At 37.4% G+C, this 72089-nt stretch overlaps 2 protein-coding genes, 2 long non-coding RNA genes and 2 pseudogenes across 6 annotated transcripts in view; 5 read left to right on the plus strand and 1 right to left on the minus strand.

Moving 5' to 3' along the window:
* LOC148852362 (uncharacterized) overlaps positions 1-144 on the plus strand; it is a 777-nt gene extending 633 nt beyond the window's left edge. The window contains exon 2 of the long non-coding RNA XR_016098815.1: positions 1-144. This exon is cut by the window's left edge and continues 231 nt beyond it. This is a non-coding gene — a long non-coding RNA (uncharacterized LOC148852362).
* A 250-nt stretch (positions 145-394) lies between these two features.
* Positions 395-1019, minus strand: LOC148852363 (uncharacterized). Its single transcript, XR_016099946.1, has 2 exons — positions 866-1019; positions 395-788 (listed from the first exon to the last, which is right to left on the minus strand). It is a non-coding gene; the product is annotated as an uncharacterized LOC148852363 (long non-coding RNA).
* Positions 1020-13044: 12025 nt separating this feature from the next.
* On the plus strand, positions 13045-22024 carry LOC148852364 (alpha/beta-Hydrolases superfamily protein). The gene is made up of 8 exons (XM_088946675.1): positions 13045-13434; positions 13545-13631; positions 13745-13847; positions 16292-16482; positions 16711-16949; positions 20345-20457; positions 21358-21498; positions 21604-22024. The coding sequence occupies exons 1-8, from the start codon at positions 13332-13334 to the stop codon at positions 21854-21856; spliced, it is 1230 nt and encodes a 409-aa protein (XP_088802801.1). The 5' UTR covers positions 13045-13331; the 3' UTR covers positions 21857-22024.
* A 7513-nt stretch (positions 22025-29537) lies between these two features.
* On the plus strand, positions 29538-45567 carry LOC148852365 (flavonol synthase/flavanone 3-hydroxylase-like; annotated as a pseudogene).
* Positions 45568-63691: 18124 nt separating this feature from the next.
* Positions 63692-64299, plus strand: LOC148852366 (putative invertase inhibitor; annotated as a pseudogene).
* Positions 64300-67571: 3272 nt separating this feature from the next.
* Positions 67572-72089, plus strand: part of LOC148852367 (protein TIFY 10A-like) — an 8842-nt gene continuing 4324 nt past the window's right edge. Inside the window, exons 1-2 of one of the 3 annotated variants that reach the window (XM_088943559.1) lie at positions 67577-67738; positions 67841-67923. The gene's annotated coding sequence lies outside the window, so the exon portion shown is untranslated. Of the gene's footprint in view, positions 67924-72089 lie in introns of all 3 variants that reach the window. The other 2 variants (XM_088943558.1, XM_088943557.1) reach the window with 2 other exon arrangements.

A 72089-nucleotide genomic window follows, 5' to 3' on the forward strand; every position in this document is an offset into this window, starting at 1 on the left:
ACTAGCAGTATTTCTACTGTTATAGCAAGGCAATGTATATTTATTCGTATATTTATAGTAGCAGGAGTCATAGTGTTGTATAGCAAGATATATACTCTCATCAACACTGATGCTCCTTTAAATTTTTGCTTTCCATTGTTGTTACATGACCTCTGTAGATATGGCTTCTAGGTCTAAGGCTGCATTTGGCATTCCTTGTTTTAAGGACTCCTTTTTGCGGTTAAAATGCCCCCAACGCCAAAAAGAGGTAAGTCCTTGAAATAAGGAAAAGCAAATGAAGCCTAAGACTTAAAAATTTTTACCATTGCTGAAACCAAATGCCTCTTCCGAGAGAGAGAGAGAGAGAGAGAGAGAGAGTATTACAGTGTAGATACTAATCAAGAGAGACAGAATATTGACAAAGAACCTTTAATATTTCATAAGAGAATACATGACAATCATTACAAAGGAAATTATGATCAAATTCATTTGTCGCAACTGATCTCTCAACTTCAGCAGCGTCCTCTTCTTCCGCTCCTCGCTGCCTCTACTCCACCACTGAATCAGAAGCCAATACTGGTGGTGGTGTAGCAGCAATATAATCTTGTCTTCTTTTCTTTCTCTTGTAAACGAAGCCGTCATCGTTGCATAGCTCCCACTCCTCCTCCCAGGCTATTCCAGCCATGGCCAAGCGCCTCAAGTCAAAACTTAAATTCTGGAGAGTTTCGAATTTTGGAGGGCTTTTGAATTCTGGAGGTGTCAAGGGTTTGAAACGGCGTCAGGAGGCTCCCACTCCAGTGGGTTCAGATCTGCGAATGTTAGAAAACTAATGAGAAAAACAATATATATATATATAAGAAATGAGAAAAACTTACAGAGAACTTACCTCCTGTCGGCATGGTCGTCGGCGTCGACTGGTGGAACTCGACTGGGTTAATCTCCGGTGAGTGGGTTACGAAAGGGGGCCGGTGCCAAGAGTTTCAGTTCGAAGTAGAATGGAGGAGTATGGGAGAAGAAACGCTTTTGGACAAGAGAGGAATTAACGGAGGTGCATTTCACGGCATGAAATGGGTTCCGCACGCATCTCGCTTAATGCGCGTGTGTCATGACACGAGTCACGTTCCGGTTTTGTGGGACATTTTTGGGGGGCAAGTATGTGGGGGGCAGATGCGAACTATAGATATCAGAGATCGTTTCCCCATCTCACAAACCTTAAATGCTCCGCAACCATTTAGGGTGGGAGTTACCCTGTTGCCCTTTGGGGGATTGTCAACTGATGAAAGTATGCCACATGTCAGGGGCTTTTTTTTTTTTTTTTTTTGAGGGGGGGGGGGGGGGTAAAACTAACCTAGAGTTGAAGAGTAAATGACATTAGAGAGGAGAGAAACGGTAGGGAAAGGAATCAGGCTAGGTTGGCGGCTTTTCTTTGGGAGAGAAAGATATGTTGAGTGAAATCTACGGAGGAACCCAAAATCTAAATTTTGGAGAACACCACAATGATGGGGATTCCGAGTAGGGGCAATTGGGTTATTTGAAGCATAATTCATTGTGTTCATGAATGAAATTGTTCTAGGGATTTTCATTCTAAGAATCCTTTCAACAATAATGGATTCTGATCACAAAGAATCACCAAATGTATTTAGCAGAGTCATATGATTCTTTTTTTCTCATAAACAATAGTTACCAATTTCTTTGAATCAAATTTTTAATAAATTATTGATAGGAAAAATCATGTCAATTATAATAAATAAAAGTTCAAATGAAGATACATTTTACTCTATTACGTTTAAATCATTGTCAAGCACAACTAAAAAAAAAGGAGAGAAATAGATGCCATCCAATAAACTTATTAGTGGTATCTAGGTATTTATTATTATTTTCCCTTTGGAACTTCTATGTCTATCTTTGATGTAAATCCAAAATCTTCCCTTGTATGCTGGCTACATGAATGATACTCATGACTACACTAAAGAATCATACATCAGAAGGCTCTTATATGAGGAATAGCTTCTTTTCAATTACTTTATTGCTATAGAATTGACCGATTCTGCACTACCAAAAGGCCATGGTCTAGGCTTGTAAGAATTTATCATGCACCATTTACATCTACACTACCAAATTCGTAATTTCTTATGGGCTTATACAGTTGGATATGGCCTCATTAGGGACTATTGATGTTCTTCAAGTCACTACTTAAAACTGGTCGTTTTACATTAATATACAACATGGCACAATACAAGTTTGTTTCATGAATGTATATCTTCACAAAAATTTCATCCCTACACTTTGGGATGGTTTAATCAATCATGTTTGGTCATCCCATTTATTTAGGGCCACATCCTCTTTAACACTGTCAAGTTATTTCTTGCTACATAGACCCACATTCCCTAGCGTAAGCATTTTAGTTCTTGAGAGCACCCTTAAAACATTGTCAAGATCTATGTCAAAGAATTTATAAAAGTTTCTGTAAGCGCAAGTTGGCTACCAAGCTAAAGTTACTTGCACTCTTTCTCTATCTATATTAAATGCAAAACATTTATACAAAAAAACAAAAAGAATTAAAATAAAGTAGTGAGAAAAATGAATCCATAGTTCAAATCTATGAAAATTACCTATAATAAATATCTCCAGAGATTCATAGTGATAAGAAAGAATCCATAGTTCTTTGTATAAACAGAAATTAACCCATATATACAAAATCCTTAAGATTGTTTAATACTTTGTCGGGTTAACCAACTCAGTCCAAAAGGGGTAATGTATTCACTTACCTTGCCAGAGGATATATGGTGATTTTTGGAACCAATGTTTTTATATGATGATCCTGATACTAGATTTAACAAAGAGATGTTTTAATAGATATTAACGGTACCTGGATTTTGTGAGGTATGTTCTAACAAACCAGAACTTGCAGATGCCTAGAAAAATTTTGAGAACAAAGGCAGAGAAAAAGAAAAATAGAGAGAAACCGTGAGATTTTGGGGGTTGTATTGATTGAAAGTGAAGAAAAAACAAGGAGGATGATTTGTTTATCTGAGATCGTCCGGGCTGCAGATAGCCATTGGAGAGTTGCAAAGATCTTCACTTTTCTTGGAAATATTATGAAAGCAGTGACAAGAAGAGAAAGAGAAAAAAAAAATGGAATAGAAATGGTGATATTTTTGGGGTTGTATTGATTGGAAGTGAAAAAAAGCGAAGAGATGGATGAGATTTACCTGAGATCACCTAGGTTGTAGATAACCGTTTGGGTGGGAGAAAAACATGATTGGGATTAGGGCTTTTGTTGATCCTCTATTTTGCATTGCAAAATTATAGAAGTGCCCATGTTTCACGTGCGAACATGGGCACTCATGTTTGTTTTTCACTAAAATACATAGCGAGAAACCAAAAGATGAGAATCATTCATCTTTAGAAACGTGAATAAGTGGATTTAAAGAAATGGCCATTCGGATGAGAATTTCCATCTAGAATTGGAGCCATTCTTTGGAAATGGCAATGCCAAACACCATTATGTTCCAAAGAACCAAACAAGGCCTTAAATACCCTTGGAGTAGAGGTACCTCTTGATCTTGAGAAGCTCCTTCAATAGAAAACCCACATTGAATTCCTCTTGGAACACTTGCACAATGTCTTGAATCTTGATAATCCGGAGATATCATATGGGCGGAAGAGAACATAATATAGAGGTTTGGTGGAGCTGGACCGAGTAAATATTTGAAATAACACCCCACCTGAACTATCAAATGAAAAAGGTGAGAATCGTAAATTCTGTTGCAGTCTAAATTTGAGCAACAAATAAGGATAAGAGAGAATGAAGTTCATAGTACATTTTTAGGATTTTAAAGTCAATCAAATTGAATTGATGTATTGATGAAGATCAAAAGTGATCAACTTGATCCTTACTACAACTGGGACCCTTGAACATAGATGTGGACTCTAGTGAAGGAACCTGCGAAGAAAACAACAATATAAGGGTACAAGTAGGTATCTTGGGTAGTAACTCTGATGCTTTAAGTCAATATGTCCAAAGTGGTAAAATGCTAGAGCAGAAATCGAAATCCAATAAATGGCCTTGGATGGCAACTACTTACCTTTATATAGAGCCCATGCCTCGATTGGAACATGGGATTAAGGGCAAGCAATGCGAAAGGCCTTAGTCGCAAAGTGGGGAAATGGGGTACTAGCACCGCCAGGTGGTAACTTCCGGTTGCATGTGGTAAAGGTCAGTCCTACCCCTTTGACGTTGGAGTTAAGTTAGATCAGGAGTATGTCCTTCATGTCCGAAGTAGCTTAGGTCGGATGCATGCCTTGGTGAGTAACCCAGTCTGAGCTCGTTCTAGGTCAAAGGTTAGTAGCCATCAGGATACCCAAGTTAGCTTGCCACTAGTGATCCAAGGAGCTATCAAGTGTTGTGCTACCACATGTCACAATGTGGTGCAATAAAGCATCCTTCACGCTACCATGTGTCATGGCATTATTGGAAGGTAAATCGACCCCCACCACTTCATGGTGGATGGATCGTGTCAAATGCTCTGGTGCAGGGTTTCTAGCAGATCTCGTATTCTCGCAAGTTCAGATTGCTAATTTGAGATTGTTTTGACAGAGTGAGAAGTTACATTGCTTTACGTGCAAACTTCACATGCATTATTAACTTGATCAAGCGCTAAAAATCATGCTAAATTGATTTCACTTCTCGGGGAGATCAATCGTTGTGCCTCTTTACCATTGAACCAAATAGATTTGGACCATTGGAGAACTTTATAAATAGTAGGGACATGAGAGGTCCATTTCACATTGTCCATTTTAGGGTTACCTTATGGTGGGGTCAAAGAGCTTGGTGCATGATTGAGGATCTCGTGTTGACCCTTCAGGTTGGTCGAGTCATTTAAGTATTCCGGGTGAATCTTCCTTTCTTATCTAGTTTCATTTTATTTCTAACATATCTATCTCGTCATAGTCTCTAGAGGAGGAAGAAGAAGAGTAAATTGGAGCTTAGGCTAGGGAAGAGGGGTTCCCGATCTTGGAGCACCAAGGATCCCAAGAGGGGTTTTAGCTAAGGTCGAAGAAGTATGAGTTTGTCCCAACTTAGTTGATGCTTCTAATTTCTAGCGAATCAAAGATTAGTACTATGTCCCTAAAAGTTTCAGGTTTATTCTCCCCTATATATCCCGACAAGTGTCCTTGGGATCATAAGGACAAGGAGGTCTACATGTACGAGCAGTCCTTCATAATGAGTCTTAGGTTCCCTCTCCATGCCTTCTTGGAGGTGTAAAACCATTTCGGCCCTAGGCCAGCTCCATTCGAACTTTGTTAGGGTGCTTATATGCACAATACCAGTCTATCACCAATTCAACTTCCCTCTACACATGAAAACCTTTGGAGGGCATTTGTCAAATAAAGCATCCAACTAGCGAGGATGGTTTTGATTAGTTGTCTTACCATCCTTAGTGTAAAATATTTCAAGGTCTCCCCTCCAAGGCGTCAACCTAGAAGAATAAGTTCCTTTTTGTGGCAATTGAGGGGGTGGCCTTTTACTTTTGAGTGGGCCATCACCATAGGCGACCTAGACAATGACTTTGATAGAGGCCGAGAAGGAATTAGTTAAAGGATTGGTCCAAAAGAATTTAAAGGCTAGGAGTATCTATTTGAGGTGTCACTGATCAGGGTTGACTTGAATGCAATAAGTAGGTTGCTATCGATGTTTCCTTTAAGTGTTTTAATTTACTATTGTCTTACCTTGGCTAATTGCTTAACATGTTTTCCTTTGGCAGAAGAGTTGTCGCCTATCAACATTATCGGGGTGTTCGTTGCTGCCCGAAAGAAGAGGAAGCTGGTGAAGGGTGGAACTTCCTGAGTTGCCAGAGAAGACTCGTAGTTAGTCGAGTGGGACGTTACCACCCTAGAGGTTGTAAATATAAATGTCGATGAGACCGAGGTAGAAAGGTCAACTAAACAAGTTCGACAAGAGCAAATGACATGTCATCCGTGTTAAAATTTACCAACTTTGGGGCCCCCCTTATTGAACGTGAGGCCTCTGCTACACCTAGCATGGAGGGGGCTAATACTTTGGGGTCCCGAGCTGCTAGCATAGGAGTGACTTAAGGGTAGGAAGCTTCTGAGCTAGTGTCGCTTCTTTGTCCTTAATGGTCGATTCAGATGGACCAACAAGTAAAGGACCCCAGGGTGGCACTCGAGCTAAGCAAGAGCGTCCTCCTCCCACAAGACCAGAAGGGAGGTTAGGCCACTATGGTGCTTGGAGCTCTGTTGGTTTTGTTATGGTAGGCACATGGTTTTCCCTTGTCCCAAAATTTCCCTTCTATTATGAACTGACCTCTTACTCCTTTTTCATGCTAATTCCTTAACATAGGGGTTGCTATGAGATTAGGCACAAACTGCCCAATACGAGCTTGTCAAGAAGAGAGATCTCCAAACTATGTGCCAAGATAAACGCTCTTCGAGCTAAAGGAAAGGCCAGCCTAGCTAGTATGGAGGAGAGAGCGGTTGCAATAGAGCGGGAGAGGGCTGGACTAATAGAGAAATTGGTTGAGGTGGAGAAGAACACCACGGTCCTATTGGCCATTAAAGCTAAGGCCATCAAGGAGTACACTTCCTCGAGTTCCAGGTGAACCAAGACAACTATGCTTCAATGTCCCACATCAAGGGGTTTAAGATATATTGTAAGTTGGTTGCATCTTAGCACCCCAAGGTCAGAGTGAAAAGGATTAAAGCTATTCATCATCACTGAGGAGATTCCAAATAAGGTAGATGGGTGTGGGAGACTCGGCCAAGGATGATGAGGCTGGTGGCAACATGCCCCTAGTGACACTTAAAACCTTTTTGCCTCTTTTGTGGCTCTTATACATATAGCCATGTAGTCTAGGCTTTTGTGCTCAATTTTTTTCGTTGTTTTGTCTTCTCTCCTTTCTTTGTTGTAATGAAAACCACTTTTGTTGTAATGATGCGACCTTTTTTATTCACCAACCTCTATTAAACATTTAGTTAGTTTTTTTTTTCGATTGCTTACACATTGGTCTCAAGGAGGTTGAGTTCGAGCTTACGCCTAGCCTAGGTTAAACAAAGCAAGGTTACAAGATGGTTGATCTTGTACCCAAACAATTAAAACATTTTCACTTGAGTTCTCCCAGTAAGGTACATTCGAGTTACCCACATCAGTGTTAACTTGAATCAAGATAGGTTACCCTAACTCATAACAGCTAACTGAATTATGTATCCACCCTAGTCTAGTCAAACAAACTAAACCAAGTTAGATAACCTTAAAATTTTAAGACACACATGGAATATGCTCGAGACTTTAGTAAATAATGGAAATACACAATCATTGAAAGTACAATTTTAAGTTTTTGCATTCCATGTGTGAGATACTAATCCCCCCTTTTGAACTGGTAGGTTCTAGGTCCCAACACCCTCACTATCTTGTAGGGTCCATAGTTCGAGCTGAGTTTTTCAAAACCCACTTCGGGTATTATAACTTTTCTAAGGACCAAATCTCCAACACAGAAACTCTTTCTCCGGACTCGAGCATTTGATATTGAGTTACCCTCTATTGATAAGTTGTAATTCGAACTTAAGCTTATTCACATACCTCTTCTACCAAGATGAGATTAGCTTGGAGCTCATCATCGTTCTCCTCCTCATTATAGCTCTCTACCCACAAGGTTGATATTTTAATTTCAGTCAGGATGACCGCCTTGGTACCAAAAGTGAGGTTAAAAGGAGTTTCCCCTATGGTCATTCTGCTTATAGTCCGTTAATCCCATAATACACTAGGAAGCTCTTCCATCCATTGTCCTTTGGTCCATGGAGGATTGTCCTATTAGTCACTTCAGCCTATCCATTGGTCTGGAGGTAGGTCATCGAGGTGAACCTCTAATGAATCCCTAATCTGGAGTAAAAGTCTTGGAACTTCAAGTTACTGAACTACTTTCTGTTGTCTGAGACTAACACCTAAGGTAGCCCGAATCTGTAAATGATGTTCTTCTAGAAGAAGTTTTGGATGTATAGAGCTATGATAGTAGCCATGATCTCGACTTCCACCCACTTAGTGAAATAATCAATAGCTACGACTATGAATTTCCTTTGATGTGGGGCTGGTGGGAAAGAACTGAGGATATCAATTCTCCACTAAGTAAATGGCCAAGGGCTAGTGAGGTATTATAGGTCGAAGGTTGGTCAATGTGGTGTGCGAGCTAACATTGACATCAATCACACCGTTGAACCATTCAAATGGAATCTTCCTTCATTGTGGGCCAATAGTACCCCTGCCAAAGTGTTTTCTAGGTCAACGACCTGCCCCCCAAGTGTTCTCAATAAATCCCTTCATTGGTTTCCTCAACACGTAGTCCACTTCAATGGGCCTAAGACATTTAAGGTAGGGCAAGGTGAAGGACTTTTTGTACAATTGGTCACTTACAATGGTGTATTGAGTTGACTTGCATTGAACCTTTCCATGCTTCTCTTCGATCAACAAGTAGAATTCCTTGGCGTAAATATTCTATAAGTCAGTCTAGCTCAATTCTGCAGCTAACACTGGATATACCTCAACTTCTAGTGTGTCTTTTATGCTGGGGCATGCCAAATCTTCTATATGGACGGTCCTTTAGCATTTGAGTTCGTAGAGTTGGTTAGCTTTGACAATGCATCAACCTGAGTTTTCTTAGACCTTAAGATTTGTTGGATGGTAAAGGAATCGAACTTTTGGGTGAGCTCTTATAACTTTTTCAAATATTTTGCTATAGTTGGTTCCTGAGCTTCATAGTGTCCATTAACCTAGCTTAATGAGTTAAGTCACTATAGATGGCTATTCTCCTCACATCAACCTCCTTAGCTAAAAACAGTCTTACCAGTAGTGCCTCATGGTTTGCTTTGTTATTAGATGCTTTGAACCCAAATTGGAGGGCGTATTTTAGCTTCACTTCTTCAAGTCCAAGCAGGATCAGTCTGGTTTTGCTACCCTTTTGGTTTGACGATCCATTTACATGGAGCATCCAAGTTCTTCAATCAAATTGGTGGAGGCTTCCAAACTAGTAAATGATTTAATCGGGGTCGGTGTTTCTAGGTTGAAGTGCACTCTGTGATAAAAAACCATACGTTTAGGCCTTGATAGCAAGTCAAAACAAGTCATATGTTAAACTCGTTGAGTTCCATTACCCACTTGGTAAATCTCCCTGATACTTTGGGCTTCTGAAGGACCTATCTTAGTGCTTGGTCAGTGAACACCACGGCTATGTGAGACTGGAAGTAAGGTCATACCTTTTTAGCAAAAATGGTTAGTGCAGTGGCAAGCTTCTCTATGTTCAAGTACTTGGTTTTAGCTGCATGTAGAACCTTATTGGCATAGTAAATTGGTTGCTACATTTTTTCCTCTATCAAACCAATACCATGCTAACAACTTCATCGTTTGTTGACCAGTACAAGTATAACTCATCTTCGGGCTTTGGCCTCATTAATAATGAAGGTGAGTTGAGGTACTCTTTCAGTTCTTCAAATGCATGTTGGCATTCTTTTGTCCACTAGAAATCTTTGTTTTTTGATGGCTTGGAAAATGGTAAGCATCTTCTAGATTTCGACATGAAGTGAATAAGGGCTGCAACTCGGCTAGTGAGCCTTTGAACTTCCTTAATAGATCTCAGTGGTTGCATGTCCAAGATGGCCTAAATTTTCTCTAGGTTGGATTTGATGCCATGTAGAGTTAACATATATCCAATGAATTTTCCTGAGGTAACACCGAAGATACTTATTCAAGTTTAGTTTTAATTGATATGTTCTCAAGACCTCAAATACTTTGGCCAGATCATCAATGTAAGAGTTAGCATATCGTTTTTAGCTACCATATCATCAACGTAGACTTCAACATTCCTTCTTATTTGATTTTTGAAAATTTTATTTATAAGTCATTGATAGGTCACCCCAACATTTTTCAGGCCGAAGGGCTTGACTCTATAATGATATAGACCAGTTAATATCAAAATATGTTTTCTCTTGATCATCAAGATGCATTAGGATTTGGTTATAACTTGAGGTGTCCATAAAGCTTAGTAATTCAAAGCCCGAGGTGGACTCTACTAGCCAATCTATTCTAGGGAGAAGGAAGCTATCCTTCGGACATTCTTTGTTTAGGTTAGTAAAGTCGATGCAGATGCGCCACTTCCCATATGCTTTCTTAACGAGTACCACATTCGAAATCCAGTCCTGGTACTTCACTTCTCATATGAAATCCACGTCTAGGAGCTTCTCGACATCCTCTTCAATTGTCTTCTATCGATCCAGGGTGAAGTTCTTCCATTTTTGTTTCACATGTATAAAATTGGGGGTTCATGCTTATCTTATGAGTTAATGGTCGATGGGTCAATCCCTATTATATCAGTAGTAAACCATGCAAAAACATCAGAGTTTAAATGAAGAAAACTTAAAGCTCGGTTTAAAGGGAATCTAGGAGGAATGAGCTTGCACTGTCTTGTCTAGCTCAACATCTAAAAGTAGTACCGAGACCACTTGCTCCATAGGCTATCCCCAATTGTTGTTGATTCCATCAAGTAGATCTAGGTTGACAACTAAGGATTGCTTCCCTTTTAATGCTGCCACATAGCACTTCCTTGATTCGAGTTAGTCCCCCCAAACCACACCAATCCCTCGCTCAGTTGGGAACTTCATGGCAAGGTGGTATGTAAAAACTATGTCTTGGAGTGGCATGTAATAAAAGGTGACCCAAAATCACATTGTAAGTAAGGTGCTGGTGATTTAACAACTAGGAATTGTATCATGATTGTTGCCCATCTCGGCGTGGTCCCCATTGTTACCAACAAGCATATCTTTCCAATCGATTGGACAATGTCCCACTAAAATCAACTAATGGCACATCAGTGGAGACGAGCTTCTTTTAGTCGATTTTCATCTACTCAAACACTTCATAGAACAAAATGTCAACTGAACTTCCACTATCAATCAGAATCTCTCTTACCTTGTAGTTGGCTATTAACATTTTCATGACCAATGCATCATCATGAGGTAGGCAGACATCCTTTAGATCTTCTTCAAAGAATGAAATTGCTTCTTCAGTCTTCGTTTGCTTCAAAGGTTGAGTGCTGAGGTCAATTTGCAACTCCCTGATCGAGGCCTTCCTAATGGTATGGCCGTATCCTGCCATGACTAAGTCCCCAACAATTACAACAATCACCCCAATGGTACCTTCCTCTTCAGCCTCTTTATTTCGATTCTAATTTTTCATGCAGGATTCTAATTAAGGGGGTTCTACTTGCAACTGTATTCAAAAGTTCAGGAGAGGTGATTGCAATTACCAAACTTTGGGGAGGTTTTCAGCATTGATAAAAGAACTTTTCAGCAATTTATTCAAATAAAGTAATGGTTTTACAATTGTAATCAAACATCCCAATTATTTTTGTTTTGTATTTTGCTTTTTCTTTGTTTTGTTTTGTTTTGATTTTTTTCCTATGGTTAAATACTTAAAGTACCCCTATGCTTTAAAAACTTGCCTGAATTACTTTAAGGTACACTTAAGTTTTATAACATGGAATATAAGGTCTCACTATAAAAGCTATGGATCTCATGTATTTTATTATCATGTTCTATAGCCCGTTGAACAGCCAACGTGTTCATCTAGTATATGTTTGGTTTTGTGGGCCTTTATGGATGGGTTGTTTATTTGTACTTTTTCACTTTAAATGTTTTCTCTTTTTGTTGTTTGGTTGGGCTTCACTTTAAACGTTTTTTTACTTTCCACCTCAGATTAATACCCATTAAAGTATGTCACATCAGCATTTGGTTTCAAAAAACGCTGGGGCATTGAAGGAAACAAATAATTTGACGTTTCCCCAAATCTATATCGATAATATAAAGAGAAACAAGAGAAGGCAAGAGGGCTCTCACGAGGTTGCTCACATGAGTACCTCTGTTTTCTCCCTTCTCACATGTGTGATATTATTTTGTTTAAATTACAAAAGTAACCCTTAATGTTGATATTGCCACGTATAGAGCTGTTAAATTCTCTTTTCATTATTCCCTATTTACAGAGAAATTTATAACTGACAAATGGAGACAATAATAGTCATTTACCATGTTATTAATGTGTTTGCTTAGAGAGATTTTATTCCACTAACTTGAACTATTTTCTTCTACCCAATTTTCCCTCTATTTTTTTTTCTCTTGCCCTCATTGTTTCTCTAAACCCAAATTGGTAAGCCCCTATATTTCACTTTCTATTTAAATCCTTCCTTAGTGGCTTCCTACACAGATGCCTTTGTAAATGGACCATTACAAGTTGATATGTTTAGTTCTCTTAAATGTGTAAACTCTCTCAAATGAATACGTTTTAGGGCTTTTTCCAAAGCCAAGCTATTTTTTACGGGCATTTAATTTGTTTTATTTGTAGATTATTAATTAACCTCACAAACACTTCTCTCCAATTTCTTAATTATGTGGTGCTCCATGCAATAGGGGGTTTAATTTTCAACTTTTCATGGTAGAATATTCTTAGATCTTTCATAACCTAATTTTTGTACATTTTACATATTCTCAACTTTTCTCAAGAGTGTTTAAATCTTATTAATCCTCTTCCAACCTTATGGGGAATGGTTGGTACAAATATATTGAAGTTTAAACACTTTTTTCAAATCTAGGTAATGGCTGCCTAGATCCTCTAATGCCGATTTAATGACCTCCTCACCCTCCAAACCCTCTAATGAATCCCTCTTACTCTATTGGGATGAATAGTTTTATTCTTAATACTTTAATTACTTATTCTCATATATGTATTTTGATTTCACCAGATTCAACCATCATCAATTTCTACATGCTCTTGTGCATGCGTGTGTTTCACGCTCTCATACACAAAAATTAAAGAGTTTCAGTTTTTTATCATTTAATATGTATTTGATTCCTTTGACATTTATTGAATAAATGTTTTGTACTTGATGTAATTGCAAAATCGAGAAAAATAATTAATAAAAGCATTTATGACATATAGACCTCATTTAGGCACCACATCAACAAAAGTGCTAATAAATGGTTATTCATTAGGGGACTTCCTGAAATGGGAAAGACACACAGAATTTGCAAATGTACGATGCAAGATGCACATAACGACGCCTTTGATGATGGGGCGCTTATATGGCAGCATTTACTCAACAAACCCCGAGAACCAAACAAGTAATTAATCGTGAAGACATATGCGGCGTTTATGTGGCGTGGCTTTTTCAATAAACGCCTACGGAACACATAATTGTTGCTCTTTTTCTATTATAGACTCATAATTGTGATCAAACATCCCAGTTAATTGATTTCTCAGATTAACTGCAAGAGAGTTGGAGAGAAGCGCGAACATGCAGATCTTCGTGAAAACCTTAACGGGGAAGACGATTACCTTAGAAGTAGAGAGCAGCGACACCATTGACAATGTCAAGGCAAAGATACAGGACAAGGAAGGTAAACTGATTTCTCAAGTTTCGGCCAAGCCAGTTTCTAACTTTCGTTTTTTCTTGTGCATCTTCTCTCACTATTTTGGTTACTTACTGCTCTTAGTGGTGGTTTTACAGGAATTCCTCCTGATCAACAGCGATTGATCTTTGCCGGAAAGCAGCTAGAAGATGGCCGAACCCTTGCTGATTATAACATCCAGAAAGGTTAATTTTCTAAATTCTAAACAGTTAGGGTTTTGAGTTATTGTTGAAGCCTTTCGCATTTTTAACGGGTTTCTATCGTTGGTTTCGTCGTTATGTTGCTACTGCTGATGCAGAGTCTACATTGCATCTGGTTCTGAGGCTTCGAGGAGGATTTATCCAATCTTCTTTGATGGCTTTCGCTAGGAAATACAATCAGGACAAGATGATTTACGGGAAGTAAGCTTCGTATCTTCTTTATTATATATTTGAGAATTTGAATTAATGCATGTATGGTTTGTGAAAATGTAACATTGCATGTGATATTTAATAGGTGTATTTGAGACTTTACCTTTTTTTATTGGTGATTTGTTTGTTTTTTGATGTCTTCATTTTTTCTCTTGAGCGTTTCTAATAGTGATAATGAGTTGTTAATTTTGTAAGGCTACAACCATAGGGGTTATTTGCGTGTCTGGTCCCTCAGTCTTCTCAGGTAAATGGTCTTGCTTATTACTTGGAGAGCTGAACTTGTTCTTAGCTTTGATGCCTGTATGCAAGGGTGCCATGTGTCAGATACTTCAATTTTTAGTCTAAGTTTCATATCTAACACCTTGTCCTTGCCATATCTGGGTAATGTAGGCTCTTAGTGTTATGTGAACTGATTTTGACACAAAAGGTCGAACCTTGCTGGGAAAATTGGTGTAAATTTTAAATCTTTAATCAGCTCAAGAAAGGTGAAATTGAAGAGGGAACATTACTCGATGTGGATACCACAAACATAGCTCCCAAAGTGGTGATACACACCCAAGAATCTGGCCAAAATCGAGTTGCAAGCTGAAGATGGCACAACCCATGTTGCAAGAACTTGATCTAGTCTTTTTGTGTGAATTGATATCTTCTATTGAATGCAACTGTTAATCACTTGAGATTTCTTTGTTTCTGCTGGAAAATATTAGAGAGAAAAGAGAGAAAAGGTTCCCATTTCAGCCTTGGTTGAAGTAGGGTTTGGAGATAGGAAACTTGATGATAATCATGCTTAGAGTCCTACATGGAGTTTCCAAATCAGATTTCTAACTAAATTAGCAGTTTCTAATTAGGAAACAATTCTAGTCATATTGGAATCATGTGAGAATCCAAATCCTTCCCAATTTGACCCAAAAGATGCAACTACCCCATGTCCTAGTCAAACTAGGCATGCAACTACTCAAACTAGTCTTGTTTGGAATTGCATCAAAACTTTAAAATTATTTTGACTCACATGTTTGACTAGTCAATTTGACCTGATCCTTGTATGGTGCGGGATCCATTAAGCTCTCACATTAAACCATGTGGGTTCGGTTCATGTAATGAAACACATGGGCTGAATTCATTAGTTAAACCAAGTGAACCACCTCCTAATCTTATTGGGCTTGGAACTGGCCCAACTCTAAAACAAAAGTGGGATTTGGGTTTTAGCCACCATATGAATCCAAATCCATTTGTCTAACTTGTGAAATAAGCCCATGAGGTTTCAGCTAAAAGACTTTTGCTCTTAACCTCTTAGACCATAGTATCTATACACTACCGTAGGGAAGGACTTCTTCCCTAATTGTAAAATACAATATCACACTCTCTATTCAAAAGGATCTTGGAATTAAAGCCTTTTGCAAACCCTTTCATAAAACAAACTATTTATAAATATAAATACATTTTGCAAAACCAACTTCAAAACGAGTTGAAATCCACTGTCAACAATTTGATGTTTCCATCAGGGAGAGTGTAAACTAGGATATTCTCTTTGTTTGACAAAGTGGCTGTTCTTTTCACAATGATCACCCACTCAGGGGATTTCAAATTTCTCCAACATACTTAGATATTTGACCCTTAGAGAATCTCATTGGTTGGCATATCAAAAGCAACCTAATCCATCACTTATTATAGTGTCATTATCAAGTCTAGGGTTAAGTGTGACTTTCCAGATTTTTCCCATCTGTCTCGAAGGTCCAGGGCATAATTAGAAATGGTCCTTGTTCAGTGTTTCTGCAAACACCCATTTATTGTACCTTAGGTCTAATCCTAGAAGTTGAGGCAAACTGCTTCACCAATTCCAGATTTTTCCCATTTGTCTCGAAGGTCCAGGGCATAATTAGAAATGGTCCTTGTTCAGTGTTTCTGCAAACACCCATTTATTGTACCTTAGGTCTAATCCTAGAAGTTGAGGCAAACTGCTTCACCAATTCGATAGTACAACAGTGTCAGCCTTGGCATGATAAATGCCCTAAGTTTATCAAATGGCTGAGAACATTTTAAACTAACTTAAGTCTCATAAATGTCCAGTTTAAGGGGTAAATCACAGGAGCATACCAAAACACACATGAAATGCTAATGTTCTGATTTTATTCATCAACAAATATCAGATTATGTTAGTTTGATTTGGCATTCACTGTTTAACACTTAGTTCTTAAATCTTTCAGGATTCAGTTAGTCTAGATATTGTTGTCCCACGTAAACTCTTGGTCTTCACTAAATCTGCATTTTAGGTTACAAAACTTTTTGCTGACTTGCTACATATAGGGCTCAAATTAAGCTTTTTAGATTTTTGTCATAATGGCAACATTCATTTTGATTGTATAAGAATTAATTGGAATACCATAGTTGATAAAGAACCTGAACTCATTTATAATCCTTTCTTCTGTTGTCGTTAGAAATCTAGTGCAAGCATTTCTAAATTCGAGATCTTTGGAAACCCTAGCGTATGAAGAGATTCAAGCTAATCCTGAGAGACCGTACAGTGCGACAGCTTTCATTCTTCATGGACTACTGGGATCTGGGAGGAATTGGAGATCTTTCTCTCGCAATCTTGTGTCCAAACTAGCAAGCTCTACATCTTCTGTTGGTTGGTACCTCATTGTTTTACCATTTTCTCATAAATATCTGTGTTTCTTGTATATAAATTTGCTTGCTTATTTTTTAATCAGTCTCTTTTCCAAGGTTGCTTATGTCTAGATTTCGTTGTTTGATTGATTTCTCTACTTTTCTCCTTGAGTTGGCAAATTGGGGTTTAATTTTTATTTATTAGTTGTATCATTTCCTTGTGATTTTTGAACCATTTATGTTTATGTAGATTGGAGGATGGTTCTTGTTGATTTGAGAAACCATGGAAGATCTTCTGAGATAAAAGGTCTAAATCCACCTCATGATATGTTCAATGCTGCAAGGGATTTGGCCAATCTGGTCAAGAGTCAAGGTTGGTCTTTGCCAGATGTTGTTATAGGTCATTCAATGGGTGGAAAAGTTGCTTTGCAATTTGTGGAGAGTTGTGCTCGTGGAGATTATGGTCATTCTGCTACCTTGCCCAAGCAGGTATTTTCTTTGATTATTTCTTATAATATTAGATAAATTAGCTCCACCAGGATACTTCTTTTACGCCCAAAGACAAACTTTGAACATGGTGTTGTACTCAATCGTGGAATTTTGCTAATTATGAATTTCTTTTTCAAGCTGTTGCACATAATCATCAATACCATCAAGTGGACTGCTACCATGATTCAAGGCTCTTCAGCTGTTCAGATATTAGCTAAAAAATAGCTTTTATCAATAAGAATGGGTTTCTTTGTGACCCGGAGTGAAATCTCCTAGCCATTTGTTGGGCTGTTAGGGGGGCCGAAAATGTGAAATTTTAGCAATTGGGTCAAACCATTTGCACCTGTAATTTGCGAAAGGAGGATACTTTCCTGTTAATTATGGATCTTCTTTTTCTGATTGGTAGGAAGACCAACATGTTTCCTGGTAATCGACAGACTAGTTTGCAGATGCAAGTCAAACCGCAACAGTAGAGTTTGATTAGGCTTCGAATATTCATCAATGATTCATTAGCAGATGTTGCAAAAAATTAAGAATAAAAATCTTGAGAACAAACTGATCAATATATATATATATATATATATATATATATGTATATATATATGTATATATCTTGAGAACAAGAGAGTAAAGACTAAAGAGAATAACCCTAAAATTACACTAGAAGTTTCATAGAAATCACCTCTAGGTGATTTCATACAGCAAAACTTTATAGGTGAATGAGTGTTGTTCTACCTTACAGCAGAAGCTTGTAGTAGCAAAACTCTAAATTTTCCATTCATCAGCTTCATAAAGAAGAGAAAAATTTATAGGTGAATGAGTGTAAGGTAGAACGTTGTTCACTATAATTACAAGATTGCATATACTCCAAAGTCAGAGAACATGTTGAAACCTACTGATCCAGTGGCTATCAAACTTGATTACAAGATTGCATATACTCCAAAATCAGAACAAGTTGAAACCTATTGATCCAGTGGCCATCCATCAAACTTAGAATTGAAGTTGAACCATGTTAGCAAGTGTGTGTAGAAGGGTAGAGTAGTCTTTTTACCAATATTATTAGTATGAGTTGTTTCTCAGCTATACCCCTATTCTAAATGACTTGTCCTACAGTTAAACAGGGCATAACAGTGATTATACCTCTCTCCCATACTAATAAATAATATCTAGCTGATAGGAAGAGTATTCTTTTTTTTTCTCTCCCTGTTTGAACTTCTCTCCTCTTCCTCTCCTTTCTCTCTTCTTTTTCTGGTTTCTTAGGTTCAAGATACCTGCCATAAACCAGATCTATCACTCCAAGTGGCTGGACTCCAGACATAAAGTAAATTTCCAAGATACTTTTCTGTCCTAATTGTAAAGGACATAAAGTAAGTAATGAACTTCAAACACCTTCCAAAGACTTTGTGAGGGGCTATTTGTTCTCATCATCTAGATTTTTATTAGGATGGGGTGGCTGCAGTTGTTATCTTGTATGCCTATACTCATCCTCTCATATTTGATATTTGGATACCTGTGCATGCCTAGTGGACCAGTATCAGACATGCAGATGATACATGCATGATATGGCACTTGATACCATGTAGTCCTTTCTGGAATATACAGTATACTCTATAGCATTAACACTCTTAACATATGCAAATGATGTGAACAAATAATACCCAAAAAACTATATACGTTAGAAGTTTAATTTAATTTTGCAAAATATTAGTAATTCAGAAATGACATTGGACTTTGGGAATTGGAAAATAGGTATAAAAGCATCTATATGCACTGGATCCTTTTCTCTGAAGATAAATAAAAAATTTTTTAAAAGGAAAAAGGAAGAGAAATAAAATAGAGGTGAGGATAAATCATCAGGGAATAAAAGAAAAACAAAAAAGTACCATCACACAGATCACTGAAACCCAATAGAATTATCCAGCCTCAAACAAAACAAAACACCAAACACAAAACACAAATGCCTAAACCACCACCTTCCCCATACCCCATCCTAGAATCACAAGACCATCATTCAACTTAATCACTCTTTATCCACTGAAGCCATTCTCCTGTTCTAGCACCGGAAAAAAAACATCCACAATAGAAGAACCAAAGCATCTCCTCCAAGACCCAAAAATATCCAATTTTTCTCAACACTTTCCTAATTTTCTTCACCTTTTTATTTGGGCTAATCCCAAATAAGCCTCTCTTCAATCTGTTAAAAACTTTTGAAACTTAAACATCTCAATGATTTTTTGACTTCTGCAATGTCTTGCTGTATTGAAATTAAACCCTGCAATCTTTTTATCATAAACTACCCTTGTTACATGGTCCTTGCACCATCCACTTCACAGCTCATCTTAACACTAGAATTGAAATCCACAGTAGTTCCATCAATCACAACATCTTCCCGTCCTTCCTCTAGAAGACCATCTTTTGCATAATCAAAAGCTATTTGAAAACTTTGCTTCCCAACTATATCCATATTACTCATTACATATTTTTTACCATACCTTCCTTCCTCTAGCTCTCTGGACATCATCATCCTTGCAAATTCCTCCCCACCCAAAAAGAACAAACCCAAAATTTTACTCACCTCTACTTCTTTATTAACCACTTCTTCCAAATCAACCGAATTCTCTACCATATGAGTTTCATCTATCACAACTTTGTCCTCAACATCTTCATCTTTTTCTTCCTCCCAAATCTTCCTTTCATTCTAAGGGTTTTATCCTGTATTTCTTTCTATAATACACCTCCTTCGCTGGCTGCTCCAGTTACTTTCTACCATTCTCCAAGTCTTGCTGATTTAACTCTCCTGACACATCAAGTTCCTTCTCTATTTGAAGATAACCCTCTTGAAGCTCTGTAGCTTTTGTTATCTATTATAGTTTGTCTGTGGAGAGTTAAGATAATTTACCTCTCCCTATCTTGTAATTTTTAATATTTCTAATGAAATTCTGTTATTGATAAATTATCTATTACTTTTTGGATCATTAACATGTGAAGTTTTATTAGTTATTATGAAAAGAAAGGCATACAATCAGTGATGTGCCTAGCACCGTTATGTTGGCCTAGCCCCTGTTAGCCTCGTGATTTACAAATTCCCATTTGGGGATTCAGATCCCAGTATGGTTGGTCTCTGGTTGTTCCCTGCTTTGCTAGCCCATCTTCCTTGCAGAATTTGTTTAAATAGTTTAAATTTACACTCATATCCTACATCAATAGAGTTCATATGACATTGATATTGCATGCCTGCGACTTGTATGATCCCCCGATTCTAAGCTTTTCTAAACAGAGAAGTAACTTTGTAGTAAAACATTTTTTTCCTATATGCCATTTTAATTATTCCAAGGTAACAAATATCTATTTTATTTTCTAATACGAAGTTTTAATGCTTTCCTGATGCAGAACAGTTGTGGGTGTTGGACTCTGTTCCTGGACAAGTGAGCTCTGATGACAGTAATGGAGAAGTAGAGAAGGTTCTACAGACATTGCAGACCTTACCTTCATCAATCCCATCAAGGAAGTAATATCTTTGTCTCTCTACTTGATTGTGTCTGTTGTTTATTGACTGTACATGGGTGTGGTTGGGCAGCCATCACCCATAATGTAGGAGACAGAGTATGGTTCTCGATGATGGATTTGTTTAACCATCAAATCTTGGGACATTGCTATTTTGTTTATATGCATAGAAATCTTAGTTATGCTTTGTCCACTTACAGCATTATCTTGGTAGTAAGCAACAATCGTCAAAGTTTAATTTGATATAATAGCCAAACCTGCTGCAATATGTATGATGGGAAAAATGTTTAAGTTTCTTTACTCCTATATGAAGGGTTTTTCCTCATCATTTTTAACAAATTACTTGAGTTACAAAAAGCCATTATTATCTTTGGTGCATGAGTATTTATGGCTCTAAATTCTAATACCTAGAAACAAGGAGCAGTTCAACTTTTATGTTTTAAATAGAAAGCCACAACGAATGCCAAGCTTAAGTCAATCTGGAAGAGGTTTAGGTTGGTGACCATGTTTTTTCAAAAACTGTTTAAGTTGGTATTTGGATGATGTGTTTTAATCAATACTACCAAAAGAACATTCATTTATTACCGTAAGTGACTTTCATTCTAGTGTTTTTCAACTTTCATCTTCTTTACCATGATATTCTCATATTCCAAAAATGCTCAACTAGATTAGTAAGGGCATCATTTTGTAAATTTAACAGGTAATAAAAAGTTTAAAGAGAAGAAACTACCGGTAATTGTAGAACAGTTACTTAAATACCCATACTTCTGTCTTGCTCTCTCTCTCTCTAACCACTTTTTTTCCAGTTCCACTCACAAATAATTGCACATTCCAGTATTCCCCCTTTTAGTTTCTTGACATGTCAGGCATTTGATACAGTAGATGATGTATATCCTGTTCTCAGGTGGCTTGTGGACCACATGACTAAGCTTGGTTTCTCCAAGTCACTGTCTGAATGGATTGGGAGCAACCTAAAGAAGAGTGGGGAACATGAGACATGGGCTTTTGATCTCCAAGCTGCTGTTGAGATGTTCAATTCATACATGTAATTTCTGTGTCACCCTGGTTATTGGTTTTTCAGTTTTATTTCCAGCATCTTTTTCAAGCATCTTTCTCAAACTTGTCACAACCCTACAAATAAATCTTGCAGGAAAAACAGCTATTGGTCCCTATTGGAGAATCCACCTGAAGGGTTAGAGATTTCAATTGTGCGTGCGGAGAATAGTGATAGGTGGTCTTCGGATGTGATTGAACGACTAGAGAGCCTTAGTGCCCGTGAGGCATATGGATCGAAGGGGAGTGTTTTGGTTCATGTTCTTCCGAACTCTGGACATTGGGTCCACGTGGACAATCCAAAGGGATTACTTGAAATCGTAACTCCCAGTCTCATCTCTATTGGTTGAGCAGGGCATTATGGTTAAAGCCACTGGCTAGAAAGAGGCCATTATATGCTTGGGAAATTGAAATCAATAAGTAGTGTATAAATAATTCTCTTTGGGCAACCAATTGATACTGGCACCGGGCTGTAAGCTCCATTTCTTTATTAAATTATATATATTTTTTGTTTTGAATTCATTTGCACTGAAAATTTCCGATTTATGTCCCTGCAATTCTAAATAATTCATGATAGGTTTCCTGATGGGGGAATCATTGTTGTGAATTTTTGGATTTTAAACATTTGGGGCTCAACCGCTCAACCATGCAGACTATGCACAATTAATCTATGTTTGGTTTAGTAGAAAATAGAAAAACGGAAAGTTGAGGGATAGTTATTAAGAAATTCCTCAACTTTTTTTTTCTTAGGCTGTGGGAGAGCTTCTCCAATGGGCTTTGTGGGCTTTGTGTTTTTCAAATTGGAGAAATCGAAAGCTAATAAAAAAGAACTTTGGTGAAAAAGCTTGAAACGGAATTTTTTTTTTCATCAAAAAGTAAAAAACAAAAAAGCTCTAATAAGCTTTTCAGTTCACTTTGGCAAAAAATAAATTGTAAAGTGTAAACAAAAGTAGGTTGTGATCAGCCTAATAATAAAAAAGCGCTTCTTCTAAAAGCCAGTTTGAAAAATTGTTTTCTTACAGTCTGATCAGTCTAAAAAACACAGTCGGGGCTTTATTTTCTATAATCCATCATATCAAACCAAAGACGGTCTTTTATCCTTGGAAACTGTGCTAGAATTAGTTCATTTCCAACTACGGTAAAGCATAAAAACCTCCCGAGTTTTCTCATGTGTCGATGTTTAAGTACAAAACAAGGCACAACTGGAGGACATCTTGCCAAAAAGATTTGAAAGTAACCATCAGACCAGGTGCTGAAGTTCAGAAAACAAGCACGTTGCCTCATTGTCAGATCTTTTCTGCACAGAAAATTTTCTGTCTTCTTGGCTACCTCATTGCCACATCAGCTGGATCTTTTTCTTCACTAATCAAAATGGTAGCTTTGGGTTTCTTTTTCTTTCAACCGTTGACCTGTTAGATCCAATCACCGGGTTATGGGTTGCACATTCAATGCATATAAACTTTTGGAGGCAATAACTTTGTACTTGGATTTGGATATGCAATTGGGACAATTCTTTTTTTTTTTTTTTTTTAAATTTTGGGTAACTTTTCAAGATCTGTGTCTCAAGGAGCCATAGGCTTCTTGCCCCGCTATTTTCATGAAAAAAAATATCTTTTTTGGCCTTAAGTTACAATTTTTAATATTTTATAAATAAAAAATTAAAAACTAAAATAAAAAAACATAAATTAAATATAAAAATACATATAACATATCTAAAACATAATTATACATTATTTATTGATAATATATATTATCAATATATTATTTATTGATAATAATATATAACATATATTATCAATGGAGCAGCCTGACCTGTTTGACCCGAATGGTCAAACCAGTGACCCGTGACCCAGAGGCAAAATCGGTTCAACCTCTGAATCGGTTTTTAAAACATTGGAATCATAGGAAATCAAGTCCAACTGAATTATGTCCTTCATTAATTGATAGTCGCACATTAGCTGATAGTAATGAAGGGTATTTTGGTGATTTGAAGATTTCCGTTAATTGGCACATAATGAAAAGGAGGTATTCACACATTTTTTTTTTTAAATATTAGGGGAGATTTTTATTAAGGTCAAAATATAGGGGATGCTTTTACGATTGTCAGAAAACCCAGGGGAGGTCCTTGTATGTTACTTTTCCAACTAAGGGGATTCTAATCCGGATCTCCTACTCAGAAGAATCATACCCACACCTTTTCAGAGGACAGTAGAGTTGTATATTGGGAAACAGAAGATCCAAGCTCATTAAAGAGATGGAAATGCTATGGTAAAGGCTTCAACCGTTGGGTAATTAGTAGTTAAGTGCCATTTTTCAAGATTTAACCTAAATGCTTTGAGGCTAAACGTTTGTCCATCCTTGCCTTAAGTTGGTTGATAAACACAAGTTGTTATAATGTATATTAGTAGGGCCCCGTGTGATGTATGAGAAAAGCCTCTACCCAATACAATGATGAAGGGAATTAAAATTGAAGCAAAAGAGAACTTGAAGCAAAAGGAGCATTGTGACATTTCCAATTGGGATGTACTAATTCAAGTCCAATCCAAGTATTATTTTTTGGTCAGATGAGATTTATTAAGTATTGTTAATTAGTAATAAAGTTATTCAAATTTATTCCAAGTAATTAAAAATAATTTAAATTTATCCAAATTATAATTAATTATAATTGTTATAATATTATTACGTGAATTTTTTTAATGCAATATGTGCTAAGGTTTTGTTACTTAAGTTTGAATTTTTATTAATGAATCTTTAAACTACTAATTATAATAAAATTATTTGGCGCCTGGACATGTTCTAACTCACATCCCGTTGTCTAGCCTCATGAATCTAAAAAAAGAAAAAAAGAAATTCACACCCATATACCATATGGATAATTGAGTGTTGTATAATAAATTAAGTTATTACATTTAATTAGTTAATTAAGTTATTAAATAATTCTTCCTTTCTTAACCAAAAATTAGTCTTCAAAGTTTCAATTGCATACTTGGTATTGTTGACAAAGATACCAACCTAAGTAAAAATGACTATTGAGTTCAATACTTCTAAATATAACTACAAAAAAAAAAAAATTGATTAACAAAGACCTCATCTCTTCCCTCCACCAATACCATGCTTTGGACCTTTTGAGTCTATGGTCATCAACTTAAGCCTTCCTCTTATCCTTGATTTGTCTTCTTCACATGGTGAAAACATATAAAAATAGTAATATTTGGTATTTATAATCAATAAAAATAAACATCATAAGAAACAAAAATAAAATTTACTATGAAAGAAATTTATAACATTGAAGTCCAATAAAAACATATATTGCATGATAAAAAATGAACAATTTCAAAAAACAAGAGTTTTAATGACTTATTGATGATGGTTGAAAGCTTAAGGTAGACAAAAAGCTTTGCAGAAAAAAGCAAACTGAATTAAATAAAATATATTTAATAGTCATTAATGTTTAAATGCATGTTATACGTATTGCTAATGATTTTGTATATTACCGTATATTTTATTGCAAATATATGCATTTTCTTCAAAATATCTATGATATTTAGCAAATTCTACATCTTATTGAAAATTTCTGCATTTTTCAACAAATTCTATCCACATGTTTATGATAACTATTTTTAATATTAAGTAAATATGAGCAATTTTTATTAATTATAAACTTCAAATTATCTCTATAACCATTGACTAATAATTATTTCTTTAATTATCATTAATGATAAATAAATTAATAATTCATGATAATTATATGAGTAATAATCTCAATAAACAATAAATTTATCTGAATAAAATATTTTTTAAAAATATATGTATTTAAAAATAATTAATTACTAAATGTATCAAAATAAATTGATATTTTAATTGTCCTATACATATTATGTTTTGGAAGTTTCCACCTTTGTTATGGTGGTGAAATGGGAAGCAAGGTGATGTGGCCAGAGGCTAAGAGTTTGATGATATAGCAAAATTAAGGGCTTGGGAAGGCAAACCTGTACTACACTGGATTTGTGCTATTTATTTTTCATAATTTTAAAATTAAGTTTAAATTTAGTTTAAATTAATAACTTTTACTTTTATTAAGTTTTAATTTTTAATAAATAGTTATTACTACGTAATTTAAGTTATGATATTATGCTAAGTTTATTATTGTTTAAAATTTTAATATTGTTAGATCTTTTTATTTCAAATTAAGTATAATGTTAATGTAATTAAATTTAACAATTATTATTGTTAAAATTAAAACCAATAAATGGCTTTTAATTTTCTATTATTTTAATCACTTTTAAATTGAAATAAATTTTATTACTTTATAATTTTAAAGTTATTATAAATAATTCTTAAATTTTTAATGATAGCATGGAAATATTATTTATAATTATAATAATATTTTAATTAATTATTAAAGTTTATCACTTTAGTTTTATCATTTGTCTTATTGTATTATTTATTTTTCTCTTATTAGTATTTTAGATTTGTTTACTCATCTTATTTCAATATTTAATTTTTAATTTAAACTATTTTTTGAAAAAGGTTTTGCATAAACGGTAATATTTTAATACATTGGTTAAAAATTAAATGCATCTATTTAGAAGGTAGAGAGAGAGAGAGAGAGAGAGAGAGAGAGAGAGAGAGAGAGAGAGAGAGAGAGAGTCTAGGAGATGTTTTAGGTGGGAAAGAGGTGTTAGAATTAGATGGTTTATTGTGAGATAGACTAGGAAATGTTTTAGGTGGGGGAGGTAGTTTAGGAGAAATTTTAGAGATTATTTAGGTTATTTGGAATGTATGGAGAAAGACAGATTAAAACTTTTAGGAAGATTTTTATGGGCAATGGAGAATCTCTTATTGGTTGTTTAAAAAATAACAAGGAATTAGAAAAGTAAAAAATTGTACAAAAGGAGAAAATTCCTACACTTCCTTCATGAAATATATATATACTTAGTGGAGGCCCATGATGAGGCATGCAATGCACGGGATGGGGCACCCCTCCTTGTCCTTTGCCCTCATAAGTCAAGACACACAACTCCATCCCCACCTCGACCCCAATGGCAGGGTGGGTTTGGGGCAAAGCACCCATTCCCCATCGGGGATGGGCACCCCTCCTTGTCCTTTGCCCTCATAAATCAAGACACACAACTCCATCCCCACCTCGACCCCAAAGGGAGGGCGGGTTTGGGGCAAAGCACCCATTCCCCATCGGGGATGGGCACCCCTCCTTGTCCTTTGCCCTCATAAATCAAGACACACAACTCCATCCCCACCTCGACCCCAATGGCAGGGCGGGTTTGGGGCGAAGCACCCATTCCCTATCGGGGATGGGTAATCCCCAAAATTTCCCTACCCTGAGGCAATCGCCTAAAAAAATCTAATTTATGGATATTTTACAAATAGGATTATGGGAATTTGGGGGTATTTTAGGAATTGGATTGTGACAAATTGGGGGTATCTTATAAATGAAATTATGGGATCCTAGGATTATAAGAATATGAGGAAAACTTAGAGATATTTTAAAAATTAATATTAAATCCATGGATATTTTACTAATTTACCATCGTGCTCAGGGAATTATATGCAAACTCCATCCCTAATTTGGGGCAAAAATATTTTCCTTATCCCCACCCTATCTTTGCCCTGTCCTCATTTGAGAAAACTTGCCCCATTCGGGGCAGGGCAGGGTAGGGCCCTAGTTTTATAGGGAAATCCCTACAAGTTTAATAATTTTCTATAACTAATTAACTAACAGTAAATTAAACAACAATAAATTAAATATTTTGTGATAATTTCCAAAAAGTTATTGAAATTGCTATTGATTAGAAGTAATGTATAGTAAATTAATTATTTATAATAACAATAAGCATCTGTTTAGAACCGTTTTTGTTGCTCCAGAAAAATGGTGCCACATCAGCGCCATGTAGGAAAAAACGGTGCTCCAAAAAAATAGCCATATGTTTGGAATTATTTTCCATAGAAAACGATGCTCCGAACCAAGCCTTGGAAATGGGAAGGAATGGCTTGGAGCAACGCCAAAGTTGGCGTTTCTTGGAGCTACAACTCGTTGCTGTCAATAAGGCAGTGATGTGGCAGTCGATAATGGGTAGAAGTGTAGAAAACGTTTCTTGGAGCCAAGGTTCAAAGTATCGATACTGGCCGATACGCCGTACCCTCTGAAAAAGTTGACCTTGGAGCCAAGGTCCACTTATTTTTTTTTCTGATTTTGGTTCAGAGGAGCCGGTTTAAGTCCTAGCTACCCTCTGAGCTAGGCCCTGACCCGATACAACCCCTGTAGGAGCGTATCGGGAAGGGCCCAATATGACACGTATTGACCGATACGGACCGATAAGTAACGATTTTTTGAACCTTACCTAGAGTATTGGTACCAAACAGAAAAAGTTGTTGTTACTCCAGGAAACGTCCTACCTGGCAGCAACAATTCCAAACAAAAAGAAGACACTGTTTTCTCTCCAAGCCACACATCAGCAGAGAAAACGGTGCTGCAACTGCAGAGCCGATACCGAACATATACTAAATTAATATAATTATTTACTTTTTAAGCCTAAATTATTTACTATTAAACAAAGTAAAATGTAACTTTAATTAAAAGTAAAGAATTTATTTTTAATTGATGTAAAACCACGAAGGATCGAAGTTAATCAAATAATTTTCCTAAATTATTTAATAATTATTCATTGAAATAATAATAATTGATTGTAATTTAAATAATTATGAAACAATTTCTGATAACAAAGTTCTACAGAGAACATAGATAAAGAAAGTTCTACATCGAAGGTGTAGAAGTGTAAGTGTGTTCTCGAGAAATCCTCTCGTAACACCCTATTCGTCAGTTTCCATCCACGGACAAAGATGAATTTCTGAGTCAAATAGATAATACCCTACTTTGGAGCATCAACTTATCACCTAGAGATTCAACTGAAACCAAAAATGTAACTGGGATCGCCAAAATTGGATTCAAATGTGTCCAGATCAGGTAGACTGGTTTTGTTTAATGTTTCAGTCTTTCAATTTAAAAGAGGGGATTGGTTTTGAGGAACTCCGGTTATGGGAATACACTGTCCAGTAATCCAAAGGATTTATGTGGAAATTGTTTGATGTTTCAGATTAGGTAGACTGTTTCAGTCTAGCTTATACCAGAATTATTACTTTTTGGGAGTCTCGCCTAATAAACCGCCGTTAGGAACAAAGTTCCGTCAAAATTTAAGTCATCAAACATTCATGACATGGCAAATTTTTATAGGCAGGTAGGTGAACTGAAGGGTCCATATATAGGATAAGAAATCTCCTACTGGCCATAACAAACTTAACGTTAGGCTGGAACCATCACCAAGGTCCTCGGAGATGGTTGCATAATGATGCTTGATGTTGGAAATCTAGAATTTTTATTAGGAAACTTCCTTATCAGAACCCTGCATTTTGGTTCGAGTGACAATTTAGTTCCCGAATTTTAAAATGCGATAATTTAGTACTCAAACTTTTAAAATGTGATAATCCAGTACCTATACTTTCAAAATGTGATAATTCAGTACCTGCCGTCAATCAGTCCTTTAATCAGCTGTTAAGTGATATTTGAAAAGTCAAAAATGCCCTAAGAATGCCATCTAATTCTCTTTATCAACCATCCAAATATTGACAATAAAATGAACAGTACCAAATTCTAGATTCTTCTAAACAATCACCAACTTTTTTGAATAGAAGATGCTAGGATTTGGAACTGTTTAGTTTATTGTCAATATTTAGATGGTTGATCAAGAGAATTAGATGGCATTCTTAGGGCATTTTTGACTTTTCAAATGTCACTTAACGGCTGATTAATGGACTGGTTAACGGCAGGTACTGAATTATCACATTTTGAAAGTTTAGGTGCTGGGTTATCACATTTTAAAATTCGGGGATGAAATTGTCACTCGAATTAGGTGAGCGTGATTGGTTAAAAGTATTTAGGGTCAATTATCCATTATCCCTTCCTTGTGGAAAGGGTGGGCACAGAATCAACTAATAAAAACCATTTCTAGAGGAAACATGGAGGTGGAGAGTGTGCAATTCTTGTCACTGAGAGGGATCAAGGAGCTGCCGGAGAAATTTGTCCATCTGGCAAACGAGAGGCCAGAAAACACCACGGCCATTGAAGGAGTTTCGGTACCGGTAATCTCACTTTCTCAAACAGCTGATGCTCTCACCAACCTTTCAGCCATGCATTGAGAACATCTTCAATATTTGATTTTGTTAATTTTGAGAAGATGTTGCCAATAAACCGCTATGATATGATATAAAATTAGTGTAAAGGTGCTCTATGAGGAGAAGATTCTGGATCTCTTGACCAGGTTTATCCACAACACACTACCCCAGTAAATTGGGAACATCTCTTCCTGTATAATACTATATAAAAGGATGAGATGTGGATAGATGTGAGCAGAGTTCACATGGACAGGAAATCCGGAATAGGAGGATGAAATGTTTAACATATGTGGTTGCGATGTTACATGGTTAGACATGAGCGGAGTTTGTATGAATAGGAGATCCAGACTCCTATGAGAAGCAAATCCCTTCTATGATGAGTAAATCCATTTTTCTTCAGGGTTCAAAAGTTCAAAACGGGCATAAAAGCATAGTTTTCAAAACTGGATCGGACCGGATGGTTAGACTTGAAAAATCAGAAACCGGTTAGGTGATCGGTTCCGTTTTTCCCTAAAACCGGGATTTCTCAAAAAATCATTGATTTTGGTCAGCAAACCGCTGATCCGGACAGTTAATCGTTCGAACAGTTTTGCCCTTTTTTTTAAATTTTAATTGTTTTTTTTTATTTTTTTGTCGGAACGGGCTGACCGTCCGACCCAATAACTGGACCCCTAACCGGTTCGATCTCTGGGTCAGTTTTAAAAACCATGATGAAAACAATACCGAACATCACCCTAAAAAGTAAAAGAATGATAATAGGTGACAAAATTGTGTGCATTGGCATTTTAGACTCCAAAGAGTTGGAAAAGATACTATTGCTCTAGTTCAGTGTCAAGAAGACGATGAAAAATATCTTCTTCTTAAGGGTAATTTTGGGATTTTGAAATGTTTTAAATCATGCCTGACATCATGTGCTCCAGATAGTTGACGGAAAGTTAACAAATGGAATAAAGTTAGGGATGCAAATGTATCGATTCGGATTTGAATTAGGGTTATCCGAATCCGATCCAACAGTGTTCATGGCGGATCTGATCTGATCCAAAGATCCGATTATATCTGATAGGCCTCAATCTAAACTTGAATCCTATTGTGAAGTTGGATCTTCCGATCTGATCTGATTCAATTTGTTTTCTTTAAAATTTAATAAACTATTAAAAGAAAAATATACCAATTTAAATAAAGAAAAAACAAAAAAATACAAGTATTTTTTTTAATTATTTTCATCATATATATCCATATTTTTATAAAAAAAATAAATAATATAACAAATTTATAAAAGTACAATATAAATAAATAAATAACATATGTATGTATTATATATATTTATTTATATAAATAAATAAATAACATATATCAGATCGGATAGAGAATAGTCCAAACCCAAACTAATTTTTGATTGAATTCTATTATCTGATCCAAAGATTCAAACAGGGATAATCCAAATTTGACTAAAGAAGATCGGATGATCAGATCCATTTGCACTCGTAACTAGTGGTTACACTGATGTTAGAGTAAAAAATGTCATTTCAACATCAATAAGGTGTTCACAAACCAGAGAGGTGTCTATGTAAATCACCCTATGTTATTATTATTATTATTATTATTCATTAACCCTTATTATTATTATCGAAGAATATGGATTATGGCATTATGTAAGCTATGTTTATCATTGCAGGGAGGTGACTGAAGAATACACAAAAGAAATACTGAAAGTAAGTGATGAAATACTAGAGCTGCTCTCGCAGGACTCGGTTTAGAAGGGAAGACTTTGAAAGCAGACTTGGGCGGTGAAGCAATGGAATACAGAATCAAAATAAACTTTTACCCCAAATGCCCAGGGCCTGAGTTGGCCTTTGGGTCGAGGCCACACAGATTTATGTGCTCTCACAATACTAGTCCCAAACAATGTTCCAGGCTTTGAAGTATGGAAAGATGGAAGATGGATTGCTGTCGATTACATACCAAATTCTCTCATAGTCATCATAGGCGATCAGATCCAGGTCAAGCTCCAACCCTCTTATTTATCAATTAAAAGGAGTGTTCTATTCTCAAGGAATAGTTCTACCAAAAAACTTAGTATATGTTTGGCATCGATGCTGCAGATAAAATAGAAAACAATGCTATTGATATGTGGGTTGGAAGTACCGTTTTTTGAGAAAATGGTTTTTTTTTTTTTTTTTTTTAGTTTTGAAACATTGCTGTCAGGTAGGATGTTTATTGGAGCAACAACAACATTTTCTGTTTGGTACCAGTGCTCTATATCTGTTTTCAGCACCGGTACCCATTATAGGAAGTTCACGTCACTGCCACATCACGTTCTCGTTGGCAGCAACGAGCTCCAATATGAGAAAACGTCAAATTCGGTGTTGCTCCAAACCATGCCTTCTTGATTTCCAAAACATGGCTTGGAGCACCATTTTTATGAAAAAACGGTTCCAAACAAATAGACGTTTCTTGGAGCACCGTTTTTTCCAATGTGGCGCTGATGTGTCACCGTTTTCTGGAGCAACGACATCGATGCCAAGCTTAAGCTGTTATGTGAGGCCCTTAAATAGGTTTTTATTGTCTAACAGCACCCTTTCATATAAAAGCCCAATCTGTTAAGGTTCGGTTCAAAATTCTTGAAACCAACCCGTGTGCTGGCTGGTTACAAGGTGTGTGGGGGACCCTACCCAAACAGATCCGAGAATCAGTCTTGATTAGACTAGGTGAAATCAGCCATGGTTTTTTTGGTGGAACTCGCCTTGAAATAAATCACACATGACTTTGAGGATATAAAGATTTGAACCCAAAGCACTCATGGTTACAAAAGCCATAGTTCCACTTAACCATTGATCTACTTGTGAATTGATAATTATTTTCCTTAATATTTGAACTTGTATAGTAAATAATGTTTACAAATTTTAAATTATAATGATAAGTTTTGAAATATATATATATGATGTAGCGCAATCCAACTGCTCCCAACTGGAGGTGATCTGGCTTCCAGTAGACAACGGACTCAGTTGATCTGCAAAAAGCGAATAAGAGAACCTGGGGGTGCTTACCCGGTGAGGTCGCTCCGATGCTTCAGTCAGTACTTGGTTGCGAGCTGAAGATTGCTTAGAATGAAAGAGAGCTAGAGAGTAGAGATTACGCGTACCTTTCACCCTCGGGGGGTGGAGCCTTTATATAGTGGAGTCCTCGCGGGTTTCGCGGAGTAGTTCCGGGATCATCGTCACGATGAGGTCCGTTTCCGCGTTGATTGGGGATAATGCTCCCAACTGATAAAGTTCATCACTTCCGCCCGAATCGGACGGGGAGATAATGCTAGCTGTTACGAGGCGTGATCCCGTGGAGTTCGGGAACCGTCGGAGTGATTTTCGGGATTATCTTGAGGGCAAATCGATATCCTCGAGCTGATATCCCCGAGCTGATGTCTACAAATCTCGAGCTAGATTAAGTACTGGGTGACTACCGAATTTATGCTTGTTGCTGTCTGGTGCCGAGGTGATCTTAGCTCTGGATGATCTTATATCGAAGTAACCATGTCTCGAAGTAACTTTAGTTCTGGATAATAAGGTACCCGAGGTTGCCCTGTAGCGAACTGGCTATGCTGAGTTGTCATTTATGCCAGGTCGCGTCCACGTGTCCTCTTGTTATGAGGTTGGGCCAAATCACCCTTCATCAATTGCCCCCCACTCCCCGAGCCAGGGGTCCTGACCAGGTGTGGGGAGTTCACGATGTGACAAGTAGATTTGGCTCAAGGTTCAGGCCATTCTGTCGAATAGATCGTCGGTCGGACCAGTTCGGCTGCTCGGCTCAACCAAGGGTAACCCAAGTCGCTTGTGGTTTATGCGCAGACGTCACGCGATCTATAAATTCTGCGGACGCCAAAAAATGCGCTAAACCGATTTCAACCTCAGGGGTCACAGAACTGGTTTTCTTAGGAACCACCAGATCACTTTGATCTTGACCGTTGATTCTTTGATACAGTGGCTATAAATAGGGGGGACCCGAGACTCATTTTCTTCACCATAAACTTACTAGTCTTTGATCCGAGGTCGCGCTTAAGCTCTATAGCTCGGGTTTTCCAGTTCGCTATTTCTTTTCAATTCAGTTGTTTTCCTTGGTGAGTCTTCCCTAGCTCTTCTTTTCAATTCAGTTCAGATTGTTTTCATGTCTAGCTTTAGCTTTGATAGCCTTTTAGATGATGCTGGGGGAGGTGCCTCGGCCTAGGTCGATAGCCGTAATGAGGCTACTTCGGGTCCGGAGGTAGTCTGCGACCCTCCCGAGGTGCAGTCACCTCGAGAGGCGCAAGAGGCCTCAGATAATCCAGCATCCACTTCGCATCGAGGTCGGGTGCCAGACAACTTTGGCCCCTCGACGATGACTGTGGATAGGCTCCAGGCCTTAGTGTATCAGTACAACCTTCCAAACGAGCTCACCTATAGTCTCCCGGTAGGCAACTTCCCTTGGGAGCACGATCACAATGAGATCGTGATTTTCGAAGAGCAGCTCGTGGTTGGTCTTCGTCTGCCTTTGCACCATTTGATTGTAGAAGTCTTGAAATTTTTTAACATTACCATAGACCAGCTACACCCGAATTCCATCTGCAATGTAGTAGGAACCATTTCGCTTTTCCACGACTATAACCTGCCCCTCGACCTCGATATCTTCTCCTCAATCTTGTCCATCAAGAAGAATGCTTCTTGTGTCCTTCTCGAGCATAGGCGGACCTACTATCTGTCACCTCGTCCAGGCTATAAGCTTTTGCACGAGCTCCCTAATAGTATCCCGACTTGGAAGTGAAGTTACTTCGTGGTCTGCAGTCCCGAGGGATGGCCTTTTCCAACCCATTGGAGGGCGGCCATTCAGGATTCCGGTGTTAGACTAGACCTAAAAACAAGGGAGACGCTCCAGTCTTGGGTGGAGCTTGGCTTCAACTTTGCGGACTACATTGTCGAAGACAAGCTCGTGCAAGCCGGATTGAGTCCTGGTAGGTCGTCTTGATTTTGTGTTGGTACTTCAATTTTTATGATGTTGCTAACACAATGCTTTCATTGCAGCTCCCATGATGCTTGATGCAAACAAACTTTTTGGGCGGATGAAGGGGAAAAAGAAGCGAGCTTCCAAAAGAGCTCACATTGAGTCGCCGGAGCCCGCTGTGCCTGAGCCCGATCAATCCTCTACTATGCCTCTGGTAATCGACTTGATCGAGGAGGAATCAGAGAAGACCCCACCTCGCGTGCTTGAGGCGTCCTCGTAGCCCGCTCCTATGACAGCAGCTTCTTCGGGCAGTGAGGAAGCAGTTCAGAGTATCCTGACTCCAAAATATAGCCTCCTCAAGAGCAAAGGTGCCGTGTACACCGAGGAGGTCGCGAGTTGGACTAAATTATCGGTCACTCAGCTCAGGGCTCAGGCAGCTACCCACTGCATGGTGGTAGGTCTTGTTTTACTTCTTCAGTTTTGTGCTTGTAACTTTGCTGGTACTAACTTATGTTCTTTTGGCAGGTGAACTCCGCCGAGCATGCCCTGACGTACTAGTTTGAGTTGCATTTGAAGTGGGCTCTAGTAGTTGATTTCAACTACGCTTTTTTTTATGGGTTACCCCGAACTACGCAAAGGTATTGTATGGGTTACCCCGAACTGTCGAGTTACTGAGCTGAACAACAAGTAAGGATAACCAAAGTAAATTTTTTCTAAGTGATGGTCACCCCGAACTGTCAACTAGTACTATTGGTAGGGGCAACTTCACGTAATGTATGTCGTGCGCAGGCTACTCAATTAAATGCCGGTTGTCCCTAATGGGCCCAACCTGTTGTTATATGCTGAAGTGGGCTAGGCATTGTAGGGCTCATACCCGAGTTGTCTACGCCTTAGGCATTAAAAGTACTTTGCCTATGCCGAAAAGGTGACTAGGTCTTATATGCCCATGCCGAGGAGGCGACTAGGAGTAGTTTGCCCATGCCGAAGAGGCGACTGGGTCTTATGTGGTGCCAAGGTTTTTTATCAGCTCGACATTTTAGTCCTTGGACTTCTAGGATTGACTAGTAGTCCTCTCTTAAGTTCGGCAATCATAGGTAGTTTCGCCTTAGGTTGACGATGTTCCATGCCCGAGGTACCTGTTTGCCTTCTAAGGTTTCGAGCTTGTATGTACCTTCCCCAAGTATCCGTTTTACTCGGTAGGGCCCCTCCCAGTTCGGTCCGAGCTTACCGACACCGGGCTCAGGTACCATGACTTTTCTGAGGACCAGGTCACCGACACGGAAGTGCCATTTCTTGACCCGAGCGTTATAGTACTGAGCCACCCTTTGCTGATAGGCTGCAGTCCGAATGTATGCTAGGTCTCGTACCTCTTCCACCAGGTCGAGGTTGGTTTGGAGCTTGCCGTCGTTTGCTTCTTTGTTGTATGCCTCCAGGCGTAGTGTAGGCACCTCAATCTCGGCAGGGATTACCGCTTCTGTGCCATAGGTGAGGTTGAAGGGGGTTTTACTCGTGGCGGTCTTCACAGTAGTTCGGTAGGCCCATAATGCGCTGGGTAGCTTGTCTACCCATAGTCCTTTAGCTTGGGCTAAGCGGGCTTTTAATCCTTGGAGTATAGCTCTGTTCGTGACTTCCGCCTGACCATTTGTTTGAGGGTGTGCCACCGAAGTGAAATTTTATTGTATCCCATCTCGGCACACCAGTTCTGAAACTTGATATCCTCAAACTGCTTACCGTTGTCAGAGATGAGCACCCGAAGTAGCCTGAAGCGACATATTATACTCCTCCAAAAGACGTTTTGTACACTTCGTGCTGTGATTGTTGCTAAGGGTTCCGCCTCCACCCACTTTGTGAAGTAATCCACTACTACCACCAAGAATCTCCTCTGTCCTGTCACTGGCAAGAATGGTCCAAGAATGTCGATTCCTCACTGCGCGAAGGGCCATGGGCTAGTGAGGTACTTCAGGTCGGCAACATGTTGGTGGTGGATGTTGGCATGCCTTTGGCATTTATCACACTTCTTGACGAGCTCGAGTGCGTCTGCCTTCATCGTGGGCCAGTACTGCCCCTGTCGTAGCGCTTTCTGGGCAAGGGCCCTACCTCCCAAGTGTCCGCCACACAGGCCTTCATTAGTGTCATGGAGAACGAGCTCAGTCTCTAAGGGTCACAAGCAGCGCAAGTAGGGGAGCGTGTAAGATCTTCGGTACAGCCGTCTGTCTATCATGACATACTTGGCTGCCTGACGCTTTACCCTTCTGGCTGCGTTGTCATCTACAGGGAGGGTCCTGTGAAGTAGATAGCTCGTGAGTGGGTCAATCCAGCTCGACTCTTCTTGTGCAACAGGAGTGACCTCTTCTTCCCCCCTGAGAACGTTGGGCCGAGGTAGATTCTCTACATACACGGTCTTGAAGGTGTTGCTACTCGTGCTGGCTAACCGAGACAAGGCATCGGCCTCAATGTTCTCAGACCCTGGAATCTGCTTGATGAAGTATGATTGGAAGCTACGTAGAACTTCCCTGACCTTGGCTAGATAAGCACCCTTGGTGGGGTCACGAACTTCGTAATCGCCGGTGACCTGGTTGACCACGAGATGGGAGTTGCTGTAGATGACGATGTGCTTCGCTTGTACTTCATTGGATAAAGCGAGCCTAGCTATTAGTGCTTCGTACTCCGCTTCGTTATTGGATGCTACGAACTCAAACCGAAGTGCGTACTCCAACTTCACCCCGCTTGGCCCACAGATTAATGCCGGCTCCACTTCCTTGCTAATTAGACGAGCCGTCTACATGGTGGATCCAGGGCTGCTCATCCCAGGTTGGCCTCGCTCTAACCGGGACTGGTGCCGCACTAGTTGAAGCTTCCTCTCTGTGCTCGAGCTCAATCAGCCCAGGGACTGCAGTGCTGAAGGTGCATTCTGCGACGAAGTCGGCCAAGGCTTGGGCCTTAATCGCCGTCTAAGGCTCGAACCGGATGTCGTACTCGCTGAGTTTGATGGCCCACTTAGTCAGTCTACCAGATACCTCGGACTTGAGTAAGATTTGCCTCAGAGGTTTGTTGGTGAGGACGACAATGGTGTGAGCTTGGAAGTACGGATGAAGCTTCTGAGCTGCAATGACCAGCTCGTACGCTAGTTTCTCGATCTCCGGGTACCAAGTTTCGACGTCCTACAAAACTTTGCTGATGTAGTAGGTACGTCGTTGGACCCGATCTACTTCTTTTATCAATACCGAGCTGACTACCTCATCACTCGTGGAGAGGTACAACTTCAAAACATCTCCCTCCTCGGGTCGGGTCAAAACCAGGATGCTAGCTAAGTATTTTTTTTGCTCATCGAAGGCGAGCGGGCACTCTTCGGTCCATTCAAAATCCTTGCTTTTTTTAATCGCCTTGAAAAAAGGGAGGCAACGATAATGCCGAATTGGACATGAAGCGGCTCAGAGCGGCTATACAACTGTTTAGCCTCTGAACCTCCTTCAATTTACGATGTGGCCTCATGTCTAGGAGGCCTTTATTTCTTCGGGGTTGGCTTCGATGCCACATCGGTTAACTATGTAACCCAGGAATTTACCCGAGGTGACACCGAAGACACACTGAGGGTTAAACCTGTTCATGGGCCGAGCCGGGCCGGGCTCGGGCTGGGCTTTTACTCATCATTAATAGAAATACGTTAGGCCCGAGCCCGAGCCCGGCCCGACCAACGAGCCTATAACTTGGGCCCGAGTCCGGCCCTGATAAAAAGAATGAAGCCCGACCTAATAAAAAAAATTACAATTTTCCCTATTCAAATTAGAATTAAAAATTTAGATTGTTTTTTTTCCTATTTAAATGAACAATGGGCCTACAAGATGATTTTTTCCCTTTCTTTTACGTTTTAAAACACAGTTTTACATTCTTAAATCAAAAAATTTATTCAAATGGACACAATCACATAACCCATTTTAAGTCTAATTTTAGGTTGGGTCGGGCTGGGCTATTTTGACAAAACCCGAGCCCGGGTCAAATTTATTGCGAGCCGGGCTTTTTGGCCCGAGTTTAAGCCCATAGGCCTATAAACATGTTCAAGCCCGTCCGGGGGCCGGGCCGGCCTATCGGGCCACCCGGCCCATGAATAGGTCTAGTTAGGGCTTAACTTCATATTATGCTTGCGCAAAATTTCAAAGACACAATGTAAATCTTTTATTAAACAATTTGAAAATTGGGTTTTGACGACCATGTCGTCTACATAACATTCAACCTTGTTGCCGATCAACGGCTCAAAGATTCTGTTTACAAGTCTTTGGAAGGTCACCTCGGCATTTTTTAGCCCAAAGGGCATGACCTTGTAACAATTCAACCCTAGCTCGATTATGAAAGTCGTTTTGTCCTCGTCGGTAGGGTCCATCTTGATCTGATTATATCATGAGTACGCGTCCAAGAAACTTAGGGGGTGGGAAACAGTCCTTCGGGCAAGCCTGATTCAGGTCAGTATAATCGACGCACATGCGCCATTTATCATTGGCCTTTTCCAGAACGGGGTTAGCTACCCAGATCGGGTAATGGACCTCCCTGATGAAATCGGCTGCGAGGAGCTTTCCGACCTCCTCGTCGACTATCCTCTAGCGCTCCGGGGTGAGGTTGCGTTTCTTTTGTCTAACGGGTCTAACTACAGGATCAATATTTAACTTATGAGTTATTATTTTTGCATCTATACCGGGCATCTCTATCGCAAACCATGCAAATATATCTAAATTTTTAATTAAAAAACTTACCAGCTAAGAACGGAGAGGTTCCTCAACCGATGCACCGATCTGGAGAGTCCTAGCTGGATCTTCTGTTGAAACAGGTATGTGAATGGTCTCTTCTGTCGGTGTAGCTTGCTCCTCGGTGTACACCGTAGGTCGCTCTAGTTCGAGGTCATCTGCTGCCTTGGCTTTCCCTTTGAGGGCGGCGACGTAGCATTTGCGAGGCTCGAGCTGGTCGCCTCGCGCTACCCCTACTCTGAAGTCCGTGGGGAACTTCATATTCAAATAGTAGGTGGACACCACTGCGCGAAGTGCGTGGATGATGGGCTGACTTACAATGGCATTGTACGGGGAGGGAGTCACGACCACTAGGAAAGTATGCTCGAATCTTGTGATATTAGGCCACGTGCCGACCCCCACAGGTACTGAAATTCTCCTAAAGGGCCTGACTTCTTCTCCGCTGAAGCCTACCAGAGGAGTATTCGTGGGCTTGATGTCGTTTTCTTAGAGCTGGAGCTTGTTGAAGGCGTCCTTGAATAAGATATCAGTCGAGCTCTCTGAATCCTCTAGGATGCGCTTAACTTCGAAATCGTTGATCCGTATCTTTATAACTAGCGCATCATCATTGGGGTATTGAATCCCGTGCGTGTCATCTTCTGTGAAGAGTATAGGATCTTTGATCCTTGGTCTCTTCAGAGGATTCTGTTCTTCTCGCTCTAGCTCGTGGACCGAGGTCTTCCCTGCTGCCGATGTGCAGCCCGTGACAATAGACCCACTAGTAATCATACGGATTACCCTACGAATGGGTCTCTCTTCAGGCAGCTATCTCTGCAGCTGCTCACTCTGTCTGCTACTAGACTCAGGAGCATCTCTCCTTTGTTCCCCCTGCCGGTCTGTCTAATTTTTATTATCTTTTTGTACAAAATTTTTCAAGTATCTACGACGGATGAGTTCTTCAATCTTGTCGCGGAGATTTCTACAAATTTTGATACTGTGACCGTGATCTCTATGGAAATGACAGTATACATTCTTATTTCTTGTGTTAGGATCTCCCCTCAACCGAGGTGGCCACTTCAAATAAGAGGCGTCCTTGATCACCATGAGAATCTCTCCCTGCTTCGCGTTAAGGGGCGTGTAGTTCATCCTTTCTACCGGAGGAGTTCGGGAACGCTGATCTGACTTGTTCCCCCTCCCCCCTGGTTGGTGACTTGCTCTTTACTCGCTTGTTGTCCCCATTGTTCGAGGTGTCACCTTCTCGTTTCCTCTTCTCCACTGGATTCTCACTTTTCTGGTTCATCTCCTCTTCTGTCCCGATGAATTGATCAACGAGCTTGAGAAACTCAGTGATATCCTTGGGCTTGTTGGCTACCACGTGCCACTTGAACTTTCTGTGAGTGATTCCTCTCTTCACTGTCGTGAGTCTTACAATGAGATCCAGATTAGGAATCTGTAGACAAGTGTCATTGAAGCATTTGATGTAGTTTTGAATCGACTTTCCTTCCCTCTAGACTATGTTGAGGAGGCTTTCTTGTGACCTCGGACACTTCTTGCTAGTGATGAAGTGCGAGGTGAACATCTGCATGAACTGCACCGAACTCTTAATCGTCCCGGGTGCGAGGTTCCTATACCACGTGCTAGCTACTCCTTTGAAGGTCATAGAGAAGGCAACCCATATCCAAGATTCATCAGCCCCAGCTAGGTGCATCTGGGACTGGAAGGAGTCTACATGATCATTTGGGTCGAATGGCCCGTCGTACTTGTCCAGCGGAGGTAACTTGAAGTCCTTCGGCATCGGGGTGGCAAGGAGCTCGGAGGACAAAGGAGATTGCACGGAGAGGAGGGGAGCGGTTTTCGTGGCTTCCGAGCTCACCTCCTCTTTACCTTTTGGCTGCTCGATTTGAACAGGAGTGGCGAGCTGGCTTGGAACTGTAGCTCGGCGTGCCTTACGATGCTGCTTCTGCTGCTTCTTGATTGGTTCTGCATTTGTGCTGCTAACTTCAGTGTGATCGGGCTCGGTGCGGACACAGGGTGGTTCAGATTGTTGGTGCTGGCTTCTGTGAATGGAGGGGCCCCGTCTGGAGTCCATGGCCAGAACCCCAAACTGGTTTCCCGCGAGCAAACCTTCTTGACGCGATCGCCTGGGTGGAATGGCATCAGCGGGCTGAGTATTTCTCAATCTGTTAATATTCTCCGAAGCAGGAGGAGTAATCTGTCTGTTCCTCCTGCCACGAGACAAGGCTTGGCTACCAAGGGGATGTGGAACCTAAGAAGCCTGTCCTTGGAAAGGAGGGCGAGTGTTCTGATGATGGAGTCTGCTTTGCTGTGGGGTCGGATTCCGAGGTGGAACTGGTTGCTGATTCTACGACAATGGAGGGAACTGCTACTGATATTGCTGCTGGTAAAAGTGGTGCAAGACCTGCTGCTGGTAATGCTGGAATTGTTGGACATATTGCATTTGAGCTTGAATAGCTCGTACGCAGTGTACCAAGTCGTCAAGTTGATTCTGCCCAACTATAGGGGGAACAACAGAAGTTTCAGTGAAGGTTGCAGCCACCAAAGGAGGGAGAGGGGCATTCACAAGCACTATGACTTGTGGTATGTTGAGTGTTGGGATCCCATCTGCAGAGAGAGGCACAGTGAACTGCCCAATACACACGGCTGGGACCTGAGGTTGCCCCCCGGAGACGTTCATTTCAGCATTCAGTCCAGTGTTACTGGAGGATGCCATGGATGCTTTTCGAGGAAAAAGGCTTCTTGTATCGTTTCCCACAGATGATGCCAAATGATGTAGCACAATTCGGCTGCTCCCAGTTGGATGTGATCTAGCTTCCAATAGGCAACGGACTCAGTTGATCTGCAAAAAGTGAATCAGAGAACCCGGGGGTGCTTACCTGGCGATGTTGCTCCGATGCTTAAGTCAGTACTTGGTTGTGAGCTGAAGTTTGCTTAGAATGCAAGAGAGCTAGAGAGCAGAGATTACGCGTACCTTTCACCCTCGGGGGGTGGAGCCTTTATATAGTGGAGTCCTCGCTGGTTTCGTGGAGTAGTTTCGAGATCATCGTCACGATGAGGTCCATTTCTGCATTGATTGGGGATAATTATCCCAACTGATAAAGTTCATCACTTCCGCTTGAATCGAACGGGGAGATAATGCTAGCTGTTACGAGGCATGATCTTGTGGAGTTCAGGAACCGTTAGAGTGATTTTTTGGATTATCTTGAGGGCAGATCGGTATCCCCGAGTTGATATCTCCGAGTTGATACCCCAAGCTGATATCTACAAATCTCGAGCTGGATTAAGTACTAGGTGACTACCGAATTTATGCTTGTCGTAGTCTGGTGCCGAGGTGATCTTAGCTCTGGATGATCTTAGCTCGAAGTAACCATGTTTCGAAGTAACTTTAGTTTGGGATAATAAGGTACCCGAGGTTGCCTTGTAACGGACTGGCTATGCTGAATTGTCGTTTATGCCAGGTCACGTCCACGTGTCCTCCTGTTATGAGGTCGGGCCAAATCACCCTTCATCAATATATATTATTGAAATCAAATTTAAACATTCTATGATTGTGATTTTTAATTAATCATACATATTGATACTAACATAATCAATGAGACAATTTGTGATTACTTAATTATATATGTCACATTCATAATTCTTAATATCATAAAAAAACATGACATGTGATTATATATTAAACCCAACAGCATACATAGCCATCTAATTTGATTCTTGAACTTATGGAGTGCTTATTTTTTCAAGAAAAGATTTCATTGTTTTTTCTTTTTGGTAAATAAAGAAGATATACTATATTAAATCCAACAAAATATATATAGCCATCTAATTTGATTCTTGAAGTTATGGAATGCTTAATTTTTTCAAGAAAAGATTTCATCCTTTTTTTTTTAATCTTTTTGGTAAAGAACGAACAAGTTCTATGGGTAGATCCTAGAACCAACCCTGGAACTGTTAAGGCTAGAACTGACCCTGAAACCAATCTTGACAATGTAGATTCTAGTTCCAAAAACCTAGAACTAACTCCTATAAGGTAGGTTTCAGGTTTTGCCTTGGAGCTGAACCGAAATGACTTGTGCTCACTCCTAACTAGCATACACCCACCCATACCTTGGAACTATTCAACCTAAAAGCTTAACTTGTTAAAACTGGGAATTGGTAGTGCACGATATGGATGCTCCTACCTGGAGGGCAACTCGGATGTCGGTTGCTTAGCAAGCCAGTCGAACTGCAAGAAAGGAATGCTCAAAGAACTCGTGGTGGCTCACTTGGCATGGTCGCTTCGATGCTTAAGTTAGTATCTTAATATGTGTAAGTTGAAAGTTTGAGAGTAAATAGGATAGTGAGCAAATAATTGTGCGTACTTTGTGAGGTTGGAGGTGAAACTTATATATAGGTGTTGTTTGGCGTGGACTTCACGTATTGCGTTCGAGATCTCCGGGAGGTTGTGCCTAACTGGTTCAAAGTCTTCATAGGTAGACATGCACGTAGACTAGTCTTCGTGCCTTGTTCGGTTTCCTCCAGAACATTCGGTGTGGGGGCTAAATTTCGAGAAACCAGGGAGTGACAGGATATGCACGCAGAATTGGTTAGCAAGTATGTCTCGTAGGTTGCCACCTAGACCTCAATCAAGTTGGCAAGTCCTCGAAGGAGGCCACTCCTCATGTTGAGGTCACTTTGACTAGTGACGAGGTATCACAAATCGACCGTAGACGAGGTGCTGCTAGTCGCCCTAAGTTGTGGACGAGGTCACCATGTCTGTTTCCACTAGGTCGATAGAGGCATGTCACTAGGTCGGCGACAGGGGCAAGTCACCAGGTTGACGGTAGAGGCAGGTCGCCAGGTCGGACTCTGTCACTTTGGTTAAGGCAAGTCATCAAGTAGGTGGCGTCTGAGTATCATCCCGGTGTTCCAAGATGCCATGTGTTATGTTGTCACTGGGGGGCCAAATCTTCCCTCATCAGGAACCAAAAGTCATAATGGCTTTTAGGCTGCCCAACCCTTAGAATTGTTGATTTGATGATCAAAGACAATCCGCAATTTCCATTGTTTTAAGTTTGTTTAATTTGTTGTAAAACATGTTTTGGGTTGATCAATACAAATTGGTGAGACGTATGTGTTGTAAAACATGTTTTGGGTTGAATTGGACCAATCCAGGCTTTAAGGTCCAAAATAATTATTGGATTGAATTGGACTTGGTCCATCTGTAATGGATTTACATTGAAAAGGGTCGGGTTGAACTAATATCCAATCTGTTGATAGAAGTTAAGAGTAGGGGTGTCAATGGATCAGGTTTGGGTTGGAATGAATCTGAATTAAAACCAATTTGAACAAGTTGGATAGTTCACATATTGAACTGGACCAGTCCAGGCTTAATGGTCCAAACTATTTATTGGATTGGATTAAATCTGGTCCATTTGTAATGGACTCATATTGGACTAGGTTGGGTTGGACCAATATCTGGTCCATATTGACAGCCCTACTCACACATGCATTTTTAGATATGCATGTTTCTATATAAACAGTCTCAATAACAGATATATGCCAATTTATATTAATCGACCAAAATCCAAGGTTCAAAGTATCAATACATATTGTGCCGATGGATTTTCGATACATCCCTTCAGGGGTTATATCGAGTTAGACACTGGTTCAGAGGATAAACGGGCCTTAAACCGACCCCTTTAAACCAATTTCGAAAAAAATAAATAAAACCTAAAAAAATATCGTTTGGACCTTCCCTAAAACATTTTTCGTAGAAACAACAATTTGTGCAAAATATAACCTAAATCAATCATATGAAGGATATATAGATTTCAAAAGGCCAATAAATATGGACAGGTCTATACCATCAGCTGCACAATAAGACACTTTTTATTGAGAGAAAAACCTTTTAATTTTCTCTTTGCCTGCATAATTTTATCTTTACTACTATTAGTGACATAGAGGATATGGTATTGCAGGTGTTGAGCAATGGAAAGTACAAAAGTGTTCTCAACAGAAGCTTGGTGCACAAGGATCAGGTGCGCATGTCATGGGCTGTGTTCTGTGCACCACAGCTTGATGCTGTAATTGGGCCTCTCCCTTCACTTGTGAGTGATGAGAATCCACCCAAATATACACCCAAAAGCTACAAGGAATTCCGTCAACGTAGGCTGAAGAGCTTACCACAGTAGAGTCCAGAGCTGCTGTGGCTGGGATGATGTGGGCTCTGTTGTGTCTCCGATAAAATGACAACAGTTATGTCCTGATTCATGTTTTGTTTTGGTTAGTGTGAATGATAACACGGACACATTTCGCCAAAAACCCTTCTCTCTCTTAGCCAATGTTTTTAAAACCGATCTAGGGGTTGAACCGTTTTTTTCTTTGGGTCCCAAGTAGGGGTGTCAATTGGACTGGATTTGGTGCAATTCGATCCGGTCTAATGTAAGTCTATTACAAATGGACTAGGTCCAATTCAATCCAATGAATATTTTGTACCATTTTGAGTCCGTCTAATTCAATGTCTGGACCATCTAATTTGTTCAAATTCATTTTAATTTAGATTGATTCCCACCCAAACCTGGTCCATTAACACCTAAATTCTTATCTTCTATCAATGGACCTGATATCGGTTCAATCCAACCCAATCTAATATAAATTCATTATGGATGAACCAGGTCCAATCCAATCCAATAAATACTTTGGATCATAAGTCTGGACTGGTCCAATTCAATATGTCTTGTTGGTCCGTCCAGTCTGTTCAAATTGACTTTGGTTTGGACGGGGTCCAACCCAAAACCAGTCCATCAACATCCCTAGTCCCAAGTCATTGGTTGATCAAATGTGTTAGTCATGATTTCGTAATTAAAATTATTACAAAATAACAAAAATAATATATTCAGAAAATTTGAACAAATCAATTAGAGAAACAAAATGATGTCCTAAATTTAGAACATAGATAAAAAATTGTAAAAAAAAAAAAAGATATTTTCAAAATATACAAAAGATGTAAACATAAATCATAATGTATTAAGTTTTAGGTGATGTTTGGCACCAATGACAATATCCCAAAAATCAGCGCCACATTGGAGCCACATAGGATAAACAAGAATAGGTGATTTTCAATCTGTTTGGTTGGTTGATTTTTGCAATTTTTGGGAGATTGGAAAAACAATTCCTGAAATCAACCCATTTTGAGGGTTCACCATTTTCGGTGATTCCCTGATTTCTAGGTGATTCCAGTTTTTGGAGGATGACATGTCATCTGACATGTCTCCAAGAAAAGTATGATTTCAAGGAAAAATAATTACCATTGAGAATCAGTATCAAACAAACAGCTTACATGGCATAAATGATACCAAACAATATTTTTTAATGATTTTTAAAAAAATCACCGTGATTTCAGCATCAGCAAGAAAGAATGATCACCGATGCCAAACATCACCTTAATTAATTTATATTCTATACAAAAGATAAGTGGATTTTCTCATTTCATATAACTGAATCAATGAAAATCTATATCTATATCTATACTACTTATAAAATTGCAAATAGGGTATACTTTTCCCGAATTTTCATTGGACATAAATTACCCCTAAATCACTGAATTCTTGGGGAAAAATGTGTACTTTGACAAAAAAAAAAACATATTTAAGACATTTAATATTGTAAATTTCTGAGATTTTCATTGAACATAAGTTACCCCTTAATCACTGAATTCCTTGGGAACAAATGTGTACTTTCACAAAACACGATAACTAAGACATTTAATATTGTAATTTTTACTTATAAAAGTGCAAATAGGGTCTACTTTTCTGGAATTTTCATTGAACATAAATTACCCCTGAATCACTGAATTTCTTGGGGAAAAATGTGTACTTTGACAAAAAACCATATTTAAGACATTTAATATTCTAATTTTCTGGGATTTTCGTTGGAAATAAGTTACCCCTTAATCACTGAACTCCTTAGCGACAAATGTGTAATTGTCCAAAACCCACCATCACTTTTTCTGATTTCTCTTATGCAACTTCTCACCCGTCGCTTTTTCTTTCATACCTCCATGACCTTTCTTTCGCGACAAATCCAAAGATTTCAGGCTCCTTGGAAACCTCACGTTCGATAGATCAAAGTCCAGCTGGTTATTAGATAGATTGATCTACGTTGCTGTTGCATTCTCCCTGAACAAAATCGACGCTTCCCCGATGAGATTGTTATACGACAGATCGATTCTCGACACGTTAAATTGTCCCAGAGATCTGGGTATCTCACCGGAGAGCTGGTTGTGAGACAGAAACATGGAGAAACCACCCAGCATGTCTGCATTGAATCCCCCAAACGAGTAAGGTATGTTTCCGGTGAGTCTGTTCCATCCCAGGCTAAGAAGCTTCAGTTCATTGAGGTTGACAAGGGAAGGCGGGATCGAGCCGGAAAGCTGGTTGTAGGGCAACTCCAGCTCCCGGAGATTTTTGAGTTGGCTGAAGAACTCTGGGATGGGGCCGGAGAGAGTGGTGTTACGTATGGTGAGGGATACCAGATTTTGAAGCTTTGTGAATGATGAAGGGATGGAGTCAGTGAGGTTGGGGATGTTATAGAATGCAAGGGCCAGGAGGTGGGAGAGGTCACCAATGGCTGCCGAAATTTTGAAGGGAGATTTGATAGAATCAAATACCAAATTCTGACTCGACGGCTTGACTCTTTCTCCCAACATTATTTATCAAGGGGAGGGCTGAGGAGGCGAATTTATATCCTGCAATTACTAAGCGAGAGAGAGAGAGAGAGAGAGAGAGAGAGAGAGAGAGAGAGAGAGAGATATGGAGAAACGTTTTCATGCAGCAGCTTCAGAAGGGAGTGTATCTTCCTTAATTGAATTGCTTCAAGAAGACCCGCTTATTCTCGATAGGGTGATTGTATCTTGCGTCAGTGAGACTCCTTTGCACGTAGCAGTGTTGCTCGGTCACCTCAATTTTGTGCGAGAGCTTCTACGGAACAAGCCGGAGCTTTCTGATCTCGAAGCTGACTTAAGAAGATGGCAGTCACCTCTTCACTTGGAATCAGCCAAAGTGTATGTTGATATTGTAAAAGAGTTGTTGGTTGGCCACACTTGCTTTGCTCGTGACAAAGATGGGAATACCCCGCTTCATCTAGCAGCAATGAAAGGCTGAGTTGAAGTCCTGAAAGAATTGATTCAAGCAAAACCACAAACAGCTCGACTACAATTGGATCGTGGAGGGACCATTCTACACCTCTGTGTGAAGTATGACCACCTGGAGGCACTGAAGTTGTTGTTGGAGTCAGTGGGTGATGACGATTTTGTAAACCTGAGGGATGATGATGGGAACACAGTTCTTCGTCTCGCTGTAGCTGATAATCAAATTGAGTATACTTGTCAGGTTCACCTCTTTGTGCCAAAGAGACGTCACTCTAACAAATACTAAATAGGGTTAACACTCTTCATTTTTTTCTAGCTTTCACCTAAACATAACCTTTGTGGGTGTTTGGAACTGTTTGGTACCATTTTTCCAGAAATATGCATTTAGGGGCAGTTTAGTCATGAAATATGCATTTAGGTTGACGTGGACAATTTGGGTCATTCAACTTTAATAGTGTTGTAATGGATGATGAGTTTTAGAAAATAAAATCTCACCCACATTGTGAGTTTTAGACGTTTTTAAAAGTTGTGGTGAATTAAAGAGAATTCAGAAAAAGTGATGGTGGGTTTTGGACAATTATCCTTTTTAAAATTTTCATTGGACATAAATTACTCCTTAATCACTGAATTTCTTGGAGACAAATGTGTACTTTAACAAAACACCATAACTAAGACATTTAATATTGTAATTTTCTAGAATTTTCATTGGGCATAAACTACTCCTTAATCATTGCATTTCTTGGGGACAAATGTGTACTTTCACAAAATACCATTATTAAGACATTTAACATTGTAGTTTTCTAGAATTTTCATTGGACAAAAATTATCCCTTAAACGCTGAATTCTTAGGGACAAATGTGTACTTTAATAAAACACCATAATTAAGACATTTAATATTGTAATAGTCATTGTTCAACCATAGAAGCCATTTATGTGCATAGATGCTACCTCATCTTCCCAGAAAAGTTCACCCAATCAAAAAGAAACCTACCCTTACCTTCACATATAAATGTAAATTTTCCTCCCATTCAAAGGAAATAGAATTTACAAACAGAAAAATTAATTATAAATATATGACAAGAAATAATAATTAAGGAACCAAATCAAAATAAGTCACTTAGAAATATTAAAAAAATGTAGAAAATATAAAGTACTATATATATATATATATATATATAACCCTATCCGAGCAACTGAACAATTTTAGAGGGGGTGCAAGATTCTCTCTAGAAGGATTACGAGTTGCCATGTCTGCATGACAATCTCCAATTTTTTGCCCAAGAAATTAGGAAAGTGAGAGTGGGTAAGCCCACTAACTAAAAAGTAGAGTGGTTAACTCCTAAAAAATTGTTAACTTACAAACATGTCTCATCTAAACACATAGAGCCATCTACATTGGCTTTTTTTAGCTATTTATTTTTTCATTCTTTTTTCAAAATTTTGGAGAATACACGTCTAAACAAGGTTTTAAAACCCGATCCAAAACTGGAACCATTTTGTCCACTGGTTTCTAGGTCAGCGGTTCAACCATCCAGTTCAAACGAACAACCCATTCCAACTTTTAAAAAAATAAAAATAAAATAAAAGTAGTTAAAATAAAAACAGCCAAAAGCTTCTGAAGGGGTCGAATGGATCGATAATTTGATTTACCGGGTCAGCGAGTCACTAACCAAATCAATGATTTTTTGGCCAAGGACCGGGTTAAGGATGAAATGGAACCGGTTGTCTGGATGTGTACATCAACATTCCAATAATTAAATATTTTAAATAACAAAATGTTAAAAATAGCTAAACCATAATAACTTAAAAATAAATAAAATTTGAATAACAAAAAATTTAAAAAATTAGAGTTGCCTAGCATGGAAATCTCTAATTTTTTTCCCAAGAAATTACGAAAGTGAGAGTGGATAAACTCCACTCTTAGAAAATTGTTAACTGCAAACATGTCTCATCTAAGCACATAGAGCCATCTACTTTGGCTCTTATAGCTATTTTAATTTTTCATTTTTTTTGTCAAAATTTTGGAGAACACACGTGCCTAAACAAGGTTTTAAAACCCAACCTAGAACCATAACCATTATATCCATCAGTTTTGGGGTCAACGGTTCGACCATTCAATTTGAACGGATAGCCCATTCCAATTTAAAAAGATAAAAATAGTTAAAATAAAAAATGGCCAAAAACTGTTAAATGGGTCAATGGTTTGACCGTCTGGTGAGTGGGTCGCTGACCAAATCAATGGTTTTTGGCAAAAGACTGAGTTAAGGGTGAAATGGAACTAGTTGCATGGATGGTTCCTAGGTCTAATGGTCCAACCATCCGAGTCAAAGATGGTTAGAAAACAATGTGTCTAAATGCGGACATCGGTGTTCCAATAGTTAAATATTTTAAATATTCGACCATTCAGTTAGAATGGATAACCCATTCCTACTTAACAAATAAAAAAATATAAAATAGTTAAAATAAAAAATGGCCATAAATCGTTGAACGGGTCGAATGGGTCAATAGTTTGACCGCCTGAGTCAACATGTTGATGACCAAATCAACAGTTTTTGGTAAAGGACCAAGTTAGGGGTAAAATGGAACCGTTTGCTTGTACGGTTCTCAGGCTGAATGGTTCGACCATTCGGGTCAACGATGGTTAGAAAACACTATCTAAATGTGTACATCAACGTCCCAATAGTTAAATATTTTAAATAACAAAATATTAAAAATAGCTAATTTGTAATAACTTTAAAATAAGAAAAAAATTTTAAAAATTAAAAACATTAAATATTTTACATATTATTTAAATATTTAAATAACTAAATATTTTAAATAATGAAATATTGAACATAACTAAATTTTAAATAGTTAAAATAATGAAACTGTGTAATAAATCAAAAAATTTATTAAAGGTAGAAAAATAATTCTACTATATTTTATATACTCAAAATAGTATAAATTATAATTTTTTGGATTATTAAATTTAGTAAAAATTAATATTTTAAAATTTTAAATAATGATATTATTTAAAGCACTAAATAATATTGTAAGTAAATAATTTTAAGTGTTTTAAATATAAAAAATAATAATAATTTTTTTTATATTTTAAATATAAAAAATTTAATAATATTGTAAATAACTAAATTATAATTTTGTTGATTATTAAATTTAGTAAAAATTAATATTTTAAAATTTTAAGTAATGATATTATTTAAATCACTAAATAATATTGTAAATAAGTAATTTTAAGTATTTTAAATATAAAAAATTAATAAGTGAATCATCTTTTAAGCATTATTTAAAAAGTAAAAAGTAGATTAAATAGAAAAATTATGAAATGACTTTAAAAAATTTAACAATAACACAAAATTAATTAAAATATATAATAATATTTATAATAAGAATATAAAATATAAAAAATTTTAAAAAATAAATATTATTTAAATAGTAAATAATAGACTAAATTTTTATTAGTTATTTACTGCATTTTCGTTATAATTTTTTTTTCAATAATTGTGAACTTTTGCTATAAATTTTCAATAATTATTGGAGATTAAACTATTGTTATTTTTTAGAGATTAGACTATTAATTTAGTTGAAGTTAATTGTATTCAATAGATAGTTTTGTTTGGTTCAGTTGCAGATTGTTTGCCAACCAAACTGAATTGGTCGGGTTGGAGAGTTGGTCACTTAAACTGACCAACCATTAGTTATAACCAACGAACTTGATTTGTACTTGTCAGTATTTAAAAAATTGACCCAACGACCCATCCACTTTTGCATCTAAGTTTCAATTACCAATTTAACTGTCATAGTTAAGCGGGTCAAACTACTCTATGTCAATGCTTTATAAATTTAAATAAATAAATAAATATTTATATACATATATAAATGTGTATATATGTATATTTTATTTAAATATTTTTAATTTATAAAAATATTAAAAATTATGATTTTAGGCCAAAAAGGTTTTTTTTTTGTTTTGCAAAAGTAGTTGGGCAATGGGCAAGATGCCCATGTTACCTTGGGACACATAGATATCGAAAAGTTACCCAAAAATAAGAAAAAAAGTTACCTTAATCGAACATTTGACTATGAAGATATGGCCTTTGAAAGTTTTCACAAACATTAAGTGTACAACCCACAACCTGGTGATCAGGTCAAACGGGTCAACAATTAAACCATCGAAGTCAGGAAGTTTTTGACAAAGTCAACTTTTTTCACTGAAAAGGGCGGGTTTCAATAGAACCAGACTTGGAATCAAGGTCGGGTGATGATTTGAAGGGTTCAACCAACCGGGTCAACAATGGGTTAAAAACATTAGCATTGGTTTGGGCCGATTTTCAGTTTGGTCGGTCAGTTCAAAAGATTTAAACTTTAGAAATTAAATTTAAATTCCAAAAAATTATAAGGATAGTATTAAAAAATAAATTTACAATAAAATATTTTGGATTATGAAACATGGGAATTTTCCCACTTTCTTGTATTAAATAATATATATTTAAAAAATTTTATATATATGGTCAATTCGATTCAATTTTAGTCATTTTAGAAATGCCCAAACTGAAGCTTATCTGACATGGTCGGATTGGAAAATTGCTTAACCAAATCTGAACAGAAATACTAGAAAGTGACCAACTCAAGTCAAGTTAGGTCGGTTTGGTCAATTTCATCGGTTTAATGAATAACCCTATATGAAATTAATTATTATTATTATTGCAAAAAAATATTAAAAATAGTATATAAAACATAAATAATTATTGATTATTTAAAAAGTTAAAGTATAAAATATAAAAACCTAAAAAAGTTAAAAACAATATATATATATAGGCCACCTCAGTATCCCTATCCTTCTCTCATTCCCTCTTATCTCTCTTTTCCTTGAACTTCTCTCCTTTCTTCCTTTGGTTCTTTCACCATATTCAGCCTTCTAATCATTAGGACACATGGCAAGGCAGGTCTCTCATTAATCCAACCTTAGTATTTTTTATTTCAAACCAACCTTAGTATTAGGGCTGTACATGGGTCCGTTCGGTTCGGTTATACATAGTTTTGTCAACCAAACCGACTATGTCGGGTTTGACTACTAAATCAACCAAAACTGACCCAAAGAAATAGAAACCCAACTTGCAATAGAAACTATGGGTTGGTCGGTTTGTTCAGTTTCAACCCAACCGAAACCTACTTCCTCTTATTGTCATTCCATACACAAATCAACTTAATTCAAAACATAGTAAAATAAGAAAAAGTAATAAAATGTAATACATATAGAAAAAGAAAATTAATAAAATAATACATAATAGATGTAGAGTCTTATTATTGTCCTATTAGCATTTAAAACTTCAGACTTTTCATACTATACCTGAGGGCTAGGCCTAAGATTTAGATTAGACTTCACACTTCCACCCTCTTGCACGTTATCTATAAGCGGTAGCATGCATGGAACATGCACGTATTCGATGCATGGATACCTACTCACCAAGACTCCTACTTCATTTCACCCTATAGACTCCTATTCCCTCTTATACTGTAAATACCTCTCCTAGTGTACTCTCTTTCTTGTAGGTAACCCTTATCCCTATAGATTATCTTTGTAAAGGATAAACCTATCCTAATTAAGATTACATCTAACCTATCCTAATTCAGGTATAACTTCACTATTCTTGTACTCTATATAAACCATCAAGGAGAGTCGAATATCATTCATTGGACCATTGTTCTCAATTCTCTCTCTCTCTCTCTCTCTCTCTCTCTCTCTCTCTCTCTCTCTCTTTTTTTTTCTATTATATGGTATCAGAACCATAAGTAGCTTTCTTTTTCTTTTTTTGTTTTTCTCCTTTTCAAGCAATTTCCTTCTTCAAGTTTTCGTCATGTCTTCCAGCATGTGTACCAGTTCGATCAATCAAATAAACTTTGGAATATCAGGGAATCACATTAGTTAGTTGATTTCAGTTCAGTTGGATAGCTCCAACTATATTGTATGGCGTTTTCAAGTTGGAATGCTCTTCTGAGCCATGAGCTCCTCGGATATGTCGATGGGACAACCCCTTGTCCATCTCTCTTGCTTATAGAACCCTATACACAATGGCTTAAACAGGATCGTTATATTTTCAATTGGTTATCTTCTCTAATAGAAACAACATTAGCGCAGGTCATTGGAAGCAAAACCTATAAGGATGTTTGGGAAATGCTTGAGACTCTTTATTCTCCTCGAGGAACAGCTAGTGCCATTGGTCTCAGAAACGAACTCAAAGCATTACGCAACAATGACCTCTCCATGACCGACTATCTACAAAAACTCAAGGTACTTGGTGACAAACTAACTGCAATTGGCGAACCCCTAACAAATTCATAGTTAATTCATCATGCCCTCAATGGCCTCAGTCCAGACTATGATACCTTTTCTACAGTAATCATTACCTGGACAGATGAGTTATCGTTTTCTAGCTTACAAGGTATGCTTCTTACTCTTGAAAATCCTTTGCTTCATTCAGTAACGACATCTACATAGGCTAGCTCTCCTTCTACGAATCTTGCCTCTAAAGGGAAGGATTCCAAGAAATATAATAAATTTGATCCACCACAAATGGGTAATGGTTCTACTAAGCCCTCCAAATATAGCAATAATCCCTGTCAAATTTGTGGAGGACGAAATCATTCTGTCAAGTACTGTCAGAAACTTATTGCACATATTGAGAGTCTGAAGAACCCTAAACGACCTCAACCCCTAGCGTTTACGACTACATTAGGACGTGACAAGCAGAATATAGATGTTTGGTTTCTTGATTCTGGTGCGACACATCACCTCACTTCAAATCTGAATAAATTGCAAATACATTCTGACTATGATGGATCTGATCGTGTCTCTATTGGCGACGGTTCAGGTTTTCCGATTGCTCATTCTGGCTCTTCTACTGGTTTTGCTTTATCTTCCAAATCATTGATTATTAATAATATTCTACATGTTCCTCAGATCTCCTTCAATCTCATACCTATGTGTCGGTTTTCCACTGATAATGATGTCTACTTTGAATTTCACCCTCATTTTGGCTCTTCTACTGTGTATCGGTTTTCGTCCCCTTCTGCGTTTGTAGGTACTCATGCCAGATCTGCTATTTGGCACCATCGATTGGGTCATCCTACTCTTAAAATGACTCAACAAATTATTTCTTCCAAGCACTTACCAATAGTTCCTAGTAGTGATTTAACTTTTTTTTCAGTTTGCTCTATATCCAAAAGTCATGTACTTCCCTTTTCTAGAAATCATGCCATTAGTAATTCTCCCTTCGAATTAATTCATTGTGATTTATGGGGATTCTCTCCAGTGACATTTGCTTCTGGCTATCATTACTATATTCTGTTTATTGATGATTTTAGTTGTTACAGTTGAACTTTTCCTCTTGCTTGCAAATCTGAGGCATTTAATGTGTTCTTAAAATTCAAAGCCAATGTTGAATTATTGTTTGATACTAAAATTAAATATTTTCGAAGTGATGGTGGCTATAAATTTAAGACCTTTGAGAACTATTTTCATCATGTGTGTATCTCTCTTTGTATATCATGTCCGCACACATAAGCACAGAATGGGTGAACTGAGCGCAAACATCGCCATATTGTTGAAACAGGTCTTGCTCTCATGACTCATGTTAGGGTTCCTCAAAAATCTTGGTTTGAGTCCTCCACTGCAGCCTATCTCATTAATCGGCTTCCTACTTTGGTTCTTGGATCATGTTCTCCCTTTGAGAAATTATTTGGTCATCCTCCGGACTATCTCGAACTCCGTGCCTTTGGATGTAAGTATTTTCCACATGTTCGATCGTACAATAAGCACGAGTTGCAGCCTTGATCTCTTTTGTGTGTATTTCTTGGGTATTCTAATTCTTACAAAGGATATGTTTGCTTGCATCAATCTATAGGACGGATTTTTATTTCTCGCGATGTCATTTTTAATGAGGATTCCTTTCCTTTTCTTACTACGACTACTACTACCTCTTTTCCATCATCGACTCCACCTCCTCTAGTTGAGGCTCCTCCCCTTGTTGCTACATCTGACACTACATTGCCAGGTGAGGTTTCATCTTCTTCATCTAGACCTCAAGATGTTGTGTTCCCACCTTCCACTGCGGTATCTACTAATTCTACATTACTGCCTACTTCTTCCTTGCATCCCATGATCACTCGGGCTCGACATGGTATATTCAAGCCAAATCCAAGGTATACCCTCTTTGCTAGTCCTCTTCTGAAAATAGAACTCACTTGTTATTCTCAAGCTCACAAGGATCCTCGTTGGGTTCTTGCTATGACTGATGAATATAGGGCTTTACTTCAAAATAACACATAGACTCTCCTCCTGGCCCCACCTGATAAAAATATTATTGGCAACAAATGGGTTTTTAAAATCAAGCGTAAGCCTAACGGTTCAGTTGAATGTTTCAAAGCCCGACTCGTTGCCAAGGGCTACTCTCAGGAAGCTGGTCTTGATTATGATGAGACATTCAGCCCTGAGGTCAAACTAGCTACGATTCGCATAATATTATCTCTTGTATTTTCCTTTAAATAGGATGTTTGCCAATTGGATGTTAGCAATGCCTTCTTACATGGCCACATTTCTGAGGAGATATATATGAAGCAACCAGTTGGGTTTATTGATTCCAGATTCACAACACGTGTTTGCCACCTACATCGATCTCTCTATGGTTTGAAATAGGCACCTCATGCATGGTTTACAAGGCTACGTGATTTTCTTCTTTCTCTAGGGTTTCTCGAATCCCAAGCAGATGCCACTCTTTTTATTTCTCATTCTGGATCTGACATCATTTTAGTTCTTGTTTATGTTGATGACATCATCATTACAGGATCTTCTTCATCTGCCACTAGCACTCTCATTCAACATCTTGCCTCTTAGTTTTTCCTTTGAGATTTGGGCCCTGCATAATATTTTCTTGGTGTTGAACTTCATAGATTGTCCACTGGTTTTCATCTCTCTAAGCATAAGTATATTGATGATTTTCTGAATCAAGCACAGCTTTATGATGCCAAACCCCTCTCCACTCCCATGTCTGCCTCCACTTGGCTCAACAAATTGGAAGGGGAACCTCTTGTTGATCCAACCTTCTTTCGCAGTATTGTTGGTTCTCTCCAGTACATAACTATTACATGTCCATAAATTGCTTTTGCTGTGAATGAGGTTTATCAGTTCATACAAACCCCTACTACTGTTCACTGGGCTGCTACAAAGAGGATTCTTCGATACCTCAAAGGGACAATCACGAATGGTTTGCTTCTTCAACCATGTTGTACCTTCTCTCTTGTTGCTTACTCTAATGCTGATTGGGGTAACTGTCTCATGGATCGTCGCTCTCAGAGTGGTTATTGTATGTTTCTTGGTTCTAATTTAATTTCTTGGAGCTCCAAAAAGCAACCTACGGTGGCTCGCTCTAGCACTGAGTTAGAATATTGTAGCTTATTCTCCATGGTTGTTGAGGTTTTGTGGCTTCATATGCTCCTCCAAGAACTGGGTATCCCTCTCTCTGCAACTCCTTTGATATGGTGTGACAACATGGGGGCTAAATTTCTTGCTAATAATCTTGCACTTCATTCTCATTCTAAACACATCGAGTTTGATATTCACTTCATCCAGGAAAAGGTTGCAACGAAGCTTCTTGATGTTTGGTACATACCCTCAGCTGATCAAATAGCAAACATTCTCACCAAGCCCCTCGGTCTTTCGCAATTCGAAGTTCTTCCTCACAAGCTCACCGTTTCTCCCCCGGCTGCACTTGAGGGGGGGGGGGGGTTGTAAGCGTTTAACGTGCATGGCACATACACGTATCTGGTGCATGGATACCTACTCACCAAGACTCCTACTTCATTTCACCCTATAGACTCCTATTCCCTTTTATACTATAAATACCTCTCCTACTATACTTCTCTTTCTTGTAGATAATCCTAATTTAGATAGAACTTCACTATCCTTGTACTCTATATAAACCATCAAGGAGAGTCGAATATCATTCCTTCGACCATTGCTCTCAATTCTCTCTCTCTCTCTCATATTATCTCATAAAAAGACTTTTGTCTTTCATTGCTTTTTTTTGAAAAGATTGAAATAGGACATGAAAGCATCATTCATATAGTCAGTTCGGATTGGTTTACTTTGGTTTACAAAGCTATAACCCATAGCCAAACCGATCAGTCATATTATGCATATTTCTAAATCGAAACCAACCAAATTAAGTTAAAAACAGATCAACTTAATCACAGATCAGACAATACAAATGCAAATAGGAAAGCACAAATAAAAGGTTAAATGAAAAAATATATATCACCATCTCCATGTCTTGGGTCCCCATTGTTAATTAAGAAACTAATTAAGAACTCAAGAGAATGATTAGAGTTGTTGGATAATATTTCTATAATAATTAATATGTCGAAAGTTATATATAAGAAACTAAGAGTAGTAACTAATGTAGCATATATCTAAAAAGACTAATGTATTTAACCCTATATAAGAAGAAAATGAGAACAAAAGGAAATAGTAGAAATTTTATCAAAAATAAGCTGAGGCACAACAGTCGTTGCTGTCCTTAAAACCAATTATGCCCCTTTAGGTGCAAAGGATGCCGGCGTTCAGTCTGAGCTGTAGAAAAATGTGCGCTCATGACCCAAAATAGCGAACCAGGACACTATGCGTCTAGACACGAGGAATTGAAAGCAAACAGAGAAAGCTCAACACGAAGTAGTTAACTAGTGAAAAAAAGAAATGAGCAAATAAATAAGCATTTCCATGGCCCAAGCCAACGCGGGCCTATGCCATACTGTGTTGTGCCACAGGTCAGGTTGGCCCGTGGGTCGAGTCTTAGGCCAGGTCAGGCTATGGACCAGGTAAAGCTATTTATTTAAAAAATAAAATTTTTATTTTATATGAATTTTGATATATATAATTGTTTATATATATAAATAAAATAGTATAATAAAATTAAAAACAACTGTTTATTTAATTAATATATTATTATATAATTATAATTTATATATATATATATATGGACTGTGTTGGGTCGTGCCGGCCCAACCAGTGGACGTAAAACTGCAAGCCTGGCATGACCCATACAATCATGTTGTGCTCGGCACAGCCTGAAAACCATTGTACCGGATTGGGCCGGCTCAAAATCGTGTCAGGCCACAGGCAGCATGTCTCGACTTACACCTCTAGAGAGACTTAGGAAAAGCCTTTAGGAGAGAGGGAATATCTTAGAAAGATTTTTAGGTAAATTGGGAAGTGATGATTAATTAAAAGGAGCAAGGAGCCCTTTGCTGATGTAGCTTAATGAGAGGGCTAAGAAGTAAAGTCCAGATCACCTGTCAACAAAACACATTCCAACCCTCTACCAACATGATCTTATACCACACATATCATTCATGGCGGGTCCTACTTTTATGGTGGGTCCCAGTCTCATAGTGAGATGTGCGGTGTTAGATCAAGTTGGTAGAGGGTTGGAACGTGTTTTATTGATAGAAAATTTCAACTCTAAGAAGTATAATGGAGAAGGAAGAGAGAGAGAGAGAGAGTTAAGGAAAATGTAAGAAGGGGCTTGAAAAAAGGAGAGGCCAGGTGATGTAGATATCCTTGCTTTATATATAGTATAGATTTGCAGAGGTGTAAAAGTATGAGAGTACAAATGATTTGAATGCAAATTTTGATTTAATTATGTTTTTAAATTTTATTATTATTACATATACTTTTTTTATTTATACTTGATCCATGCATTTGTACTAGTACACATAAATAAATCTTAAGCAAATTCCTTGATTCATCCATCAATCTCTTGTTCTTCCATGGAGATAGTGCATCAGATGAGTCCTACCTACCTTTGACCAAACGAACTAGATATAAATTTGATTAATGGGCCACTTACAAACTCTGTTTAACTTCCTGAGGTTATGACGCCCATGAAGTTTTGAGACAGGCACAAGATGGTGAAATCTTTTTCCAAATTACAATGGCTAAAGTATCACAAAACTGTTTAAATATGAAAATTAAGAAAGGTTGTGAATCACTAAAAACAAGTGGTGCAGTTAGAACACCCCAGATCAAAGTAGAGGAATTGAAATGCAATTTTGTGGTTGGGGAAGCTTTTTAGACGCCCTGATCCACCCAAAAAAGCTGGTTGGATAGGTAACACAAGCCCCAATGACAAGCAAATGACACCGCTAAAGGCTAAACTATGTAAACAAGAGCACAAATACAATATAATTTCGGCTAAGTGGTTGGGCAGTGTGACCAACCCACAAAGCTAATTGCATTCAGACCTACCGACCACCCACCCACCCATCTGCCTGCTTTCTCAGGGTTTTCTTTTTTCTCTTTTTTGTAGAATAAGCTCGTATCTAACAACTAGTAATTTACATGTCTTATCTAACGTGGTAGAAGATGGATTGGTTGCAAGTTGCAAACCGTGAAAGGGATACCCTGCTGTTACAAATCGAGACCACATATGCTGGTGTGCCTGCGTTTCATTGGTGTATGGATTTGTATTAGTGTGAGACCAATTGCTGGATCCCAAATAGGAATGAATCTTTATACCCAGTAAACAACGTTGTAAGTATTGTTATAAATATTGAACCGATAAACTTCGATATGGATGTAGAGTAGATAGAGTATGCTTATTAAAATGCATGCATGTTGTAGAAAAATATAGATCTATTTTGGATATACTTGTAAATGTGTATGTGTTTTGCATGTATTAATTTTTTGTGATGACGATGATAGTAAATAATATGTTTTTAAAATGTTTTACATTTTTATGTCAATAAAAATTAATTTTGTTCATCACACTTATTTTTGTTTAATATGATGAATATATGATATTAAAGATCTTTTCAAATGTTTTTTACAAAATATTTTGTATTATATACTTTTGTGTGTTTTCATCTTTTTAATTTTTATTATTATTTAATTATGATATCAAGGGCTTACATATTTGACCCAAAAGTTAAATTTTTTAATCACCCCCAGATAGGAAAATGAAACCTCAATTTTTGGGTTGGTTTTCAATTTGTATTTTATTTGTAGCATTAATAAAACAATTATTCTTTGCCATACTTATTTTTCTTTAATATTATTATTTGATATACGATTCAATTTGAAAGAATGGGAGTTAATACTCTGATATAAGACTTAATGAGAAGGAAATCAGAAGAAATATAGTTCAAATTACATTTTCTGTCCTCATAATTAGAGAGGAAACAAATTAAAAAATAGGACATTCAAGTCAAGGATAGAAATTAATGGGAGTTAATACCTTAAATATAAAACTTATGAGATGGATGGAGAGAAAAGTGGTTGGTCTAGTTACATTTCTGTCCTTACAATTAGAGAGTGACCAAATTAAAAAACTGTGGTATTTTAGCCAAATAAAAGTTCTACACTATCATTCACACTTTTAACAATAGTACTGTAGATATAGATTAGGGAAACTTTGAGAAATCCCACAAATTAATACATCATATATAACACAAAATGTAAGGTTGAAATAAGCACAAATAAGATATAAATATATAAGAAATACATATTTTAATGGTACATATCAAGAAATATATTGTAATTAATATGGTGGGATGCGTAGATGTCAATTTTGATTAATGAGTTTGATAAATCCATCTTACAGTTCTTTCTTCGTATAAACATAATTTTAGAATATATAAAATAAGTGAATTGTTTAATTTTCAAATATTTCCCAAAAATTAAGAAAAAAACATTTTTGATATAAATAATTGTTGGATTAATTCATTTAAAAGATTATTGATAAATCAATTTAATTATACTTCTCTCATGTAATGAAACAAATTAAAAAAAATGCAAAAATCATTAATAATAAATTGTTATAATCATTTTTGACCTATACAAGCAGTTTTAGAGCTATGGCATCAATCACAACCACCATTAACATTCAGAAAAATAATCACAACAACCATTATAGCTTTTAGTGGTGGTCATGACCGTTGACATATAAGAAGACTTTAACCAATGAACAACCAACTTATCACTTTTGGTGAATACTGGTTATCTCAGGTAACCAGCTCTAAAAACAACTTATTGCTAATTTAAAAAGAAAGGAAAAATATATAGTATCCCTTTCAAAATAGAAAGATGTTAAGATTTTTCAGCCTTTTTTATTTTTGATAATTGAAAGAAATTTATTAATCAGCAATGGAAAGTAATACAATGTCCCCAACGAGAGGGACGAGTTGCAACCTCTCCAGGGTAGTTAAGTACAGATTTCCAAAATAATAACATCTTACAAGGTATCACGAAAAAAGATCTTTCCTGAAAATCCTCTGTTTGGCTCCAAAATCAGCCATAGTATTAGCAGACCTGCTAACCCATTTTACCTCAACTCTCATATTGCTAGTTAACCACTTTACTTTTTTGATAAGATCTTTATAGCCCCAAATGATAGTATCTGGGTTTAGTAGCCACCTTATTACCACCTGGGAGTCCCCTTCAACTAGGAGATGCTCCACCCCAAGCTGGTTAACAATCTGGATTCCTTGTACTGCAATTAGTTTTAGTCATTATGCTTCCCCCCACCCCTCTCTCTCTCCAAACTCCAACCCCCATTGGTCGCAACCAACCCAATCAAGGTAATATCATTTCTTATGTTGGTATACTTTTCATGGATCATACTACTAACCCATAAAAAAAGTAGAAGAAAGAATGATAATTGACAAGAAGAATTGAATGTCAATCCCCTAAACAGGTTAGGAAAACCTTGGTTGTCCTCAGGTAAACTTGTCACAGCCATCATAGATTTATATTTTGAACCAAATGAAAATGTTTGGAGAGTTTGTCAAAACTCTCTCATAAAACGAATTTGAGAAAGCCAATCTCATATGAAACAATAACATGGGTTAGATGAAGGGCCCAAGTGGGTCAATTAAGTAGTGACTCAGTTAGAATCATCAAGGGAGCCATAAACTTGCCGAGTTACAGTAAATTCAAGTAGCTAACTTCAGCAAAACAGATTATCGATACTAAGCTTGTGCCCAGGGACAATAGAAATTGTTCTGATGTAAGAGTCCCTTATTCTCAATTGCTTCCACCTTCAACATTGCATCATGTGTCTTCCCCTATTCTCTCTATAAGAGCAACAACATGTACTTGATAGAAATTAGAAGAGACAATGAACCTTCTATTCTCTATCTTCTCCCTCTCCTTCTGGCTCCTTCTCTCCAGCCATAACAATGTCCTTGTCTCTAATATCATCAGTCAAACTTGCAGAGCATGCGCAAAACGGTCCCCATACTTGAGCTACAACTTCTATGTAACCTGTCTCCAGGCTGTCCCTGAGAGAGTAGCAGTGCAGATCTTCAAAGACATGGAGTCATTGCAGTACAATGGACCCAAGAAAACGCCACCAGCACAATTGCAAAGATTAAGAATCTATTAAAGACTGAAGATGATCAATGCACCATAGCAAGCTTAAGTGACTATTTGAACTATACTCGAATTCAAATTCTACACTGCGGAACTCGAATCAGGTACTTCAAGTATGAGGATTACAATAGTGCCAATGTATACATAAGTGCAGCCATGGAATCGGCTTCAACATGTAACTCTGGGTTTGAAGAAGGTGTAGTGAATCCATTAATGAAGGAGAGAGATAATTTCATTCAGTTGTGTGAGATTGCTCTGGTCATTAGCAATTTTCCTCTTGTGTTTCCATTTTCCTCACGGGTGATGTCAATCCCAAGTCATTTGTTTATGGACATTAGGGCTGTTCACAAATAAATTCAAACCGACCAACCTGGCCCGACCCAATCCGAATTGGTCAGTTTTTCTTCACAATCAGTCGGTTTTGGGTTGCAAAGATCAACCTGAGTTTTGTGAAAAAATATCTGTTAAATATAGATATTTTAGTTTTAAATAATAAATATATACTGAAAAATTATATATTCTGAAATATATCAGATATATATTTCCATAAATTAGAAAATATATATTTCGATATATTTGTATATATGTTTTGGTTTTAAATATATATTTTGAAATATTATATATAATATTAGCACTTTGACTTCATGTGCATTGTGCAAGCTCGGAGTTGGTTGAAACCCAAACTGACTTAAACCGACCAAGTCAGTTTTTCTTAATAGAGGGTCAGTTTCAGTTTGATCTATAGGTAACCCGACCAGGTCGGGTCGGTTAAAAGGACACTAGTAAACCGACCCAACCCGACCCGTGAACAGCTTTAGTGTGCATCGGTGTCCAAGAAGTAGTTTATATCTATACTAGCTTGTATAACCTATCTATTTTTGTTGTGTGATGGAGGTGCTAGATAGCATGGTTTTCAAAACCGGACCGGACCAAAACTAGGAACCAGTCACCGTTTTTCCCCAAAATCGGATTTTTCCCAAAAACCATTGATTTTGATCAACAAACGGTTGACCCAGGCGGTTAATCATTCGAACGGTTTTAACCTTTTTAACTTTTTTGTTTCAGAACAGACTGACCGTTCCATTCAAATGATCCGACCGTTCAACCCAAGAACCGGACCCCTGACCGATTCGTTCTCCGGATCGTTTTAAAAACCTTGCTACCTAGAATTCACGGAGGCTGTTCACAAGTGATAAGAATTCTTGTTGCTTGTCAACCTCCTTGTGACACCTGTCCTCTTTTGTAGAAACTTAAAAGTTAAAACCTACCAGTTAGATTTAACATCTAACATGGTATTAAGTAACAGTAACGTGTAGTCTCAATTAACTTTTAACTTGCTTCCACTTAATCTAATATCCCAAATTCAAAAATATTTTCTTTTTGTTTATTTTTTAATTAAAGAAAGGAAAAACCTTCAAAATTGAAACCTATCCAAATTCAAAAAACCTTCCGTCAGATTTTCCCCTCTTGTTTCCTTGTGCCCCAACTTTTTCTTCTCTCCTTTCTCTCCCATCTCGCGGAGTTGTTCCAGCCCAGACACTTTGTAGAGAAGATACAAAAATAAATTTGTAAATAGATTTCATTGGTGACTGGTGGTGAATTTTCTTTCTCTAGCTAGTTTTCTATTTGTTTATGTTAGAGTTTTTAAGAATTTCTTTTGTTGGCATAGGAATTTTATTAGAATTGGCTTCTCAGATATATTCATTCACTTCTCAAATATGCTACGGTTAAAGCCTTAGATTTGCTAATAACATTTCAGCACACCTGTTAGCACGTCAAAAATAATTGTGCTTAACCAAAAATGGGATCAAAAATAAGAATTTATTAAAAAAGTCATCATTTTTATGGTAGGAGAATTTCAAAATGAAGTTATGATTAAAATCCCAACTCCAATTAACCACTAGCACTTTGTCAACCGAATTAACTCCTTTTCCCAATGTTTAAGATAAATTTCTCAATTTCTTGAGTGAAAAAGAAAAACTTAAATCAAATCTAAATATGTAATCACATTTTATTAATATATTAAAAATCCAATATTGGAAAGTTTTTCCATAAGTTACGTGCCAACAATTCAAACATCAACGAAAAACAAAATGTTAATTGCTAATGCTATAATTCATCCACAACCCCACTTGAATATCCATATCAACTCCTTGTTTCATGTTTAGTTAATAATTAATTTATAAGTAAAGCCAGTGCTTTTAGTAGGTGTGGGTGTAGTAAATACGTTAGGTAAGCACAATGAGTGAGCATGTAATAGAATAGATGTATAATACATGTCCCACTTAATGCATTTTTCATTCAAATGTTTTTGTTCCATTAGACAGAAATTGTCCATTATTTTATTATTTTTGTCAAAATAATTAAAAATAAAAACAATAAATCCCATTCTAATTTGATTAGAAGTTATAACTAGCCTTAACAAATCCCATTCTAATTTTTGTAGGCTTTTTCTGTATTTTATAGGCCACTATTCGTGCAAGCACAATTTTGCATGGTTTTCAAAACCAGACTGTACCGGACAGTCAGACTAGAAAAACTGAGACCAGTTCTGTTTTTCTCCAAAACAGATTTTTGTAAAAAACCATTGATCCAAACGGTTGAATCGTTCGAACGGTTAATGGTTTTACCATTTTTATTCTTTTTTAATTTTTTTAATTTTTTGTCAGAATGGACCAACCATTCGACCCAGAAACTGGACCACTAACCGGTTTGATCTCCATGTCGGCTTTAAAAACCTTGCAATTTTGATCAATTTGTAATTGGCCCGTGTAACCTTGAACTGGAGGCATGAGATAAAACCGCGATGAGAGAACGGATCTGTTTCTCACACAGGGTGCATTAGAAACATCTCTCGTATTTTTGTATTATTATTTACTGGAAATATTATAAATGTACGGTGAATTGTGCCTGTAAGATGGTTGTGAGGCGAACTGTGTGAGGAGCATATCCCAATTCCCGCGATGAAGCCAACCAACATCCACCGCTACCCCCGCCTGAGACAAGCTTCCTTGGCACTTGACATATTGTCAGGGTCTGAGTTTACCCCGTGACGATATTGGCAACAATATAGTGTCGCTTACATATCTACATGCGATAATGGAGGCTTTCTTAGTCGTTGCACAATACCCTTAATGACGAAAATACCCTTAGTAAAACCAAAATTTCCATCATTGATTGCTTCAATTTAAACGTGCAGCCGCCTGGCTTGGTCACTTGCTCCAACATCCAACCAAGTCGGCGTTACCCCCCAAAAAAAAAATTCCAACTTAATCGGCGTTATTCTGCTCACCTTCTCAATGAAGCAAGTAGAGCGATAACGTCTGCATTATCATTCTGTTACTGCACAGGATAAAGGGTCTATCATCCCACCATCAATCCCTGATCAATGGACAATTGGCAGAGGATACGGACAGCTCTCTTACGTGGGGCCCATGAAATTATTCTCCATAAAGCGGGACAAGAGAAGAATTCCTCGCGGGATGCCTTTTCACATGGGTGACGTATTTGAAGGGCGACGTCTTCCCGATCGACTTTGGCCTGCTGTTAAGGAACATGAATCCACACGTGCCTAAATGTACAAACTTATTATTTTCTAATAATAATATGAAGGACTACTATTCAACATCTTGATTTCATAACCATCGACAGCCTGCGCTGTTGGCTGTGAGCTAGTCTTTCCTCTCTCTCTCTCTCTGTTCGCCTTCTCTATTTATTTATGGTAACGTAGTACAACTTCTGACTATCGTCCATGAGTTTTGAATCTGCTTGGCTGCTGGGATTGAAGGGTTAGGTTATCTCTGTGTCCGCGCCTTCTTTTTTTTTTATATCAACTTGAGACTATCTTCCAGTAACTTTCTCGATTTTGAATCTGCTTTGACTGCTGGGATTGAAGGATTAGGTTATCTCCCGTCAACTTCTCACCACCATCCATGAACCTTCTCACTTTTCAATCTGCCTGGCTACTAGGATTGAAAGGTTAGGTTCTTTCTCTTTCTCTCTGCGCCTTATGTGTTTATTTTGTAATTACATACATCAATTTCTTAGTTTTTTTAATCTGCTTGGCTACTGGGATTGAAGGGTTTGATTAATACTCCGCTACAAGTAAGTCTCTCTCTGTTTCTGTTTCTCTTTCTCTCTCTCTCCATATGCCCACACAACAACCAACTTGATCATGAACTCCATACATTTTGTTGTATGTTCACGCTCCTGGAGATTGAAATCGGCATTATAACAAGGTAGTTTATTAGTTATTTGGATGGGATGTGGGCTGGATCATGTTTGGACTTTGGAGTGTCAAGAATTAAATTTGAAATGAATAAATGATGAAATATACAAAATAAATCAACTTTCGGAAGATATTCTTTCCTGGGTATTCATGCTAAGAAACGAAATCAGAGAGCAATTAGAGTTTCTTGTGTTTGATTTGTTTGTTTAACGCATAAGAATTGAAGGTTCTACTAATAAGCCAGCAGAGGGTAGTTTCCTGGCCCCAGGAATTGAGATAAAGCAGAATAAGTAGGATCTTGTGTTTAGTTCTAGATTCTTCATTTTGGAGTGTTCTGCAATATTGATATTTTTGTTTCTATTTGTTTTTTGAAATCGTCATTGCAGAAAAAAACAAACACGTCATTGAACTCTGTTTTCTTTTTTTTTTTTTCTTTCAGTTAGCTTTGTTTCAGAAAATAATACATGCTTTTGGAATAATAAGCATAATGGTTTTTAAAACAAAAACAAACTTTGTAATGTAAAACTTATTTGATTTATGAAACACAATATTAAATAAACACATGAAAAGATGGATTTGAAATCAGAAATTCAAGAATATGTTTTTGGTTTCATTTGTAAAAAAACAAAAAAAAAAAAACACATGAACATGTTTTTTATGTTTTTGTTTTAAGGGCCATTTACTAAAACACAGATTGTAGTTTCATGGATTTACAAAACCTATCTTTATGGTTTATGTTTCACCAAAATATGTTTCAAATCTGTCAAATAAAGCTTGGTCTTAGTAGAACGAAGAAGAGAGAACAATGGCATCCAGGCAGTGGCAGAGAAGGTTTGGGTCTTTTATTAGGTTTTGATTCAACCTCCCTAATCCAGGGTTATTCGTCTACAAGGACATGTCTTCCTTATTTATACAGAGAACAAAATTGACTGAACAAAGTTGTTACCCTTTTAGTAGTGACAAGAATAACATTTTTGAAACAAAGTTGTTACCCTTTTAGGTGTTTTAATAAATTAAAAAAAAAAAACAATCTATTTAACAGTAGATGGATTTAATTTGTTTTTGAAAATAGCAAAAACAAAAACAATTCATGTTGAATGACCTCCTTTGTATTTTTTATGGTTTTTTTCTAAATTTAGATTTATCAATAGTTAAGCCATATTGTGATCAAATTCGGTGTTGCAAACTAGGGCCTATGATGGAGCATGTCACATCCAAGATCCTTCTTGCTCTATATGCATTATGTGTGAGCATGGGCCAGTTCCGTTAGGTTCCATGGTAGAACCGGAACCTACCCAAAGGTCAACTGTAGCCTTGGCGGTTATGGGATCAGCTCCAGTTCTTCCTATACTCTCCCTCTTCAAAAAAATTACATGTTCCTTAAAAGTTTAATTTTCAATAAATATAATATGTAATTTAAAATTTATATCATCTTTATTGATTAAATTGATTAAGTTAATATGTAGATTATTATCATAATATATTAATATATGGTTCAAAATTTATCATTATACTTTAAATTTTATAAATATTACCTTTTACATTATTTATTAATTATTATACACGCATTCAAAAATTAAAATGAAAATAAATGCAATAAAATCACTTAAGTAACTAAATGGTCAAGTGAGATCATGGCCTTCGTAACCATGAGTGCTTAGGTTCAAATCTTTACATCCTCAAAAATATTTTGGGGTTTATTTCAAGGAAAGTTTAGGGTTTGTTTGGTTTCTGGATAGGACTAGAATTGGAATTAGAATCAGAATGACCTATTCCTGATGCCTATTTGGTTCAATCAGGAATTGAAATCGGACTCCAATTGTTCTTGTTTGGTTCAATGGGAGTTGGAATCAAAATCAATTGAAAATTTTTTATTTTGTATTATTTTATTACTACTCTATTAATATTTCATGAATATATAATTATTATTTTATTATCACTTTGTTATTATTATGTTATCTTAGTATTTATCATTAATTCATGAATATTTTATTAACATATTATTTATTATTATTACTTTAATAAAAATTTTATTACTATATTTTATTAGTAATTTATTACTTTATTGAATAATTATTGCTTTAACTATATTATATTACCATTTTATTTCTACTTATTTATTATTTTTATTATTTAATATATAATAGTTCTGCTTTTTATTAATTTTTTATTAATATTTTATTAGTATTTAATAATTAATATCTTAGTATTTATCACTAATTTATGAATATTTTATTAATATATTGGTATATTATTATTACATTAATAATACATTTATTATTATATGTTATTCATAATTTATTATTTTCTTATTAGATTGCTCATATTCTATTATTTTTGTTTATTATTTTAAAATTCCTTTATTATTTTTTTTATAAATAATATGTTAGTATTTTATTATTACTTTGATTATAGTATATTAAGATTTTAGTTGTACTTAATTATTATTATGATCATTATTAAATAAATAATATCTTTGCTTTTTATCAATAATTTATTAATATTTTAATATAGTATTACTATTTGATGAATATTTTATTATTATTTTAACGATTAATATACTCTTATTTGATTATTATCATTATCTTATTATTACTTCCATAATATTTGATTATTTTATTATTAATGTATGTATTATTGTTGTTGTTGTTTTTTATTATAGTGCTATTATGTTATTACTATTTTACTAATATTTTGTTAATAATTTATTATTTATTATTATTATCTTATTATTAATTTGATAATAATTTATTATTGTTTTAATATTAGGATTTGGGTGACTTTTTGTCATTGGGCTTGGAATGGCCATGAAATTCCCATTTCTACCAAACAAACAGTAGGACCATTCCGACTCTAATTTCAGGCACCTATTCTTGGAAACAAAATGGACCCTAGTTCTAAGGCCGGTTCCACCAAGGCCAATCAAGATCGGTTCATTAATTTAGTTCAAATAGGGTAAACCCCTACACCTTAGAACCAACCTGGGTGGGGACTGTTTCCAAGAATTTGGAACCAAACCCTACCCTATAACAAATTAGGTAAGCTGGTTCAAAGTCGCTTCTATTCTGTTCCTACCCATTTTCTCACCCCTAATACACATTACCATGTTATTTATGTGGATCGTAAAATTATCTATATTTGTAAAATGAGCACTAACAAGAGTTAATAACGTGTTTCCATGTAGGGTGTAAGTTAGGCAAGTTGGGATGGGTTTTAGCTCAACCTAGGCCCAACCCTAAAAATTTGGGCCTGAAACCCAAACTATCCAATCTGAGTCTAGCCCGCACTAAAATTCGAGGCACTTAGGTTGGGCTCAAGTTTAGTTGGTCAATCAGTCCAAACAAAACTTGATATACATATATCTATATATGTTTGTATATATATATATATATATATATATTCGTATGTAGTATATATATATATATACAGAGAGAGATGGGATTCAACTATCTAAATACTAGGTTTGAGCTCAACCTAAAAATTTTAAAAACCAAAGTTTTGAAACCAGACCCAATCCAAGGACTGAAAATCCAAACCCAGCCCATAAAAAATTGCAGATTAAAGAATAAACCGGACTAAAGCTGACCCCGCCCAAGTTGCGCCCCTCTTTCCAAGTCAACACTGATGATATTTAGGTCCCCCCTGTTTTTCCTTTTCGAACCTGACCCACATCTCAATCAAATGACTAAATGGGGCCGTATATGGACCCTGTTCATTTGATTGGTTCAAAACGGATGGGGTCACCTGGTTAGAACCACTCCTGTTCTACTTTGGGCTGGCCTGGGCCTTAGTCCACGTGGCTAATGTTTGGCCTGCAACTAGGGGTGGTCGAGCCTGACAGTTGTTTGGGGATGGATGTTAACCATGTAGGTCGAAACTAGATAGAAGTCCTTTAGGGCCGAGGCTTTGACTTTTG

The sequence above is a fragment of the Nelumbo lutea genome, chromosome 5 (genome assembly GCF_056320005.1).
Source record: "Nelumbo lutea isolate HS-2025 chromosome 5, American lotus-T2T, whole genome shotgun sequence".
Taxonomy (NCBI): domain Eukaryota; kingdom Viridiplantae; phylum Streptophyta; class Magnoliopsida; order Proteales; family Nelumbonaceae; genus Nelumbo; species Nelumbo lutea.

Excerpts from the sequence above, each read along its gene's own strand:
- LOC148852364 (XM_088946675.1), top strand. The coding sequence starts at position 13,332 with ATGCAGATCTTCGTGAAAACCTTAACGGGGAAGACGATTACCTTAGAA. Across the intron at positions 13,632-13,744 it reads TGATTATAACATCCAGAAAG|AGTCTACATTGCATCTGGTT; the intron begins GTTAATTTTCTA and ends CTGCTGATGCAG. Across the intron at positions 20,458-21,357 it reads TCATCAATCCCATCAAGGAA|GTGGCTTGTGGACCACATGA; the intron begins GTAATATCTTTG and ends TCCTGTTCTCAG.